Below are 72,089 nucleotides of genomic sequence, written 5' to 3' on the forward strand. Positions count from 1 at the left end.
TCTTTGTGGCCTCATAAACTGCAGCAACACCAGGCTTCCCTGTCCTTTACTGTCTCCCAGAGTGTGCTCAAACTCGTGTCCATTCAGTTGCTGATATATGCACTTTAGTTAACATTAATATATTGATTTTTACTCCCTTGATGGTAGTGGTTTAGTTGCTAAGTCATGTCCGACTTTTGCGACCCAGTGGACTGTAGCCCACCAGGGTCCTCTGTCCATCGATTTCTCCAGGCAAGAATACTGGAGTGAGTTGCCATTTCCTTTTCCAGGGGATCTTCCTGACCCAGGGATCAAATTAATGTCTCCTACATTGCGTGTGGATTCCTTACCACTGAGCCACCAGGGAAGCCCTATTACCTTCAGTTCAGTTCAGTTCAGTCACTCAGTCGTGTCCTACTCTTTGAGACCCCATGAATCCCAGCACGCCAGGCCTCCCTGTCCATCACCAACTCCCAGAGTTTACCCAAACCCATGTCCATCGAGAAGGTGATGCCATCCAGCCATCTCATACTCTGTTATCCCCTTCTCCTTCTGCCCCTAATCCTTCCCAGTGTTAGGGTCTTTTCCAATGAGTCAGCTCTTCTCATCAGGTGGCCAAAGTAATGGAGTTTCAGCTTCAACATCAGTCCTTCCAATGAACACCCAGGACTGATCTCCTTTAGGATGGACTGGTTGGGTCTCCTTGCAGTCCAAGGGACTCTCAAGAGTCTTCTCCAACACCACAATTCAAAAGCATCAATTCTTCTGCACTCAGCTTTCTTTACAGTCCAACTCTCACATCCATACATGACTACTGGAAGAACCATAGCCTTGACTAGATGGACCTTTGTTGGCAAAGTAATGTCTCTCCTTTTTAATATGCTATCTAGGTTGGTCATAACTTTCCTTCCAAGGAGTAAGCATCTTTTAATTTCATGGCTGCAATCACCATCTGCAGTCATTTTGGAGCCCAGAAAAATTAAGTCTGACATTGTTTCCACTGTTTCCCCATCTATTTGCCATGAAGTTATGGGACCAGATGCCATGATCTTAGTTTTCTGAATGTTGAGTTTTAAGCCAACTTTTTCACTCTCCTCTTTCACTTTCATCAAGACGCTTTCTGCCATAAGGGTGGTGTCATCTGCATATCTGAGATTATTGATATTTGTCCCAGCAATCTTGAGTCCAGCTTGTGCTTCATCTAGCCCAGCATTTCTCATGATATACTCTGAATATAAGTTAAATATGTAGAGTGACAATATACAGACTTGACACTCCTTTCCTGATTTTGAACCAGCGTGTTGTTCCATGTCCAGTTCTAATTGTTGCTTCCTGAACTGCATACAGATTTCTTAAGAGGCAGGTCAGGTAATCTGGTATTCCCATCTCTTTCAGAATTTGCCACAGTTTATTGTGACCCACACAGTCAAAGGGTTTGACATAGTCAATAAAGCAGAAGTAGATTTTTTCTGGAACTCTCTTGCTTTTTCAATGATCAAACAGATGCTGGCAGTTTGATCTCTGGTTCCTCTGCCTTTTCTAAATCCAGCTTGAACAACTGGAATTTCATGGTTCACATACTGTGGAAGCCTGGCTTGGAGAATTTCGAGCATTACTTTACTAACATGTGAGATGAGTGCAATTGTGCAGGAGTTTGAACATTCTTTGGCATTGCCTTTCTTTAGGATTGGACTGAAACCCGATCTTTTCCAGTCGGGTGAGACTGCTGAGTCGGGTGAGACTACTGTGGCCACTGCTGAGTTTTCCAGATTTGCTGGCATATTGAGTGCAGCACTTTCATAGCATCATCTTTTAGGATTTGAAATAGCTCAGCTAGAATTCCATCACCTCCCTTAGCTTTGTTCATAGTGATGCTTCCTAGGGCCCACTTGACTTCCCATTACAGGATGTTTGGCTCTAGGTCTTTTTTGTATAGTTCTTCTGTGTATTCTTGCCACCTCTTCTTAATAGCTTCTGCTTGTGTTATGTCCATACCATTTCTGTCCTTTATTGTGCCCATCTTTACATGAAATGTTCCCTTGGTATCTCTAATTTTCTTGAAGAGATCTCTAGACTTTCCCATTCTATTGTTTTCTATTTCTTTGCATTGATCACTGAGGAAGGCTTTCTTATCTCTCCTTGCTATTCTTTGGAACTCTGCATTCAGATAGGTGTATCTTTCCTTTTCTCCTTTGCCTTTTGCTTCTCTTCTATTCACAGCTATTTGTAAGCCCTCCTCAGACAACCATTTTGCCTTTTTGCATTTCTTTTTCTCAGGGGTGGTCTTGATCCCTGCCTCCTGTACAATGTCATGAACCTCTGTTCATAGTTCTTCCGGCACTCTGTCGATCATATCTAATCCCTTGAATCTATTTGTCACTTCCACTGTATAATCATAGGGGATTTGATCTAAGTCATACCTAAATGGTTTAGAGGTTTTCCCTACTTCAATTTAAGTCTGAATTTGGCAATAAGGAGCTGTGGCCGCGTGGCGCAGGAGCGACTATGAGAAGATATCCCATGTCCAGGAACAAAGGAGAAGCCCCAGCAAGATGGTCAGTAAGTCAGTCAGTTCAGTCACTCAGTCATGTCTGACTCTTTGAGACCGCATGGACTGTAGCACACCAGGCCTCCCTGTCCATCACCAACTCCTGGAGCAAGATGGTAGGAAGGTCGAAATCACATTTAGAATCAAACCCCATACCTGCCAGAAACGTTCAGAGAGCTCAAACAAACCTGTACGCATCAGGGTCCAGAGATCCCACAAGACTGAGACAGAACTGTGTTTGAGTGTCTCCTGAGGAGGTACGCATCAACAGTGGACTGTCACAGGGGCAGGGACTTGGGCTCTGGGTGCAGCAGACATGGGTATGGCATAAGCCCTTTTGGAGGAAGTTCTTATTAACCCCACCATAGAGCCACCAGAACTTACACATGACTGGGAAAGAAACTCTTGGCAGGCACAAACAGAACCATGTGTGCGCCAGGACCCAGGAGAAAGGAGCTGTGACCCCACAAGAGACTGACTCAGACTTGCCTGGGAGTGTGCAAGAGTCTCCAGTGGAGGGGTGGGTCGGCGGTGGCCTGCTTCAGGGCTTGTGGCACTGAGTGTAGCAGTACATGCATGGGATCTTTTGAAGGAGGTTGCCATTATCTTCATTACCTCCACCGTAGTTTGGCCCCAGGTAAATAACAGGGAAGGATCACAGCCCCAACCATCAACACAAAATTGGATTAAAGATTTGCTGAACATGGCCCCATCCATCAGAACAAGACCCAATTTCCCCTCAGTCAGTCCCTCCCATCAGGAAGCTTCCATAAACCTCTTACCCTTCTCCATCAGAGAGCAGACAGACTGAAAACCGTAATCACAGGAAACTAACCAATCTGATCACATGGACCACAGCCTTGTCTAACTTAATGAAACTATGAACCATGCGTGTACGGCCACCCAAGACAGACGGGTCATGGTGGAGAGCTCTGACAAAATGTGGTCCACTGGAGAAGGGAATAGCAAACCACTTCAGTATTCTTGCCTTGAGAACCCCATGAACAGTATGAAAAGGCAAAAAGATAGGACACTGAAAGATGAACTCCCCAGGTCAGTAGGTGCCCAGTATGCTACTGGAGATCAGTGGAGAAATAACTCCAGAAAGAATAAAAAGACGGAGACAAAGCAAAAGCAACACCCAGCTGTGGATGCGACTGGTGATGGAAGTAAAGTCCAATGCTGTAAAGAGCAATATTGCATAAGAACTTGGAATGTTAGGTTCATGAATCAAGGCAAATTGGAAGTGGTCAAACAGGAGAGGGCAAGAGTGAATGACATTTTAGGAATCAGCGAACTAAAATGGACTGGACTGGGTGAATTTAACTCAGATGACCATTATATCTACTACTGTGGGCAAGAATCCCTTAGAAGAAATGGAGTAGCCATCATAGTCAATGAAAGAGTCCGAAATGCAGTACTTGGAGGTAATCTCAAAAATGACAGGATGATCTCTGCTCGTTTCCAAGACAAACCATTCAGTATAATGGTAATCTAAGTCTATGCCCTGACCAGTAATGCTGAAGAAGCTGAAGTTGAATGGTTCTATGAACACCTACAAGACCTTCTAGAACTAACACCAAAATAGATGTCCTTTTCATTATAGGGGACTGGAATGCAAAAGTAGGGAGTCAGGAAATACCTGGAGTAACAGGCAAATTTGGCCTTGGAGTACAGAATGAAACAGGGCAAAGGCTAATAGAGTTTTGCCAAGAGAATGCACTGGTCATAGCAAACACTCTCTTCCAACAACACAAGAGAAGACTCTACACATGGACATCACCAGATGATCAATACTGAAATCAGATTGATTATTTTTTAAGCCAAAGATGGAAAAGCTCTAGACAGTTAGCAAAAACAAGCCCAGGAGCTGGCTGTGGCTCAGATCATGAACTCCTTTTTCAGAGGTTCTTCCAAATCAGTTTGCAAGCATTTTGCTTATATGTATTCATTTATTAAAAAAATATATATTTTTGCTATTTCATTTTACATTAAAGAGACAGCACTTTATGAATTGCTTTTCTTCCCGTTTTTCTCATTCATGAATGACTTAGAGATAATTTTTTATCAGTATATACAGATCATTATTTTTAAGTACTAAGTGTTTAGATGTCTTACACCTATTCTTCTCTCTAATTAGAATGTTATTTCTTCTCTTTCATTTCATTCTTTATAGAAATCTGAGTTGTCCTTTTAAACCTGACCATATTATTATCTGGCCATAAATATTATCTCTTGCATGAAAACTTTCCTCATCTTTCAGGCTATGTTAAAACGGGCTGAGAGACAGGGTGGAGAAGAGGAAGAAACCCTGAATTAAGGGACCTGATCCATGTGTAAAGTTAATCCCCTTGGAGGGGTTGTTCATAAATTGAAGCATAAGGTCCAATGGAGTGGAATGAACTGGAGTGTAATTGTGAGCAGTATTCATGTCTACGGGGGAAAGGAGTTTTAGTGGTAATATTTATAAATCAGTGGGTGTTAGGGGGAAGCTTTTGTGCTTGGATGCTAGATCTTTTCCTTTTTTGAAATAGGATTTTCTCCACTAACTAGAGTGAACAAGGAAAGCATCTGATCCTAAAGAAGATGGAATTGAGACACATGTCATATCTCTTTCAATTTGTCTGAAGTTCAGCATAGAATTCAGATCCCACTATGGGACTGTGGAGGGCTTCTCTTGTGACTCAGCTGGTAAAAAATTGCCTGCAATGCAGGAGACCTGGGTTTGATTCCTGGCTTGGGAAGATTCCCTGGAGAAGGGAAAGGCTGCCCACTCCAGTATTCCGGCCTGGAGAATTCCAAGGACTGTAGAGTCCGTGGGGTCACAAAGACTTGGACATGACTGAGTGACCTTCACTTTCACTTTCATGGAACTATGGAAGAAATGGTCTCCTGTAGATGAGCACACTTTTGAAGGTAACGGAGAAGGTTGCAACAACATTGTAAATAAAGAAAGAACTTTTTTGAGGAATGATCTTAAAATAAGAAAAAATAATTTTAAAACTTTTTCCTACCAGGCTCTTTCAGGTTTGGTTCAAGAACTTCAGGGAATGACACTGTAAAATATATATATATATATATATATATATATATATATATTTTTTTTTTATGAAATTAACTAGTGATGGGGAGAGTAAAAGCACATACTCTTCCTTTTAGTACTTCCTTTGTCATTATTTTCATAAATACTTCTGGGTAGTTATTATAGCATGAGTTCCTTGAAGGTAAATTTTACCTGTGATTGAATTATGTGTGTTCAGTGACTAACATAATGTCTGGCACTTAGTTGATGCTAAGAAATTGTTTCCTGAATTGATGTTTAAATAATTAACTGTTTGAATTGCTTTTCAAAAGAATATAAAACAAAAATTTAGCTACTCTTGCAGAACTTCATAAAACAGTAGAAAATTAGTAGAATTTATTATCTTCAAACTTTCTGATTATCTTTGATTTTCATTGTGCTTCAAGCTGTGTGTGTGAGTGTGTACTCAGTCATGTCCGGACTCTTTGTGAACGCAGACTGTAGCCCACCAGTAATAGGCTCCTCTGTCCATGGGATTTCCCAGGCAAGAATACTGGAGTGGGTTGCCATTTCCTCCTCCAGAAGAACTTCCTGACCCAGGAATCAAACCCACATCCCTTACATCTCCTACGTTGGCAGACAGATTCTTCACTAATGCACCATGTGCTCCAAGCTAGAAATCTAAAAATGAAATATCTGCAGATACTGATGTGTGCCAGTAGAGAGCAGCATGGCCCTGTACTGCTGGTCGATCAAGAATTCTTTCCTTGACCAAACCTTAGTCAGGCTTTTTGAGCCCTCTAATTGAATAGGCCTGATCTTGGGCTTATCTTAATACTTGAAAAGCCTAGTCTGGGCAAGAATTTTGCCAAGTCAGTTTAACTAGAATGCCCCATGATTAATATCTGATAACCCTCAATATCCTCTATTATCCCCCGGGCAATATCTGATTACCCTGGCCCACATTCAGCAAGAATCTTGTTAGTTCAGTTCCAGTTCAGTTCAGTTCAGTTGCTCAGCCGTGTCTGACTCATGGACTGCAGCATGCCAGGCTTCCCTGTTCATCATCAACTCCCGCAGTCTACTCAAACTCATGTCCATCATGTCAGTGATGCCATCCAACTACCTCATCCTCTGATGTCCCCTTCTCCTTCTGCCTTCAACCTTCCCCAGCATCAGAGTCTTTTCCAATAAGTCAACTCTTCACATCAGGTGGCCAAAGTATTGGAGTTTCAGCTTCAGCATCTGTCCTTCCAATGAGTATTCAGAATTGATTTCCTTTAGGATTGACAGGTTGGATCTCCTTGCAGTCCAAGGGATCCTCAAGAGTCTTCTCCAACACCACAGTTCAAAAGCATCATTTCTTCGGCACTCAGTTTTCTTTATAGACCAACTCTCACATCTAAACATGACTACTGGAAAAATCATAGCTTTGACTAGATGGACCTTTGCTGGTAAAGTAATGTCTCTGCTTTTTAATATGCTGTCTAGGTTGATTATAGCTTTTGTTCCAAGGAGTAGTGTTCTTTTAATTCCATGGCTATAGGCACCATCTGCAGTGATTTTGGAGCACCCCCAAAATAAACTCTCTCATTGTTTCCATTTTTTCCCCATCTATTGGCCATGAAGAGATGGGACCTGATGCTATGATCTTAGTTTTCTGAATGTTGGTTTTCAAGCCAACTTTTTCATTCTCCTCTTTCACTTTCATCAAGATGCTTTCTGCCATAAGGCTGGTGTCATCTGCATAACTGAGATTATTGATATTTCTCCCGGCAACCTTGATTCCAGCTTGTGCTTCCTCCAGCCCAGCGTTTCTCATGATGTACTTTGCATATAAGTTAAATATGCAGAGTGACAATATTCAGCCTTGACACACTCCTTTCCTGATTTGGAATTCTGTTGTTCCATGTCCAGTTCTAACTGTTTCTTCTTGATTGGCATACAGATTTCTCAGGAGGCAGGTCAGGTGGTCTGGTATTCCCATCTCTTTAAGAATTTTTCAGTTTGTTGTGATCCACACAGTCAAAGACTTTGGCATAGCCAATAAAGCAGAAGCAGATATTTTCTGGAACTTTCTTGCTTTTTTGATGACCCTGCAGATGTTGGCAATTTGACCTCTGGTTCTTCTGCCTTTTCTAAATCCAGCTTGAACATCTGGAAGTTCATGTATTGCTAAAGCCTGGCTTGGAAAATTTTGAGCATTACTTTACCAGCATGTGAGATGAGTGCAATTGTGCAGTAGTTTGAATATTCTTTGGCAGTTCCTTTCTTTGGGATTGGAATGAAAACCGATCTTTCCAGTCCTGTGGCCAGTGCTGATTTGTTCAGATTTGCTGGCATATTGAGTGCAGCACTTTTACAGCATCATCTTTCAGGATTTGAAATAGCTCAACTGGAATTCCAGCACCTCCCTTAGCTTTGTTCATAGTGATGTTTCCTAAGGCCCACTTGACTTCACACTCCAGGATGTCTGGTTCTAGGTGAATAATCACATCATCGTGGTTATCTGGGTCATGAAGATCTTTTTTGTATAGTTCTTCTGTGTGTTCTTGCCACCTCTTCTTAATAGCTTCTGCTTCTGTTAGGTCCATACCATTTCTGTCCTTTATTGTGCCCATCTTTGCATGAAATGTTCTCTTGGTATCTCTAATTTTCTTGAAGAAATCTCTAGACTTTCCCATTCTATTGTTTTCCTCTATTTCTTTGCATTGATCACTTGAGGAAGTCTTTCTTATCTCTCCTTGCTATTCTTTGGAACTCTACGTTCAAATGGGTATATCTTTCCTTTTCTCCTTTACCTTTAGCTTCTCTTCTTGTTAGGTCAGTTTAGCAAAGAATTAATAACTTTCCCTTTTATTTGTTTTATATTGATTTACACCATGCCCTTTCCAATTTGCTCCTTGAGTATAAATTCCCACTTTTCTTTGCTATATTCAGAGCTGAGCCCAACTGCTCTCCCCTCCTGCACTGGGGAGTAGGGGAGAGCAATTCAATTGCAATAATGCCTATTCAAATTGCAATAGTCCTGGATAAAGACTGCCTTCACATGTCTAGGAAGTCTTATGAATAATGTTTTCTTTAACATTAGCATAATCTGAAGAGCCTCAGTAAATTATGGGTTTGATCAGGTGGTATAAAGTATTCAATAGTAAATTGCTCTACTTTTTTATGTAGGAATGTACTTTATAAATCAACAAATCAGTTAACTAAAACATACAGCTTTTATCCTCAATGACCTGATACTCATACAATTTATAAGTGAAATTTTCTTTTTGTATTGATGTTACATCATTTTTGCTCAAACATTTTCCAGATAGTGAGACTAAAACAAGAACCTTGAATATGTAGTTTGGAAAGACTTACATATCTTTATTTATATACCTTCCTTTTCTACAATATATTTGAGGCCTCTCTAAAATAAATAAATATATACATGTACCACAAAAAAGGAAAATTAATTAATGTGATTACTTCTAGGAAATGTAATTGTTATTTAATAGCCATTTTATCTATTACAGTGTTTTTGTTTTTTATGGTAAAATGGCTATATATGTCTTTTTTTTAATTAAAAATGTAGATATGAGGGAAATGCTTAAAGCATTTGGTGTCAGCTTGTTTGCTTGAATTGAGTTTGGTCAAATCTGATAGTTAAGAAGTATAAAGAAGAAGGGCAGGAAGAGTACTTACTGGTGACCACTTAGTAACCTCCATCCAAGTTCTACTATCTGAAGTCGAAAGTCTCACTCTGAAATGCAACTCCAAGAGCTTGCAATTAGTCACTGAATCACTTGGTAGAAGAGATAAAGCAAACCAGTTATTCACAAAAACAGCTGTAATAAAAAGGACAACAATAACAGCAACAGAGATAAAATACCCCTTTCTATAAAGTTGCATTTATGTAAGTTTTATATGAAAAAAATCATGAAAATGACAGAAGGATGCAAACTAAGATAAGTAATTGAAAGATTAGATGATTTTTACATAGACACAAATTCACACATTTAACAATTCTTCCTAAGTTAGCTAATGAAACAAAAGTTGTAAAGATACAGGGTTTGCTTTACATTTTAATTAGACATTCTGACTCTAAGGCAAGTCATATAGAAAAGTCAACTCCTGTGAGGTGGCCTCTTCTCCAGTTCTCTCTGTGCTGTGCTTAGTCGTTCAGTCATGTCCAACTCTTTGCGACCCCATGGACTGCAGCCTGCCAGGCTCCTCTGTCCATAGGGATTCTCTAGGCAAGAATGCTGGAGTGGGTTGCCATGCCCTTCTCCAGAGCTTCTTCCCAACCAAGGGATGGAACTCAACCAAGGGACAGACAGAACCCTCATTGCAGGTGGATTCTTTACCAACTGAGTGAGCCACCAGGGAAGCCCCCAGTTCTCACTGGGGTCTAGTAATAGCCTTTCCCTCACTCCTTCAGGCTAAGAATGGTGATCACTCTCTACTGATGTCAGTCTCTGAATGTCTCATCATGCCTTATCAATTCAGGTTCCTTAATCTTGGCTATATCTTTGGAAGTGATCTCATGAAAATCACTTTAGGCAAATCCTCTTGAGTGAATTATATTCTTCCTTGGCTACAATCCAGCTTTTTGATAAAACAAAATTAGGTGATAAAACAAAATTTACCACTCCAAAATGTTCTCTTCAGCTTGACAGTTAGTTTTGGCTGATTGTTTTTAAGAATCAAAAGGCTCAGGAAGTCTTTCTCATTACCTCCCTGTTAGCTGCCTAAAAGATTTTAGCTAAAGGGCCTGGTCCAGGAAGAACCCTCTCACAGGAGAGATCTACAGAGAACATGGGCTACTGTGGTAGGAAGCTTATCAGGGGCTGGAGACCAAAGTCCACTCTGTGTCCCAATGTCTCTATTGCATAACAAACATTCCTTTATCAAGTATTTGTTTTTCCATCTCCATATGAATTGCCTTTCTCCCCTTTAAAACCCCAAATCCCTACCCTCTTCTCTCAGATGGCATATCAGCCTTAACTGTCTAACTTGTCCTTGGGCCTCAGTCCTATGGAACCTCCAAACATATGCAATTAAATTTAGTTTTTCTTCTGCTAATGTCAATTTAAGCCTTAGCCCAATCAGAAGAACCTAGAAGTACAGAGGGAATTTTTTTCCTTCCCCAATATCTATATAATGAGTTTTACAATTAGAGATTTTATTAAATGAGAGTTGAATTGTGTTGATGAGTTTATGCTGGATGAGAACAATCAAACTATTGAGAGAACAGTTAAATTTAGTAATAATTGAGTATGTCTTGATTTCCATTTAAGTTAAATACTAAAGCAGTATATAGGTTGTAACATGCTATTTTCATCAATAAAATATCCTTCTTATATGGATGCATGGTCATACATATAATCTCTCTTTTTCATATAATCTTTATTTGTTTAGTTGCAAAGTCGAGTCCGCCTTTTATGTGACCCCCTGGACTGTAGCCTGCCAGGCTCTTCTGTCCATGGGATTTCCCAGGCAAGATTACTGGCATGGGTTGCCATTTCATTCTCCATCATTGAATCTTATTTTGTTCTAATTTTTAATTTTCCCTTCTAAAGGTAAGAGGAGACTAAATAATTAAAGAAATTTATGTTCCAGAAACATATAGCTTCTAAAACTAGACAAACAGTTTTTCCATGAGGGTAATCTTAGTTCTAAGAACAGGGATGTAGTCTTCAGAAAGACATTTGAGACCAAAGAGAAAAGCTGCCAAGGATTTATCTTTTTCTCACATCTGCTCTTTTCTTCTCTCATTGTGTGGCCTCATCTACTCTTCAATTAGCAGTGCAAATAAAATTTTACTGCTTTGATGCCATCACTGAATTGTTTGAGAGATTAACTTCAAGTAATGCAGAGCCTCTAGACTTAGATACCTAGTCATAATCTGACTAGCCCTACCTTGGGGAATATGTAATTCCATCTTGATCATCTGTAACCAAATGGATCACCTTTAACAAAATTGACTTTCAAGGTTCTAAGCTTGTAGAGTTCAGAACATCCTTTTTAGCTACAAACACACCCTAAAATGGTTTATGATTTCCAGAAATTGTGATAATCTTTTCAAATATATAATTTCATGTGATGGTCCAGAAATTCTATAAGGAAGTTACTATATGAACATCATGTATAGATAAGCCACAAGAAACTTCGATCAATTGCTCAAGATCACAATGATTAAGTGACAGAATTGGTACTTAAATTCAGGTCTGCCCCAGGTTTAGAGTTGGAGCTGTCAGACACTTCATCAAACTCCTTATGGAGTCTTGGCTCAATGAACTTACTCTATGAGAAGACAAAATAAGTTAGTGTAAGTGCTAGCTCTTTGATGGCTCAGTTGGTTAAGAATCTGCCTGTAATGCAGGAGACCCTGGTGTGATTCAGGGGTCAGGAAGATCCCCTGGAGAAGGGAAAGGCTACCCACTCCTGTACTCTGGCCTGTATAGTCAGTCCATGGGATCACAAAGACTGAGCAACTTTCCTTTTCACTTCACTTTAATAGAAAAGTAGCATTTTAAAATACCCAGGGAAATTGATAGAATTCACATCCTCAGACAACTCTCTATAAATATTGCTTTTCATAGCCTGGCTTTTGATAAGTACCAGGCAGAACAGAATTCAAAGTTTCTATCTCTGGCAAGCTAAACCTAATTTATTTTTATCTTCTTAAGCAAAATGTGGAGGCAAGCATGGGGCAGAGGAAGTGGTATATTCTATCAAAGTAGCAGATGGAACATGGGGCTCTTCCTGTACCCTGACATCTCTGTACTTGCTCACTTGTTCAGCCAGTGTTCACTTCATAGATATTAAATTCATGTCTGATGTTTTGCAGTTTACAAAGCATGTTTCCAAAAATGTTCCTATTTACCCCATTTCTTATAGCAAGAGGAGATGTGTTATTCTCTTTTATATAAAGAAATAGTAGTTAAAATAATTCTCCTGTGTTGCACAATTTATCACAAGCAGAACAGATAGCCTCACTATCAAATCTATTTTCATTCACTACTTTGTGTTGTTTGATAGTCTATGGAGGGTGCCCTGGACTTCAAGGGAAACAACTACATTTGATTTCTCATCTCAATGTATTTACAGTTATAGGCTGACAATGTTGAACTTTCCCTGTTGTTCTCCAAAGAAACACTCTTTCTCATAAGACTTTGCTAAGAATCATGGATGTCTGTTTATTGGTGACACTGACACCCTCCACATATCCACTTTTTGCCTTGTTAATGATTAACTGAATAAAATTCTTGTTGAGTAAACTTTTCTTTCGATTCTTTCCTTTCCCCAGGGTCTTGAACTTTGTCCTGCTATCTGCCTGAATTGATAAACAATTCAATTTTAAATTCATTTTTTCATTGAGATAACATTGGTTTATAACATTATATAAGTTTCATGTGTACAAGATTGCATTTCTACTTCTGTAGAGACTATACTGTGCTCACTACCAAAAATTTGGTTTCCATCCATCTCCATACAGTGACTCTTTTTACCCATTTTCCATTTCCCTTAGTAACCATTACTCTGTTTTCTATCTGTGTTCACTTTCATTTGATTTGTTCTTTACTTTGTCCTTTTGTTTGTTTGCTTTTTAGTTTCCACATATGAATGAAATCATGCAGCACTTGTCTTTCTCTGTCTGACTAAGGTCCATCTATTAATATATTGCTGCAAGGGACAATATTTCATCTTTGTTTTTTCATAACTGAGTAGTAACAATCATTTTTTAATAGTCCATCCTGAAAACAGGCTGGCCTCAGGATAAGACATTATCTGACCTTCTTTTCCATCACACAGCTCTTCATCCCATTTCTCCACTCAGGGTTCTTTTTAGTCTGTTAACTTCTCTGTATGAAAGAAAAACCCTTTTGCCTTGGCTTTCCCATCTCTGGCTTTCCTGGTGTGTGTGTGTGTGTGTGTGTGTGTGCGCACTCAGTCATTTCAGTTTATGTCCAACTCTGCAATTCTATGACCTATAGCCCACCAGGCTCCTCTGTTCATAGGATTCTCCAGGCAAGGATACTAGAGTGGGTTCCCATGCCCTCCTTTAGGGGATCTTTCCAACCCAGGGATCAAACCCATGTCACATGTGTCTCCTGCATTGCAGGTGGATTCTTTACCACTCAGCCACTGGGAAAGCCCATCATGGCATAAAACTGACAAATAAAAATTGTATAAATTGTACAGTGTGATGATTTTATATGAGTATATATTGTGAAGTGATTACCCTGATCAAACTAAATAACATGTCAATCATCTTTTATAGTTAGCTTTGTCTCTGTGAGGAGGACACCAAAAATCTACTCTCAGCAAATTTTGAGTATACAATATAGTATTACTAACTATAGTTACCATGCTGTGCATTAGATCCCCAGAACTTTTTATCTTATAGCTGGAACTTTATACCTTTTAACCGACATCTCCCCATGCTCCCACCCAGTCACTCCCTGGTAACCATGCTTCAACCATGCTTCTATGAGTTTGAATTTTGGGAGTTCATGTGTAAGTAAGATCATATAATATATACCTTGCCTAACTCTTAAGATGCTTGCCAATCGATCAGTTAGAATGTTCTACATATCACAGTGGTTATTCTTCTACCTCGTCCCAGCCCCCTGCCATTTTGCAATAAGTCTTTTAAACAAAATTTCTTTCTATTAGGTCAATATTTATTTGTTCTTTGATAATATAATATCACAGTCTAGAGGGGAAATTCTCCATATCACTGTCAGAGTAAATATTCTTTTGAAACAGTAATCTAACCTTATTCATGGCCAGATATTCCCACGATCTTGGCTCTGGGTTTTGTCCAATTCCCTTCATAATACCAATCCTAATTTTAAAGCCTTTTATAATTCTTCGCTTCTAATTACATATGCCTTATGTCCTAGTTGAGGGCTTCCCTGATAGCTCAGTTGGTAAAGAATCCACCTGCAATGCAGGAGACTCCGGTTTGAACCCTGGGTTGGGAAGATCTGCTGGAGAAGGGGTTGGCTACCCACTCCAGTATTCTTGGGTTTCCCTTGTGGCTCAGCTGGTAAAGAATCCACCAGCAATGGAGGAGGCCTGGGTTCAATCCCTGGGTTGGGAAGATCCCCTGGAGAAGGGAAAGGCTACCCACTCCAGTATTCTGGCCTGGAGAATTCCATGGACTGTATAGTCTGAGAGTCTCAAAGAGTCAGACACCACTGAGTGACTTTCACTTTCACTTTGTCCTAGTTAAAGCAATAAACTTTTGTTGTATTATAAAACTGTATCTTTTTTCTTAAATCTGTGCAGAGGCCCATAACTCCTAGATTACTTTAGAGTCCTCTGTAATATTTTTCTAAAGTACAGTGTGTGTGCTAAGTTGCTTCAGTCACGTCCAACTCTGTGTGACCCTATGGACTGTAGCCTGCCAAGTTCCTCTGTCTGTGGGATTCTTCAAGCAAGAATACTGGTTGCCACGCCCTCCTCCAGGGTATCTTCCTGACCCAGGGATGCAATCTGCATCTCTTATGTCTCCTGCATTGGCAGGTGGGTTCTTTACCACTAGAGCCACCTGGATGTACCTCCCTTATATTAACTGTATCATATATATCACAGCATGGGTTATTTGGAAAGATACAGTTTTATTTTCCAGGATTTCTTCATTAGTTAGCATTTAGAACAGACAACTGCAAAACATCAGTGACCTAAAATGAGAAAACTTAATTTCTTGCTCATTCGGCTTGAAGGCTCAGTTATGATGTAACTGGGCTCTGCTGACTTTCATTTGTCTTCTTGTTCAAACACTAAAGATGAAGGAGGAGGTATTATTTGGTGCATTATGTTCTCTTGGTGGAGGATAACAACATGAGTGACAGCCAAAACACACAAAGGCTTTCCAAACTTTTGCTCAGATATGGCCTCTGTCATGTCTTCTCATATTCTATTGTGAAAAGCAAATTACATAGTTAATTGTAAGATTATTGCAGTAGAGAACTACACTTCACTTTCAGGTAGCAAGGGTAGTGCACTGTTGCCTAGGGTTGCCATAACACCACAAACTAGGAGGCTTTAAACAGCAGAAATTTATTCTCTCATAGCTCTGGAGGCTTGAAGTCCAAAATCAAGATGTCAGTAAAGCCATGCTTCCTTTGAGATTGTGGATAGAATCATTTCTTGCCTTTTTTTTTTTTTTTTTTTTTTAGCTTTGATGGCTTCTGTTAGTTCTTGGTGTTCCTTGGATTATAGATACATAATTCCAGTCTCTACCTCCATCTTCATATGGAGTTTTTTCCTTCTATTTTTACATTGTCAACTTATCAGGACATCATTAGGCTTCTCTGGTAGCTCAGATGGTAAAGAATCTGCCTGCAATGCAGAGACCTGGGTTCGATCCCTGGGTCTGAAAGATACCTTGGAGAAGAGAATGACAACCCACTACAGTATTCTTGCCTGGAGAATTCCATGGACAGAGGAACCTGGCAGGCTACAGTCCATGGGGTCACAAAGAGTCAGACATGACTTAGTGATGTCTAAGTGATTAACAAATACACAAGGATGCCGGAGTCCAGCTCCAGCGGGTCCAGGGATTCCCTCAGGATGGACGGCGTCGGCGATACGAATGAGAAGCAAAGCGAGTCTCAGCGTTTCCAAGTGTCTTCCCAAGTGTCTTCCAACTTTATTATTTTTAAGACAGCTTTTATATTTTTTGTGGTACATAGAAACAAATGTAAAGTATAGAGTCATACCAATTCAGCTTAGTGGGCATACCAATTTAGCTTAATGGGCATATGAATTCAGCTTAATGGGCCTATCAATTCAGCTTAATAGGCCAGCAGTTTTGACCTTCATCGAAACCATGTTTTTAGTTACCAAAAGCCTCATTTTGTTTACATCATCTTCCGGCCTGGGGGCCTGTTAACATCTTGTGACTCTCCATTGATAAGGGTTGATCAGTCAGAACACTTTTGTATCAGGCACAGCAGGAAAGAATTCATCAACAGGAAGTTTCAAGGTAAAACCTGTTTTCGGTAATTTACTCTACGCCTTGAGCTTAACAGAAAAGAATGTGGTCCCATAAAGTCAAAGAACAGCAAGCTGAAGTTCAGCTCTAAGTAAGAATCATCAGTTAAATCTACAATTGTCTTATTATTTGTATTAAAGCTAAACTTTTATTTATATAAATTTTTAACTATTATGCTTTTATTATATAGGCTCTTAAGAGTAAAAACATAGTGAGTAAATATAGACTAAGTAACAGTTTCATAAAGCAATATTTCTTATATTTCCTAACAAGCTTTTTTTCCTGTGAAGGGTTTTGTGCCCATTGGGGCTTTCTGTGCAGAGGCTCTCAATGCTGTTTTATTACTAGGGAGCAGTTATGCACATTAGCTCCAAAGGCACAGGTACATTTATTAAACAAACCAATATGTTAGCAAAAGGAATTTAGATCAGCATACTCTATATCCCAGATAATTTTATTTAGGGTGCTACTGTTCAGGGGCCTTGTTGGTTTGAGGTTTCAGAATGATCTATTTTAGAAGGGAATCAGGAAAGGCCTTTTGCCTAAGTCATAGAAAATAAGAAGAGGTTTATTATAGCAAGCATCAGAAAGAGAGATGTTATTTTTAAGGTGAGTGCTGAGACAGCCTCTTGAGAATCCCTGAGGCCTGAGTTGCTCTGCTAGTCAGTCCTTCTCCTCATGACTCTGTCATGAATGGGGATCTCGTGGGTTGGCTCCCGGCACAAGGACATCATTATATTGAATTAAGAGTCCTCCCTACTACAGTAAGATCTTAACTAGTTATATCCATAGTGGCTCTATTTCCAAAGCAAGTCATGTTCTGAGGCACCAGGGTCAAGACTTTAATATATATTTTGAGGGGACACATAACAAACAGATAGGGAACACATTCTTATATATCTGCCATCATTTTCTTCCTTTCTCCCTGTCTGTAACCTTTCAAGAATATAGACTATAAAAGTTATCTCAGAAATTGAGAGAGTAGAGGAATGGATCAAGATTCAAGGTGGAATTCTTTCTTAGGAGATGGTCAAAAAAGTAGAAGGTGAACTGATTCTAGAGATCAGAGAAAAAACCTACAGTTGCAGTGGACCATCATAGATGAAAACTATTTCCATGGCTTCAGATATTCAGGTATTGCCCCAGTTCACCAGTCCCCTGGTGTAGATGACTATGAGATTCCTATGAGCAATGGGAACATGGAAATTACACTTGAGTCTCTACGCCCAGGGTGTAACCAACGTTTCAGTGATAAAGAATCAGACTGCATTGCAGGAGACATGGGAGCATCCGGAGAAGGAAATGGCAATGCACTCCAGTATTCTTGTTTGGGAAATCCCATGGACAGAGGAGTCTGCTGGGCTATGGTCCAAGGGTCGCAAAGAGTCAGACATGACTGAGTGACTGAGCAAACACACACACTCTATGCACAGAGGCAAAAGGCCTTAGGTAGGTTAGAATGATTGTGATGATGTCTTTCCCCTTTCAGATTTGGTGTAACTAGGTGATCTCATCAAAGAACAGAACTATTGGGAGCTAGCAAAACAAGAGAAACACAGTGTAAGAATTCAGGCTACTGATTAGAGATTAGAGAATTACTGGACTTGATTAAGCAATTGGACAATATCTAAAAGAGTCTCTTCTCACTTTCCAAAAATCTTCCTGGTTTCCACAGCTGTGGCATCTCCTCATGCCCTGAGGCCAGTTTGGTAGGAAGGACAAGGAATTGAGAAGAAGCTGAAAATTGTGTAGGGAAGTGAAGCTGCTGTAATCCTTTGCCACAGGGTTCTTTGAATGGGCTCTTGGATCAGTTGGCTAGGGTTCACATCCCAAGTCAGCCACATAGTGGCTATAAATTTTTGCCACTTACCTAATCTAACTGAGGGCTTCCCTGCTGCTCAGTGGTAAAAGAATCCTCCTGCAATGCAGGAGATGCATGTTTGATCCCTGGGTCAGGAAGATCCCTTGGAGAAGGAAATGGCAACCCACTCCAGTATTCTTGCCTGGGAAATCCCATGGATGAGGAGCCTGGTGGGCCACAGTCCATGCAGTCACAGAGAGTTGGATATGATTGAGTGACTAACAACAGCACCTTAACTAAGCTTCAATTCTTTTGTCTTAAAATGATTATAAAAGTACTAACTCAAAGGGTTGAAGTGAGGATGAAAACAGATAATCTATGAAAAGTACTCAGTGTAGTTCCTGAGACATAATAAACCCTCATGAAACATAATTTTAGTAGTTTTACAAATCAGATGAGGGACTGTCCTATGACAAAACCTGCACTATATCCCAGGTTTCTCACTTTTTCCCCCCACACTTGAATCTTTATCTGGATACGTTAAATTCCTCTCTTATAGAAATCAGACTTTTTTTCTGTCTCTCTGAGAATTAGTCCTGCTTCTGGGCTCTAGGTTTGTAGCAGTATCTCTATCATATGCTCGGCTCTTTCCGACCTTGTGTGACTGCCAGATATCTGACTCATAAACTACCATGTGCTCCAATTTCTGACTCCTAACATCCACCTTTCTATTACCTACTACTCCATGTTCCCTGAATTTCATTGTCCTAGCACTTTCTGCCTATCTGTTCTGTGATTATGTATATTTTTTCTTTCTTATCATGAAATTTAATTCAAATCTGCATCATTTTAAAGATGAAGACTGACTTCACTCTCTCTTCACCATGAAGCTTCTTGACACAGTTGGTTTCCAAATACAACTGAATATTTCAGGACAGGGTTGTAGGATGTACTTGCATAGGATATATGTGAAGATCACATAACTGGACACAAACTGGATGGCATATAGAAGGTATTCTGTATATTTCACTAAATTCTTTTTTTTGTTCCTTTGTTGCTGCTGTAGACCCATGAGTAAAGAAAGAGCCCAATTACTAGATACAGACTAACATTGGACCAGTAACAAGACTCACTTACTATAAAAGCATAGTATTAATACATTTACAAAAGAATTTTTCATTTGCCAAAAATTGGGAATAGGATGTTCAGGAAGTGGTAAACTGGGGAAACTTGAACTTGTGTATTGTTATCATCTCTGAGAATTAGACCATCAAGGAAGAAAGGAGTCAAAACAACAAGAGGGACATAGGATTTCACAATCTTTATAGAAGCTGATACTTCCTTGAACTCAAGTGTAACCACTACCCAAAATAAATAAAGCCGTGAAAAACCAGACCATAATGTGAAAGACTTTAAAAGTATTCACAAAATTATCAGTGCCATTTTTAAAGTATAACAATATTACACTATGTCATGACCCATGCGGCAAAATGCTATGAATTATAGTCTATTTTACATTATTGTATTACTTTGAAATGTGCAACATTGTTAAAATTACTGGATAAGGCTAAGTTGAAATTAACAGTACAATTTATAGGCCAACAACTACTGTACTTTAAAGCTAACTCTATCAATTGGGTAGTAAGTATGTATCTCATAGAAATGAAAAGTAAAGTCCTAAATCTGACATTGAAAAAACCTGAATTCTAAAAAACTTGCTTTCATTAAGATAAACAAAGATGTTGAGTTTCGTAAGTCTCTGGCATTCAAATTATCAGGCATTTCAAAGAACCTATGTGCTCAAATGAGCGTTACTAAAAAGCTAATGATTGTGTCTTTCTTTCCTGATAAGACTCTCCGGGACTTCTCAGGAGTGAGAGAAGACTGCAGTTACTTTACTTTTTCAGGCTCATAGAATATCAAACAGTGAAGCCACATGGATGTGTTAAAGAGCTGTCAGACCCCTGGATTCAGGTGTAATATATAAAGAGCATGTAAATAGTCAACCAGGCTTCCCCCTGTGACCCCGGTAAAGAATCCGCCTGCAACGCAGGAGCGGCAGATGAAGTTCAATCCATGGGTTGGGAAGATCCCCTGGAGGAGGTCATGGCAACCCACTCCAGTATTCTCGCCTGGAGAATCCTATGGACAGAGGAGCCTCGCGGGCTATAGTCCATAAGGTCACAATGACTCGGACATGACTGAAGCTACTTAGCATGCGCACAAATAACGACTCATATCCTCACAATAAGGAAAAAAAAACTGAACTGGAAATCAATAAGACTTCTTAGAATCTATCAAAGAAATGAGGTCGCAGGGAAAACTGCAGTTCCCCAACCCAGAAAGACAGAATCCATAGGATGAGATCGGATGAAAGAGGAAGTCTTTGGAGCCAGTAACTGCTAGGAACTGATGAAATGCTGGAGGAGGCGGGGCATGTAAGAACTGACTTATTGGAAAAGACCCTGATGCTGGGAATGATTGAGGGCAAGAGGAGAAGAGGGTGACAGAGGCTGATAAGGTGGTTAGATAGCATCACCAACTCAATGGACATGAATTTGAGCAAACTCTAGGAGATAGTAAAGAGCAGTTCATTGGGTCATAAAGAGTTGGGCATAACTTACCGACTGAACAGCAACAACAGTTTTCTTTAATTTAAGAGTTAAAAACCCTGGAGGGCTCAGTTAGAGAAAATCTCCAGGCTTCTGTGAATTTTACTTCCAAGTCTCAATCAGATTATCATGGTGAAGAACCAATGGAGGAAAATCGTCTGGTTTCAGGCAGAGGGAGGGGAAAAATAACCATTTAAAAATAAACCTCGAGTATTCTCCATAATAAGGGCCTTCTGGCTAAGGAAAAAGATCTTACCAGCAATTTATCTGATATAGGGGAAGGGAAATACTCAACTACAGCCCTTTTGGCATTCCTGTCTTATAAAGGGGAGGTAAAAGATAACAGATCAAAGCAAGGACACTAGAGGAAATTAAAGTCTATGACACAACAGCAAACATTAAACACAGCCTATCTTTTAATCAGATAATATCCAACACTCTTTCAATTCAAAATACTGGTGAAGATGTGGAGCAAAAAAACTCTAATTCATTGCTGGTGGGAGTGCAAAATGTTACAGCAACAGTGACAGCTTCTTACAAAGCTAAATATAGTCTTAACCATTTGGTCTAGCAGTCACACTCCTACATATTTGCACAAATGAGGCGCAAACTTATTTCCACACAAAAGCCTGCACATGAATGTTAACAGAAGCATTACTGATAATTTTGGAAACTGAAAGCAGCCAAGATGTCCCTTAATAGGTGAGTAAATAAACAAATTCTGGTACCTTCAGATAACAGGATATCATTCAGCAATTAAGACAAATCAGGTATTAAATGATCAAAAGACATGGAGGAACTTTGTACATTGTTTTAAGTCAAGAAGCCAATCTAAAAAGGCTACACATACTCTTTGACTTCAGCTATATGGCATTCTGAAGTCAGAACTACAGATATGATAAATTAGCAGTGATTGTCAGAAGTTCACAGGAGGGGAGGCAGGAGGAAGAGGTGGAGCATAAGATATTGTTGTGAGAGGCGGGGGCGAAACTATTTTGTATGATACCATAATGGCAGATGCTTGGCATTAAGCATTTGTCAACATTCACAGAAATGTGCAATACAAAAAAAATGAACCTTAGTTAAATTGTGTGTGTGTGTGTGTTGTCACTCAGTCATGTCTGACTCTTTGCGATCCCATGGACTGTAGCCCACCAAGCTCCTCTGTTTATGGAATTCTCCAGGCTAGAATACTGGAGTGGGTAACCATTCTTCTGCTCCAGCGGATCTTTCTAACTCAGGGATAAAATCCGTATCTCCTGCATTACAGGCCCATTCTTATTTTAACCTATGTGATTCATACTTTATAAGATTATACAGAGAGTTCTTTAGGGCAAAACATTTCTTCTGCACCCTTCAGGAGGCTTCATTTTACTATATGCTATTTATAGTAGCTATCTAACACACTTTAGGTGAACTCAGTGCCCCATATGGAGCTAGTGGTAAGGAATCCACCTGCCAATGCGGGAGACGTAATAGATACGGGTTTGATTCCTGGGTTGGGAAGATCACCTGGAGAAGGAAATGGCAACCCACTCCAGTATTCTCGCCTGGAGAATTCCGTGGACAGAGGAGCCTGGCAGGCTACAGTCTATGGGGTTGCAAGGAGTTGGACACAACTTGGCGACTAAACAACAACATACTTTCATGCTTATTTTTTTAATTAGTAAATGAATCTTCATCGTTTGAAAGATTTTTTTTAAGGGTAAATGTGTTTTGAACTTCAGTGGCTGCCAGCATCACATGGTTTAGACACATTTGTAATATCTTTGCAACCAATTGCTTACAACTGAAAGATAAGAGGATGGCTGCCGGAGTCAAGCTCCGGTAGCCAGGGAAACGCCCTGAAGGGACAAACGGGGTCGGCGAACGATTTTCGTCTCTCGCTCAAAGCACTGGGCTGCATGTTTATTTTAAGCATCAGGTTTTCTTTTATACTTTTACAAAAACATTAGGTCAGAGGTATGACATCTTCAGTTTCCCCTCACCCAGATTTACTGTCTCCATAAATCATTGTTGTCCTTCAGAGTTTCTTCTTAAGTGTCCTTGTGATAACATTATAACTCAAGTTTGTCTCTGGTCTGTATATTACATTCCTCAGTTTGCTTCTTATCTCTTTAAATCCTGCTATCCCCTAGTAACTTAAGCTCATCATCTCCTAAAAAGGCTTTTGGCTATTAGTATCTCTAAAATACCTAGTTTCCATAAGTTATAGTAAAATATGCCAACACTACAACATACCTTAAACCTTTAGCTTCTAACTATTCTTAATTATTCCTAACCCCTAAACTCAGCAAACTTCTTTTGCCATAAACATTCCCCTTACAGGCAGGTTTCAGATAACAATGTTTCCCATGATCTCAGGCTGTAGCCTATGTGCTCATCCTGGAGCATTCTTTGTAAAGATCCTTGAACAAATGTCAATAGTTAACGTTATGGATTATAACATTCTTTCCAGCCAACTCAACCGGAGGAAGGAAAGGACAAGTCAGAATCACAAGACCTAACTCCTTCATCCCGGGACCGTGCCTGCGGGATGAGGAGAGGGGGTTGGGGCCGTGCCTCCATTTTGTCAGTAATGCCTATCGCGGCTCCCGACATCTCCCCCTTTTTTATTTTTTAGAGCATAAGTGTGAAACTCAGTAGATAAAGCAGAAACACTTCAGTTGAGTATTCTGAAAAGGCATGGGGCTAATAGACAAATCAGAACCAACAGGCATAAGCACATGGCTGCATTAATCATTATTGTAAAAAAGGATCCATGGGAAAGATATCCCTCTAGATTTTTAAAAAGGGAATTAGAAAGCCATTGAGAGGAAAAGTCAGACTCCGCCTGGTTCATATTCTGGATATTTTGATGTAACTTAGAAATATCAATATTAGAATCTGAGTGATTCCAAACGCCTAAAATATGGTTTCTAATGCGTTCCCAAGAATGCACAGAATCATTCACTTGTAGAGGGGTAACGCACATATATTTAAATTTAGCATGGCACCTTAAAGACAACTTAATTTTTAAATTTGTAATTTCTTGCCCTACAAGCAGGACTGCTTCTTCTAAAGCACTGACCTTATTTTCTATCTTCCTATCTATAATTTCCTGTGTAGCAAGAGCTACGGAGACATTTTTGGATAGGTGATCGACAAATGAGGCAGTATGCACTTGTTTTGACAGGGCAACAGCAGAAACCGTAACTGAAGCAATTGTGGCAATCAAGGCAGTTATTCCCACAATCAGAGCTGCAATGAATCTCTTAGGTCGAGAAATTAAGCCATTAAATTCATACAAAACTTTCAATGCATAATCATCAAATCATTGTCCCTCTAATTTTACAGGAACCATCAAATATGGTGGTCGCTTTACAATCATCACAGTCTTATAATTACTATAATCATTCCCATCAACACAATTTGATATAAAACAATTCACACATTCAACAGTATAAACAGTTTCTCCTTTAAGAACTCTCAAATCATTCCGATTTTTGGCCAACAGAAAGGCATAGGGAGAATGCATGCAGGCCCGTACAATATATCTTTGTTCATTTAAAGGTCTGTGTAAAATCACAGGTGCCATAGCAGCCAATGCTCTCCATAATTCAGGTTGTATGGGACCTGTTTCATCGAAACTCACTAAAGGAGGAACCCATCCATTAACATGCCACCTAGTAATTGCTAAAGGATAAGGGATAAATGAATTATTTCATATGGATCTATAAGGTTCTTCAAAAATTAAATTTAACCATTGATCCAAAAGATAGGGGCACCCCCATTCAATCAGAGAATGTCTGGTGGCAACAATGGGAATAAATAATTTTAGGGCATACATGCATTCTTTCCAACGAGGAAAGCCAGAAATTTTGCTTATGCTTTCCCAGGCCTGTAGTCCTTGTTCATCAGAATCCGGGGTGGGGAGTGCACAGCTTGGAAAGTCCTTTAAATGAGGGGCTGCCTGTTTTATGGCATCATATTGTCTTTCTTGCGCCCCCAGCATCAACAGCTATAAGGACCAAAACTCTCTCTCGTCATTGCTTCTCAGAGCATGACTTTCAAGGAAGTGCTAACACATCCATTCAAAACCGGAGGAAGGTGTGACAAAGCAAATAGGTGGATAAACGGACACGCCTGAAAAATTGAAGGGAGCGATGACCACTGTTTTAACATTATTAGGATAGATGGAAGCCCCGCCCAAAAGATGAGTATCATTAACAAAAACACGAATGGGCTCAATTATCCAATCTACAGGCTGGAAAAAAGGTGGATTAGGCAAATAGGTCCAATGAACTTTTTCTGCGCTGGAGGGCCTCGGCTGACAAGCCAACACAACAAGCATAGCCACAAACATTACCATAGGAGTGGCCTCATATCTCCCCCTTTCTATTAATTCTTCAGCCTGCTGAGCGAGGTGTTTCAGCTGGCCCCATGTTGGCACCGTGCTAGAAGTAGTTGCTTGAGTACGATGACGATGACGGCAACGAGGTGGAGCAGAATACGGTTGGACTCGATCAGCATGTCTCTTTTGAAGTGCCAGGTGCCTGAAGCGATGTACCAGCAGTGAAGCCTCAGGTGAAGGGTCACCCGCCCTTCGGCTTTTCCTTGGTTCCCTCAGGTCCGGACTCGACAAGCTTCTGATCTCGCCAATATCCTTCAGTCCCAGACTCCAGGACTCCAGGGATCTCAGCAACCTCAGCGGTCTCTGTGGTCTTGGAGATCTCATGGGGCTGGACATGTCGAATCAGTCTGTCAGGAATCTAAACAGGAGAAGTGGAGTCCTGCAGAAACACACAAGCATACCCTCTCCCACAAGTTAACAGCACATCTGGCCCTTTCCACTCTCCGATAAGGAGGTCTTTCCACTTGACCAGGGGCCGAGTCGCAGCCCCCTCAGGAATCCAGTGTCTCATCATTGCAGTCTGCCCCTGTGTATCTACGTTTGAGTGATTACAAAGATATCCACGGTAACATGCACACAGGACAGTTTCCCAAAGACCGGGGTGTGAGTTGCGTCCATTTGCCAGAGAGCGTTAGGCCTAAGGCCTCGGGGATTTACTCTTAATGGTAGAGATGGATTAGATGTTGGGCAGTTTGGACGTAACTTGACTGTTTGTCTAGCCACCTCCCTACGGATATGAAACTCATGCCTTAAACCAGCTGCATTTTGATGGTGAATTTTGTGAGAATTTTTAGCCTTGTCAATCTTTTCATGTAAGTTTAAGGCAATTACTTTAGTTAATGCATCTGCCAAAGCATTTCCGTCATGTAAAGGGCCAGGCAAGCCGGAATGGGCTCTAATATGTCCCACAAAATATTTCTTAACTCTATGCTTAATCTCTTTCTGTAAATCGAGTAACAAGGAGAAAATAGTAGTCTTATTTTTCGGAATATTAGCAGTCTCAATATGAGGAAACAATCTTACAATATATCGGGAGTCAGTTAGAAGATTGAAGACACGGTCTCTCAAATGTTGAAAAGCCCAAATAACTGCTCTTAACTCAGCTCTTTGGGCAGATGTCTCTACAGTTACCTGAACATGGGATTTTCCTTTAATAATTGTAACTGCTTTACCATTAGAGGAACCATCTGTGAAAACTAAAATTGCCCCTTCTAAAGGTTGAATAGAAAATTTCTTCGGAAAAATCACGGGATGTGTTTTTAAAAAATGCAAAAGGGGGTTTGAGGGTAAATGAAACAAAATTTGTCCCCTGAAATCTATCAGGGCAACTTGCCAATCATCACTATTTTGTAAAAGAAATTGCAGTTGATCATTATTGAATGGAATCACTATATTTGCTACTTCTTTTCCAAAAAGTTCCACACTTCTTTTTCTACCTTTTATAATTAATTGTGCCACCAAGCTGGGATAAGATAAAACTATTTTTTGGGGGGTCACTGGTAGATGAAGTCATTCTAATGGGCCTTCTTGCCACAAGCATCCTGTAGGTGTATGTTCTGTGGTGAGAATAATTAAATCCCATCCTCTGGTAATATTAATTCTGATTAACTGATCATTCAAAGCCTCATCCACTTTAACAAGAGCTAACTCTGCTTCACTAGTCAATTCTCTCTTAGAACTGGGATTAGGATGGCCCCTTAAGCAATCAAATAAAGGCTTTAAATCTGAAGTAGTCAGTCTTAAATGTGGGTGTATCCAATTAATATCCCCTAATAATTTTTGGAAATCATTTAAAGTTAATAAATGATCTCCTCGCAGCTGCAAAGGAGCATGACTCACAGTATGGGTATTTAACACCCTTCCTAAATAAGAAAAAGGAGGATTTACTTGTATCTTATCTGGAGCTATCTTCAAACCCCAGTTTTCCAAGGCCTCAATCAATTTAGATAAGATTTGTTGCAATAAGGCTCTATCTTTATGGGCAGCCAAAATATCATCCATATAGTGTATCAAATATAAATCTTTATACTTCCCTCTAACATTTTGCACAGCTTGATCCACTAATTTTTGACACAAGGTGGGGCTATTTTTCATTCCCTGAGGCAAAACCTTCCATTGAAACCTTCTATAGGGCTGTTTAAAATTAACTGAAGGAAGACTGAAGGCAAATCTCTTACAATCTTGAACAGCCAGGGGGATGGTAAAGAAACAATCTTGTAGGTCTATGACTATCACATTATATTGAAAAGGTACGGCTACTGGGGAAGGGAGACCCGGCTGAAAGGCCCCCATGTCTTCCATAGTTGCGTTTATTGCTCTCAAATCTTGTAATAATCTCCACTTTCCTGATTTCCTCTTAATGACAAAAATAGGAGTATTCCAGGGACTATTAGAAGGCTCTATATGGCCGGCCGCCAGTTGCTCCATAACTAAGTCTTCAGCTGCCTGCAGCTTTTCAGCTGTTAAGGGCCATTGCTCCACCCATACCGGATCATCAGATTTCCAGATAATAGGATCAGAAGCAAGAGCAACAGCCTCTAGGATAAATTTGAATATCTTAAACCTTTTTTATTTTTGTTAGGAACCATTTCTAATGGAGAAACAATTCCCTGCCTATCTTTACCAAGCCCCTTGTCAGAATTACACCTAATTTGCAGCATTTGGTTAGTAACTTTTTCATCTGGGCTATATAAAAGCATTCCCATCTGAGATAATATATCTCTCCCCCATAAAGAAAAAGGCAGTGAAGGAATCACATATGGGCAAAAGGTGCCTTGTGCCCCCTTTCCATCTGATCATGTCAAAATTTGTGAGCTCTTAGCAACCGAGGGCATTGACCCTATTCCTACCAAGCCGGAATTGGTCAGACATGTTGGCCAGAACGAGGGCCAGTCTTTTCCAGCAATGCAAGAGACATCTGCTCCAGTGTCTAACAGCCCTGACATTTTATTTCCTTGAATTAAAAGATCTTTCAAAGGCCTTGAAGCTGTAATTTCTTGCACCCAAAAGGCTAGATCACTAGATCCAAATCCTCTGGTGCCCCTAGCTTGAGAAGTCAAGGTTTTGCCTATCTGATATTAAGGTAAAAGCAGAAGTTGTGCTATTCTTTGACCTTTATTAATTTGCACAGTTTTGGCAGGCTTCGAAATCAAAACTTTAATTTCCCCAGTATAATCAGAATCTATTACATCAGGCACCACCGAAATTCCTTGAAGGGAAAGCGAGCCACGCCCGAGCACAAGTCTTAAAATGCCCTCAGGCAGGGGACCAGCCACTCCTGTTGGAAGTGGAGCTTCCTCGCCTGACTGGAGAAGGAAATGGCAACCCACTCCAATATGCTTGCCTGGAGAATCCCAGAGACAAGGAGCCTGGTGGGCTGCCGTCTATGGGGTCGCACAGAGTTGGACACGACTGAAGTGACTTAGCAGCAGAGGGCCCCCTGAAGGGGCTTTCTCCAAGGAGCACGCTCTGTATATTGTACATGTGTCTGCTTTAAAAGCTTCTTTGTTTCAGAAAACTCTTTATCTTTCTCAGCCTCAGGCAATGCTCTGGGAAGCTTTGGGGGCAAAGTGGGGAACTCCTGGGCCCTGGGAGGCGCAAACGGAGGCAGCGGTGATCGCCTTAAATCAGAAAGTGATGGATAAATTTTTAAAGGTTTGTGTAGAGGAGGAGGGGTCTTGCTAGGGCGCTGGCTGCAGCGTCCTGCAAGTCCTCTCCTTCCTCGAGAGGTTGAGTACAGTCTCCCTCCTTTTCTTCACCAATGGCAGAAAACATACTCCGCGCGGAAGGCGGAAGCCCACCATCCACCGTTGCAGCCTCTCCCATAGGCTGTCTAACAGCCTCATGCCGAGGGTTCAGTACGTCCCTAATCATATTCCACAGAGCAAAAGCATCTACCGGAAACTCTTCTGGCCCATGCAAAGTAAAAAACAAATGTAACTCATCTCCAACCTTAGCCCAGGTTTTCAGATTTTCTCAGGAAATCATGGGCATTGCTCTTGGACAGAAATTAGAAGTTTAATGCCTCTATGGGCTAACATGTGAAGTAATATTTTAATAAACATTTAGAGAATACAAAAATTAGAAGTTTAACGCCTCTATGGGCTATCATGTGAGTAACGTTTCAATAAACATTTGTCTATTCTTGGATGCAGAGAGTCCCATTTTCCTAGAGAATATTTTTACTGATTCTGTGTTCTCCTCACCCTGCCTAAACTGCAGAGGGGTCCCGGTCACCCACGAACACAATTCTACCCGTCCCGCTTTGCATTTATGAAATTGCTTAATTAATTACTTACCTACTTGATTAATTACTTATCCTTCAGGTGTCCCCGTTCGGGCGCCACTTCCCAGAGTCCTGCTCTGGTAGCCAGGGAAACGCCCTGAAGGGATGAACGGGATCGGCGAACGAAAATGATGCAGTCTCTCTCTCAAAGCACTGGGCTGCATGTTTATTTTAAGCATCAGGTTTTCTTTTATACTTTTACAAAAACATTAGGTCAGAGGTATGACATCTTCAGTTTCCCCTCACTCATATTTACTGTCTCCACAAATCATTGTTGCCCTTCAGAGTTTCTTCTTAAGTGTCCTTGTGATAACATTGTAACTCAAGTTTGTCTCTGGTCTGTATATTACATTCCTCAGTTTATTTCTTATCTCTTTAAATCCTGCTATCCCCTAGTAACTTAAGCTCATCATCTCCTAAAAAGGCTTTTGGCTATTAGCATCTCTAAAATACCTAGTTTCCATAAGTTATAGTAAAATATGCCAACACTACAACATACCTTAAACCTTTAGCTTCTAACTATTCTTAATTATTCCTAACCCCTAAACTCAGCAAACTTCTTTTGCCATAAACATTCTCCTTACAGGCAGGTTTCAGATAACAATGAATCCCATGGTCTCAAGCGGCAGCCTATGTGCTCATCCTGGAGCGTTCTTTGTAAAGATCCTTGAACAGATGTCAATAGTTAACTTTATGGATTATAACATTCTTTCCAGCCAACTCAACCGGAGGAAGGGAAGGACAAGTCAGAATCACAAGACCTAACTCCTTCATCCCGGGACTGTGCCTGCGGGATGAGGAGAGGGGGTTGGGGCCATGCCTCCATTTTGTCAGTAATGCCTATCGATGCCGACAGATGGCCTGAAAGCTAAATCTGTTCCAGTTAGCCTATGCTCATATCCTGACTTTTTGGATCAAAGAATATCTTGGTAAACAATGATGGAAATCTCACAGATCCTTATCATTAAATGATGATAATTTAAAAATTAAGCTATGCAATAGTATTAAATATTACAATCCATATTAAACTTGTATATTTAACAATTGCATGTTTTAACACGTTTTATTTAATGCAAATAAAAATAAAAAAGTAAAATGACAAACTACATAAAGCCAAATGACATGCAATCTAAAAACAAGCCCCTGGTTAATCCTGTTCTATTTTGATGTTCTATCATGAAAAATTGCCATTTCTCAAAAACCTCTCATTTATTTTATTTTGTGTAGGGCTGAATATTAATGTCTTTTGTAATTAACAACCACAGGTCTCTTTTTAACACATCAGCCACTTTCACTCTGTTAATATGTACTCAATTAATATGTACTCTGTTAATATGTAAATTTTAATTCTGGCACAATGAAATAAATGCTAAATAGGATGCAGTACAGGGTTTCAAAGGCCATTTGGAGGGATATTCAGTCTTGCAAAAGTTAAGAAAGGCCTTTCAAAGTAAGTGCAATCAAATTAAAGACAAGAGACAAATGAGAACTAATCAGGTTTTGAACTAACTAAATTGGAGGTATTGACGAGGGTATAAGGTGGGAGCAAAGGAGAATATCCTCCACTGAAAAGAGGAAGTGCAGAGACATGAAACAAAAAAACCTTGGCCTTTTCTTGATTTGAAGTATAGTTGATGTACAATATTATATGTTACAAGTGTACAGTATAGTGAGTCACAATCTTTAAGGGTTATGCTCCATTTGCAGTTATTATAATTCAGTCAGTACAGTCATACTCTTTGTGACCCCATGAACTGCAGCATGCCAGGCCTCCCTGTCCATCACCAACTCCTGGAGCTTGCTCAAACTCATCTCCATTGAGTTGGTGATGCCATCCAACCATCTCATCCTCTGTTGTCCCCTTCTCCTCCCACCTTCAATCTTTCCCAGTATCAGGGTCTTTTCCAATGAGTCAATTCTTCTCATCAGGTGACCAAAGTATTGGAGTTTTAGCTTCAGCATCAGTCCTTCCAATGAATATTCAGGACTGATTTCCTTTAGGATGGACTGGTTTGATCTCCTTGCAGTCCAAGGGATTCTCAAGAGTCTTCTCCAACACAGCAATTCAAAAGCATCAATTCTTTCTGCAGTTCAAAAGCATCAATTCTTTGGCGCTCAGATTTCTTTATAGACCAACTCTCACATCCAAACACGACTACTGGAAAAACCATAGCTTTGACTAAATGGACCTATGTCAACAAAGTAATGTCTCTGCTTTTTAATGTGCTGTCTAGATTGATCATAGCTTTTCTTCCAAGGAGCAAGCATCTTTTAATTTCATGGCTGCAGTCATCATCTTCAGTGATTTTGGAGTCCAGAAAAATAAAGTCTCTCACGCTTTCCATTGTTTCCCCATTCATTTGCCATGAAGTGATGGGTCCAGATGCCATGATCTTAGTTTTCTGAAAGTTGAGTTTTAAACCAACATTTTCACTCTCCTCTTTGATCTTCATCAAGAGACTCTTCGGTTTCTCTTTGCTTTCTCCCGTAAGGGTGGTATCATCTGCATACCCGAGGTTATTGATATTTCTCTCCACAATCTTGATTCCAGCTTGGGCTTCATCCAGCCCAGCATTTCAAATGATGTACTCTGCATATAAATTAAATAAGCAAGGTGATAGTATACAGCCTCGACTTACTCCTTTCCCAACTTGGAACCAGTCCATTGTTCCATGTCCAGTTCTAACTGTTGCTTCTTGACCTGCATACAGATTCTCAGGAAGCAAGTAAGGTGGTCTGATATTACCATCTCCTGAAGAACTTCCCACAGTTTGTTGTGATCCACAAAGGCTTTGTCGTAGTTAAAATATTATATATATATATACATATATATACACTATATATGATATATTATAAAATATTAGCAATATTCCTCGTGTTGTGCAGTATATCCTTGAAGCTTATTTTATAGCTGATAGTTTGTACCACTTAATCCTCTATGCCTATCTTTCTTCTCCCTCTTTCCCTCTTCCCACTGGTAACAGCCAGTTTGTTCTCTACATCTCTGTGACTGCTTTTTTTGTTGTTGTTATATTCACTAGTTTGTTGTATTTTATAGATTCCACATAGAAGTGATGTCATACAGGATTTGCCTTTCTGTCTGACTTATTTTATTTGGCATAGTGCCCTCCAAGTCCATTTTTCTCATTCTCTTATCTAAATTTCAATGTTGTCAATGACTAACTTTACCTGGGAATTCCACACTATATCATTGAGCATGTGATTAGGAGCAGAGAGAAGGAGATTTTAAAAACAGTAATCCAAAGGTGAATTCTCTTACATTATTCCTTTAGCTGTCATCTGTTTTTGATTTTCAGGGTTGCTCCAGAGTTAAAGGCAAAGATTTGTAAACAAAAGGTGTTTTCCAAGTGACTTGTTAAGACACAAGCAAGTACTATAAATCCCTCTTTGAAAAGTCTCCCTAAACTAATCTAGGTCTCCTGACGCAGGGTCATTTTCTTCTCTCTTCTTACTCCTCTAGGGAGTTTAATCTTTCAAAAGTCAACCTCATCCATTGATTGAGGAAGTGACACTCTCTTACAAATTCTCTTATATTTTGCTCCATCATGCTTATATTTTTCTCCCTCATCTTTACCTTTACTTCCTTTTCCTCCTTCTCCTTAACCCAGTGATGGCTACTGGCAAATTTATAAATTTGCCTATGAACCAAGAATGAAAAATAACTGTAGAATCTCTAATATCCATGTGAATAAACATGACTGTGTGGCTCACTGCACCTGTACGTCTGATTCCATATTTGTTTTACCCTATTGCATCACAGACTCCAGAAAGCCTAGACTCACAAGTTAATCTCCGCCTCCTTCTCTGACATTCAGAATAAAAACTCACCAGAAACATTCCAAATGCACAGTAGTTCTCATCTTTTTTTGCAGCTTGAAACCTGAGTGGGGATTTGAAGGAAACTGAATTGGATCACCCAGTTTCTTTCACAGGACCATCTGGACAGGTTTTATCTCTATTATTATTGTTGATATTAATATTTAGATTTTAGATATAGAAAATACAGAATTACTTGTTATAAAACTATATTAAAAAGGAAACAGAGGTTAAAGTTTTTATCAATATTTTACTTACTTAATGTAAAGTATGTAAAGCTTTAATAATCATTTTGTGATAAAAAATCACTTATCATTAAAAATAATATATTTATATAATGTTTTGCTGTTTAAATTAAACAGTTTTAACATAAAACTTTAGTATCATAGTTGCCTTGTAAATCCTGCATTTAAACATGTTCTCTATTTTACTGACATGAGAACAAAGCAAGCAGAGTAGAAAAGTTAAAGTGGAGACTGAATTCTAGTCAGATGCTTACTTCTATGAAATATGTCAGAAGCAATCTGTTACTAACAGGGATATTGCAAATATTACTGTTACTTTTAAGTGAGAGACATTTGACCTTCAAGAGCAGAAATCCAAGTCCTTGGTAAATAGTTGCCAAGGTGCACCATTGGCAGGGCAGTGCCTGTTTCATCTAGGAATCGTTAGTGGATACTAGAAAGCCCGAGGAGATTTGATCTAACAATAAAACAATTGAACTTAATGAGAATTTTTTAGCATCTATTTTGTGACACAGTGCTGTTGTTCTGGATAGAAGAACGTCCAAAAGGATATTCTCTCCTTTCAGCCACTTTTCTCAAATCCAAATTAAGTTGTAGAAGGTGAGGCTGAAGCAAGCCCTATGAATCTATACTCATCCTGCTATTCAGCACTTATCACTGTGCCTGGTAACAGCAGAGGAACTCACACAGAGTATACTCGCTCAATGAAAGGCAGAATGGGGAGTAGAGGAGGGGAAGATGGAGACAGAGAGAAAGAAAGAGGAAGGAAAGAGGAAATACAGAGAAAGAAAAGAAGAAACATATCTCTTCCCTCAAGTGAGTTTATGAATCACAGTTCTAATACTTTTTGGTCAGTGTTTTTAGACAATAGCACCTACAGACTCAGTTAGGGAATGAAGTTGACAATTTCGAACTGAACTATGTCTTTTGAGAAAGAAGAAAGCAGCTGGAGGTGAATCTATACATTACAAGATGAGATAACTTAGTAAAAGAAGCTAAACAAACCAAGGGATTTTATTATATGCCACCTAGTTTAACTCTGAGATTAAAATTGACCATGAAGGGTCAGTCAGAAGTCAGCCAACTGTTTTTAATAATAAATCAGCCACTCCCACTTGACTGTAAGCCAATTCTTACAAACTTGGCAGAACACCAAGAAAGTTGTTCATGTGAATAAACAAATCAATAGGCAGGACAAGGAATGCCTTTTGTACATATTTTTTTCCCCTAGTGATTATATGAGCAATAAATTTCTATATAAACCATTAAAAAAGTTAAAAACAACTGGCAATGTAAGATGGGAACACTTCAGATATCTTCAATTTATAAATCAATGATAAATTACTTGCTATATATCATTTAGGAAAAAGAAAAACACTCCTGATGGACAAAATTGACCAAAATGATTATAATAACCAATAAACTTATGAAACATAGAAACATGAAAAGTTATAAAATATCTTTGATATATAGATTTTTAGGGGTTTCCCTGATGGCTCAGATGGTAAAGAATCTGCCTGCAATGCAGGAGACACAGGAGACCTGTGTTCAATCATGTGTATGAGTGTATAACAACTTATGCTACAGGATTTTTTTTTTTTTTTTTTGACAGGGGTAGATAAAAGGGAGATCCTACCTTGTGTAAAATAGTTCGCTAGTGGGAAGCTGCTGTTTAGCACAGGGAGCTTAGCTCATTGCTCTGCAATGACCTAGAGGGGTGAGATAGGGGGCAGGAGGGAGGTTCAAGAGGGAAGGAATATATGTGTACATATAGCTGATTCACTTTGTTGTACTGCAGAAACTATGGGCTTTTCTGGTGGCTCAGTGGGAAAGAATCTGCCTGCCAGTGCAAGAGATGTGGGTTTGATCCCTGGGTCAGGAAGATTGGGAAGATCCCATAGATGCCCTGGAGAAGGAAATGGCAACCCACTCCAGTATTCTTTGCTGGGAAATCTCATGGACAGAGAGGCCTGGAGGGCTACAGCCCATGGAGTGCTTGCAAAGAGTTGGACATGGTTTAGCTACTAAACAATAACAACAACCCTGAGACAGTCTTGTAACTAAATATTGCCCAGTTCTCTGGCATGGTGAGCCTCATTTTACTCAGTAATACCTCAAGTCTTAAAAGAAAAAAAAAAGGAGATACTATGAGGGTAATATCAAAGAAGGATAACCTTTGTTGAGATGCTATATCACAAACTCTGAATGGAGTAAATTTGCACAGGAGAAAGGTAACGAGAGAAGTTGAAAGCCAATAAAGGAAAGTTTGTCTGATTAAAAAGTCTAAGGCTTACTCTGAACATGAAATGAGGTATCATGGGATCAGGCACTGTCAATGATAACCGTGCTGTTTAACCTTATAATTTTCACACAAGTCACTTAATGAGAGTGTCAACTTCACTGATACAGTGAGAGAGAAAAGTATAAGTAATTCTAGGGGGTCATACAAAAATCTTCTGTACCTTCAAGAATCCGTGTCTTAGACATATCCATTACAGTGTCATTATTTTCATCTTTTTAATACACTCACCAAGCATTTGATTTTTTTTTTCATTGAATGAAACGTATTCAGAAACAAAGAAAGCTTTGACTTTGACATCTGGCAATAGCTATCAAATGTGGCCATCAAAATTTATTGTTGTTTAATGTATACAGAATTAATTAAAGTGATTCTTTGCCAAAATATTGTTGCATTTTCTCAATCTCTTAGTCTTTTAATATGTTTTATCAGTTTTGACAAAGAAATCAAGGCTCTGTTGAATGTATCACACATTTTGTACATAGTTTTAAAACATGTAACTTGTTTGTGCTTTGTACTTCTTATTCTTTTATATGTTAGACTTAGTAATAGGATTAGAAACTCTTAAAACACCAAGGCTATGTTATACATTTCTTTAATATGCCTTATCCCATATACTCAACATATAAGAAATGCTAGACACCCAAGAGAAATTTGATGCACAGGACTACTATTAATATTAAAACAACTTAAAGTGCAAGTGAAGTGGAAAACATACCGTTTTTTCTTTCAGTGTACCACTCTACAATGAGTTCTTCCAAGCCTGCCTATTTAGATTACTTTGGCAGAATCCGTGGAATGCTACTGTATAAACAATTTATCCAGTATTGGCATGATGTGGAGGAATTTGAGGCAAGACCAGATGACCTTGTCATCGTCACCTATCCCAAGTCTGGTAAGCCTCTTTGTTATGTCAAAGTTGTTCCCTTTTCACCTAGAAAGGACAAATCCACCTTTTCTGTTAACTATTGAGCCATTCATTTCTCCCATATTCATTCTCTGTATTAAATAAGGACAGATTATAAAAGTTCTGGTATATACATAGAAAATAGTGGAATATTATAGCTCTATTCTAAAACCACAATCTGTACATATAATTTGAGCAGCACACTGATAAATGGGTATTGTTGGCCATATAAGAAAGTCACATAATATAGATGGATGACTATAGAACCATCAGTAAAATTTAAAATTACCCACCTGTCTTTATGTCATTGTTGTCATTGCTATATAGACAAAGTATAAATGATTTTCATGGATTTTTTAAAAAATTAGCACTTTTTAGCTAATCAGTCCCTCTTTCTAAAGTCCATCTCTGAAGCTCTATTTTCAAGTAACGTCTCTTTTCCTGAAATTAGTTTGTTAGTCATAGTCTTACAATCTTGGAACTTCAGAAATTAGAAAGGTCCAGTCCAGACTTCTTCTCTATCTGGTTGTTCCAATTAGTATTTAAATATGTCAAACATTAAATATATCTTTGGCTATTCTGACTCTAAAGTGTTCTTCCATTCTCTTTCCTGTCTGGATCAATTTCAGCACAAAACCAGTCACCTGTTGAGGACATATGAGAGCTATTTCAGAATCAGTTTCTCTTACTTCTTCATCTTCCATATTCAATCAATCAATCTGCTTTGCCCTTTTAGTCTCATAGATATGCCTCACAGTCAGTTTCTAGTTTTCTTCTCACCTTCTTATGACCTCTCACTCCATTATTTTATTTACTTTGCCACTAGAGGAATTCTTTCAAAACATGACCCTTATAACCTTGCTTTCTTGCTTGATGTGTGCCAATGACCTTTAAAAACTTTTAGAAATGACTTGAACTCTAGTATGAATTATGAACCTTTGTAGGCTTGGTGTCTGCTTGATACTGCATCCTCATCTCCATTCATCCCTTCAAGTAGCCTCTGATTTAGGTTTTATAATCTATATCTATGGAGAAGGAAATGGCAATACACTCCAGTATTCTTGCCTGGAGAATCCTTTGGACCGAGGAGCCTAGCAGGCTGCAGTCCATGGGGTCACAGAAGAGTCACAACAGAAGCAATCTACATCCAGTTCATTTCCTCACCGCTTTACTATTTGTAAATGTCTGGCTTTTGATTTAAAAAAAAGGAGAGATAGTTCTTCTGTCTGATAGACCTCTCTCCTATCTTACACAACTAGTGAATTTATGCCAATAATTTGTTAAGGCTAAGCTCGATTACCATGTTCTCTTAGAGTCATTTCTTTCTTGTGGAAACATCACAGCAACAGCAGAAGCATACAAAGCCCTCCTTTGCAGTTCTTTAAATCCTTGTGCCCATCTGTATTACAGCATCTTAAGAAAAATGAAGTGTAATTATTGAGCATTGTTTCTGACTCTTCCGAGGGCCCTTGAATATCACAGGACAAGGACCAGATTTATTCTTTTCTATATTCTCTGTACTAGGACTCAACCTGAGGCATAAAAGCTATCGAGAAACCCTGTGGTTGAAAGCATGATTACTTTTTAGATGTGAAACTTTAGATCCAAATATGTTATCAGCTTGTTCATCACAATTCATCTTTGACAAAGTCAAATTTCTGTCATAGATGTATTTTATTACAACTATGTTCATCGTTATTTATTGATGCTATGTTTGGATCCTATAAGAGTAAATATTAGGGGAAATAGTTTTTGTGTCCTGTGGTGATTCTGACAACTTTCAAATACTATTTCATTGGTAGCTTCTTACTTTATCCAACTATAAAAAAATCTATTGATCCCTGCAATATCAATATGCATTGTCAGTGGGAGACTCAGGTGTGTTTAATTTTTTCAGGTACAACTTGGATTAGTGAAATTTTATGCATGATTTATACTGACGGTGATGTGGAAAAGTGCAAAGAAGACGTCATTTTTAATCGAGTTCCTTACCTGGAATGTAGATCTGAACACGTGATGAATGGTAATATATAAGTTAATTTTAAAAGCTATACACATATATTTTAATGTGTGGGTGTAAATGGTGCAAGAAAGACTGTATGCAAAATAGTATTTTTCGGCAATAGTATTAAATGGCAATTAGTATTATGTCTTCTACATAGGAAGGGATGTAAGTTTAAATCTTGACAGAGTTTATAGTATAGCATATTCCTGGAATAGAGTGAATGAGGATAGCTCTGACATGCTTTCATCAGAGCCTAGTAATATATGAGAATTATATCTCTCCTTGGGATATATGCAGTGATACTTTAAACACTAGGGACATATCCATAAATTTTCAAGGATATGCAAAAAGATATTTGTCACAGATTCTTTTATTATTGTGAAAAATTAGAGACAATATAAATGTTAATCAACAGAAAGTAAAAATGACATGATGTCATTAAACATATTATGACATCATGTTTGTTGACATTGAAGTGTTGGTATAAAATATTAAGAAAAATGCAATTAGAAAATATTAAAAAATTCATCTGTGTGCCTGGTATTTATTTATATGGCTACGAGTCTGGGCATATAGATATACTTGTATGGAAGGATGCTTACCAAAATGTTAATAAAGATCTTTTTTCAAAGTGGTGAAAATTTATTTAATCTATTTTTTTCCGTATGATTTTCTCTGTCTAAACTTCTGTCATAGTGAATACATATCATTATTATGAACATAATATAGAATGTATAGATGCTTCGATTTTTGAAATCTGTAAAAATCCATAAAAATATTTATAATTTTTGAAGTTGTCCAACTTTTTTTTTTTAATTAGGAGTAAAACAGTTAAAACAGATGGCATCTCCTAGGATAGTGAAGTCTCACCTGCCTGTTGAGCTTCTTCCAGTCTCATTTTGGGAAAAGAATTGTAAGGTAACAGAGTCAAGTGTCCTTGGCTTCCCCCGCCTCAGAGAAGGTCACAATGATAGAGTAGGTGACATCCTGCGCCTTATATACACTTGTTTATTTCTTCACTGAATCTATAGACATTTCAAAAATGTGAATCACAGTATAGTTAGAAGGTCTAGACTTCAGTTCTAACTCCAGAGCTGATTCTCAGAAAAACAGATAAACTCTCTAAGCTCTCAGGAAGCTGAAGTTTCCTCATCTGTAAAAGAGGGATAATAACTGCATTTCACATAGAGTTGTTAAAAGGATTAGCTAAACTAATGCTTGTGAAGTGCTTAACATAGTACCTAGAATGTTATAAACAACTTACAATGGCTACTTTTATTTGCTATTATTAGTAATTGTAGTCAATGTCCTCTTTTTGCAAACTATTGTGCTTGGCCTTGTCAGGCATGCAAATGAGCTAGGCAAGAATAAACCAGACAAAAATAATGGAATAATTATTTACCGAGTGCCTATCATGAGCCAGCAACATAACAAAGACACATGTAATGTTTGTCTTCATGGACACATGGTTCACAAGGGAAAGGGATAAATAACAGACACTACAGAAGGTGACATAAATCAAGTAAAGGAAGAATTCTGGCCTAGACTTTGAGGACAGAGAAGGAACCTCAAAGCAAGTAACATCTCATCTGATATATGAAGGATGTATAAGAATTAGTCTATATAACCTCTGAGGCAACCCAAGGTGGGATGTGAAACCAGTTCAATTTAGCTGGAAGGCTGAGTGCCTGTACTGGCTGGATGAGTGATGAGAGATAAGCTGGCTTTGTTTGCAACAGATATGGAAGCCAACTTATGAAGTTTGGGCTCTACTTTGATGATAATGAGGAGTTACAGCCATATTAAGCTGCTGATTGATATGATCAATTTTGCTTTTTAGAAAGAATTATAACATGGAATCCCAAAGTACAGGCTAAATGTTGTCTTAGAACACTGATGTTGTTTCTCAAGACCTTACTAGCAAAAAAAAACAAAAACAAAAACAAACAAACAAAAAAACTAACAAAAAAGACCTTACTAGCTTTATTCGGGCACACTATGATCCATACTAAACATATGAGACATTAGAGTACAATATGTAGTCATTATTGACAAAAAAGGGATCTATCAGAGTCATGAAATATTTCCATTTTGTACCGTGATATAACATGGTATATATGATATTTTCTGGAGATACATGGTGCAAACTTTTGAAGATTCAATGTTTTTTGTTTGTTTCATTTATCATGAGCAATCCTAGAAAGATTGCATACATCCTTCTGAAATCATACATAAGAGTTTTCTCTTTAATAAATACTATTTATATGTATCTTCTGGGGAAATGTGTGACTACTATTTTTTCAAGATATTTGGCCAATATACTTTTCTTTGAAGAATGGAATGAAGTCTTGGTGTTATCCCTTTACTTGTGCATGAAAAGAGACTGTACCTTTACAATAGCTACAGTCTTCAAAAACCTGCTTATTATCTCAGGGATCATCAAAGAGTAGGAGACCATTGGATGGAATCACAACTTGAATACTTCTGGAGTGATTGACTGGTGGACAAGAAGACAGGTGGATTGAAACTATTGGTAAAAGTGTGTTTGGACTTTTGGACTAGAAACTTTAAGTGGTTAAAAAAACAGAAAGTGAAAAAAAGGAACAAGCTAAAAACTAAAAGAAGCAATTAAAGTCAGTAAACTTGAGGCTTTGGAGCTGTTGCAGAAGAGATATATCCCTGATAAGAAAGAAAAGATAAAGAAACAGAACTGTCTTAGAAGAAAACATGGTGCTCAAGGACAAGTCTTTAGAACCTTTAAGGTACTGGACAAGTTTCAAGATTTGGCTACAAATGTTGCTAACTGAAGTAAAATGGAGGTAATGATCAAAGACCCCAAGAACCTAGAGACTCTGATGGATCATGTATACAGATACTAAAATTACACAGCATGATGAAAAGCTTTGGAATGGAGAGTAATATTATGAGTCTGATGTTCAAATCTTCAGTTAAACCAAGAGAGTGACCATAAGTTTAAAAATGGCTTCAGTCAGGAGAAGAATGAATTATTACAGGGTTTTATCAAGTGTAGGATTTTTAAGACAGATTATATCCCATGTAAATTGTGGGCAAACTAGAAACTTTGACTTGTGAGAGCTGAGGGGAAAGACCTAGATTTTCCTCAAAGGCAGGAAGAGCATGCACAGTGAAAAGTTAGCGTGTAGAATCAAATCCTCCAAAATGGAGAGAAGATAAACTAATGGAAGTTTAAGGAAAGAGGGGTTGCTTTTACCTTCCCCTTCCCCCACCTTGAAGAATAGGGAACTAAGAAGTACAAACTACTATGTATAAAATAAATAAGCTACAAGGATACATTGTACAACACAGGGAATATAGTCAATATTTTATAATAACTATAAATGGAGGTAACCTTTAAAAATTATTAATCACTATGTTGTACACCTAAAACATATAATATCGTACATCAACTATAACTCAATAAAAAAAGAGTACATTGGGAAAAAAAAAGTTTCATGGACAACCTGGAGCCAAACTTTATACAGATTGTATTTTGAGATACAGAGAATATTCAAGACAGAAGGAACAGTATGAACAAAAAAAGGAACAAAAATGATGAAGCAAATTTGTGGAGAGATATATATATATATAGTGGCAAAGAGTTCCATTCAGCTCATAAGCGAAAAGGGCTAGGGAAAATTTTAAATAAATGTGGAAAAGTTTCATATGGCCAATGATAGCTTTGTTGAGAAAGAAATTTGACTTTTTCTGTAGTATTTGGAGCTTTTTATAGTGGGGCCTTAAAAATGAAAACCATACTTCTTAGAATATTTGAAGAGATTTCTTTAAAATTGTTTGGAAATGTAGAAACTTGAGTAAGACAGATTAGTGAGCTTTACCAAATCCACTAAAGATTGGAGAATCAAGAGCTGCCATAGACCATGGCATGGCTCAGGTGCCTGAAGGAGGAAGTGGAAGACCATAGAGAGACAGAGTTTACTTTTGCAGGTCTTTTCCTGCAATGCAGAGTTGTTGTTTAGTCATTAGGTCATGTCTGACTCTTCTGTGACCCCATGGACTGTAGCCTGCCAGACTCCTCTGTCCATGAGGTTTCTCAGGCAAGCATCCTGGAGTGGGTTGCCATTTCCTTACTCCAGGGGATCTTCCTGACCCAAGGATCTAACCCCTGACTCCTGCATTGGCAGGCAGATTCTTTACCACTGAGCCACCCGGGAAGCATGGAGTATCAAGGGTCTAAGCATCCCATAAAAATTAGCTTTTCTTCAGGACTGTGAGTAAGAAAATAACAGGACCTTTTTAAAATTGTTATGCAGGATGGTTGTGTAGTATAAAGGCCAGAGGACTTTATTTTTGACTGAATGATTTACCAAATCACTTACTCTCATTGATTTATTCTCAACCATGTATTCTGACTCAAATTTAGTTTAGTTTCTTCACTTATAATTTGGAGATAATAATCTGCCTCACCCAACTTATATCAATGGAATTTGAGGCTCTCAAATGAAACACGTGAAAATGGCATGAAAAGTGAAAACTAACATTGAATAGCAATACAGAAGATGTTGTCACTTCAGTTTATTGAAGGAATTTGCTTTTTTATAATTTTAATATTTTATAAATTTTCTAAAGCAAATATATGTTATGTTTACAGTTAAAAACATAAACGTTTTCATTTTAGATATTTATGTGACTATATCTGAAAAATAGTAGGTGATTTAATAACTTATTTCACCTTCCTTAGATCATCTATCTTTCCCGGAATGCCAAGGATGTGGTTGTTTCTTATTATTTCTTCTTTTTAATGGTGACTGCTAATCCAGATCCTGGTTCTTTTCAAGATTTTGTGGAGAAATTCATGGATGGAGAAGGTATGAAGAGTTTCTTTCTTTTTCTGAATTCTTTCAAGGTAAATGATACAAGACAAATGGCATCTTTGGGGATAATTTTTGCTTTCTGTTCTGGTCTGTTATCTTCCTGGTCCTTAATTAAAACACAGAAGTTCTAGAAGCCCTTGAACTTAGCACAAGCATAGTTTTTCCAGATAAGAATGGCAAAGTTCAGAATCTGGACACTCGAGTACAGTGCCTACAGGTAGGTATATATATGTATATGTGTGTGTCCAATTCTCTCTCATGTCTTTTTATTATAGAAGTACTTCACAGTGTGTTATTATAACCTTATTGAACAAGAAAGAAAAAGGACAGAGGAGAGAATGTGTTCATTTGTATTTAAGAAAAATTTCAGATACTAAATGAGGTCAGAATTCATGAAGAAGTCTGAATATCTACAAAATTCTTACTCATTCTACCCACAGTACAGTCTGAATAATTCAACTAGATTTCTTAGAATAGTACAAGAGTTACCTGAGCAGAAATTCTGGGAAATTTTGTCTTTTTATTTAACTCCAGACTAAAGCAACAGAGTATTCAGGTTTGAGAAAGAAAGTGTTCAGAAGAACATAGTATTAACTAAAGAAGGCCATTCTGACTCCTTAATAATAAGTGTAAGGAAAAGGATAATAATGTCATTTATATCCAAAAAAATTAATATTGACTCAATGAAAGTGTGGTATATGTGCTTTATGTTTGTTGCTACCTTTGGAAAAATTTATGCTAAAGCACGAATAAATTACATGCCTCAAGATCATCAAAACGTGCATTGTAAAACAGATAAAGATAATGCTGTACCTCTGCAAAATAGATGAATAAGATCACTATGAAAGTCATTATATGACTTTTCTGCAAAGAAACAAACGTGACAAAACAGAAGCAGACCTACCCACAGATATAGAGAAAAAATTAGCAGTAACCATAAGGGAGAAGGATGGGGGAGGGGCAGAATGATGAAGGAGATTAAGAGTCCAAACTGCTAGCTATAAAATAAATATATCACAGGGAAGAAATGGACAATATAGGGAAAATAGTCATTATTTTATAACTTTTGGTGTATAACTTATTCAAATATTGAATCACTATGTTTACACCTTTGATATTATTTTAGGTTAACTATAAATAAATAAATAATTATCAGTAGGGTCAAAGGACAAAAGAAATATGCAATGATTTAATGCAAAGCAGAATACTTTGGCTCACACATCATTATATTACCATGTCAGCTTTTTACTGGGTGAAACACTTGGATACATGTGAGAGAAGATGAGGGAGAGAAAAGAAGAATCCATATTTGGTCATATCACATCACCTCCAAAATCTTCTAACTTTTTAAAGTGAGAATGAAACTAAAGATCCCTAGAAAAGCACCCCTTACCCTTTAAACTGAAACAGTGTAACAAAATTATATAATTATTATAATTATAAATTATTCAGTTACCAAAGCTAGTTTTTAAATGGTAAATTTGAGATCTGGACTGCATTCTAATCATAAAAATGTTGATAGTTCTACTATTCAACTCCTTTCATTAACAACCTGATTTTACACACACACACACCATTTTCAAACATGCTCTCATAAGCTCTGAATCAAATGGAAAGACTTCCATCACTTTTCCTCTGAGTCATAAACCATATCATAATAATGAAAGTTGAGATTATATTTCTGTACGTAGATTTTTCAACATACTTCCTGCAGAGAAATTTGCCTCAGATGGGCAGCTGATCTCTAGTTTTCATTCCATGATCATTCATTTATATTCTTTTCTCTGGAGATTCATTTTCAAGCTGAGTGTGAGAGTAGAGTTGATGCTATGTCTTCACATTGTTTTTATCTCTGATTTTAGTTCCTTATGGTTCCTGGTACGAACACACAAAAGCTTGGTGGGAAAAGAGAGAGAATCCACAAGTGCTATTTCTTTTCTATGAAGACATGAAGGAGGTGAGAAACTCAAAATATATGGCAGCTTCATAATTCTCAAAATGTTAGCACTTGACAATAATGTAGATACAAAATTTTGCCTTCAAATAAATAATGCAGCCAACTCCAAAAGTTACAATAATCCAGATACTCTACTACAGATTTAAGCTGGTGAATAAAAACCTTCTGTATATGAACACATTTAAACTCAAGTCTCAAAAAAATTACCAAAGATAAAAGTGGAAAGTGTTTGAGTTCTTTATTCAAAGCAACAGCCACACACAACACACACACACACACACACACACACGCACACGCACACATGCAGGTGCACATGCAGGAATCACAATGGGCAAGAAGAATTAACTGGTTTCTAAATCCATAGATAATGGAATTATTAGAAAAGGACCATAAAATGGCTATACTTCACATGTTTAAAAAAATAAAAGAAGAAATTGAAAATCTTACAAAGAAACAAGAGGTTATTAAAATTGACAAAGCAGATTTGGGGGAAAATGAGCAGCAAACCAGAATTTCTAAAATAACTTCTAGAAATTAAAATTTGAAAAGCAAAAAGATGGCTTAAATAACAGATAAGACATGGCTAAATAGTGAATTAGTAATGTGGAAAATGATTCTGAGGAAAGTCCACATACAGGATGTACCTCAGTGAGATAAATACAATACTTTAGAAAGAGAGTAATGGATATGTAGGATACAGTAATAACATCTTACATGTATCAAGTCAAACTTGCAGAAGAGAGTAAAGAAAATGCCAGAATAGCAATATGCAAAAGCATGATGACATCACAATTTCTGAAAAATCTAGTTTTTTTCTAGCTTCATTAATAATCAGGGTAATTCAAAATAAAAATTTCTATGAAGTGCTATTTCACACCCAGCAGAGTGACAACAATGAGATGTAGTCTGACTGGGCTGTGCTTAGTTGCTCAGTCGTATGTGACTCATTGCGACCCCATGGACCGTAGCCCGCCAGGCTCCTCTGTCCACGGGGATTCTCCAGGCAAGAATATTGGAGTGGGTTGCTATACCCACTTCCGAGGGATCTTACCCACACAACCCAGGGATCGAACCCAGGTCTCTCACATTGCCGGCAGATTCTTTCCCAGCTGGGCTACAAGAGAAGCCCAGTCTAACTGTAGTCTGACAATAAATGCTAGTGAAGATGTGGCTTAGTGAAAAGTAACACACTTCTGATAAGAGTATAAGAATATACAAACATTGTGGAGTCAACATGTCACCTAGGGATGGCAAACGTGTATAACTGAAGGCTTACAAATTCCACTAGCAGATATATGTTCATGAGAAACAATGATGTGTATATTAGTTTATATGTACAGCAACCTCCATAACAGCATTCCGCACGACCATAAAAACAACCCAAATACACATATACTCAGGAATCAATGCATTGTATATACTATTATTCTACAATTAAATATTATATTGCAGTGAAAAGGAATACATTTCAAATGCGCTTATCAGTTGAGTAAAAAAACCAAGCCATATGTTGTCTAGGGATACATACATGAGTTTCAAATCTACAGAGTAAAGGCACAAACAAGATTGAGTAGATCAATTTCAGGACAGCAAGTTTGTTTGCTGTTGTTGTTTGTGAAAATTGGAACGGAGAGTGAAACAAATGAAGTTGGTAACTTTCAAATAGAAGAACTTAACCAGTTATGAATGTTTTCTTACATGCATTGGGTAGCGGGTAAGGGTGTTGCATTCATATTTATTCTTTAAAGTATACATGTACACATATCAAATAATTTTTAAATAAAAGACAAAATACTAGATCTTTTTATTAAGGGATAACAAGTATCTTTTCTAAATTATAATTTATTTATTTACTTATTCTTTGGCTGTGCTGGGTCTTCATTGCTGCTCAGGCTTTTCTCCAGTTGTGGCGACCAGGGGCTACTCTACATTGAGGTGGCCAGGCTTCTCATAGCAGTGGCTTCTCTTGTTGTTGAGGATGGGCTCTAGGGCATGTGGGCTCAGTAGTTGCAGTTCCCAGGCTCTAGGGCACACGCTTGATAGCTGTGGCACATGGGTTTAGTTGCTCCACGGCATGTGGGATCTTCTGGATCAGAGATTGGACCCATGTCTCCTGCATTCGCAGGTGGATTCTTTACCACTGAGCCACCAGGGAAGCCCTCTTCTCTCATTCTTTATTAGCAGCAAGAAAGTAATTGATATCCATGTCTTGTTCACATCTTTGCACAATTATTGAAATGCATTTCACAGTAATTCTAGAGTAGTTTTGATGAGGACATATTTAAAATAAAATTATGGATATTATTTTAGAAGCAGAATTATTTCTTTATAGAATTTAAGGCAGAACAGATTTGAATGAGAAGCAACCATGATTTGTAGTTTACTATTATATTACTTAAATTTGTATTCTATAACTAGAATATTGAAGACAGTAAATTTAAAAGGCACATGAACAAAATTAATTAGTTAATCCATCTCTTTCACCCTCTCAAATTGTCTCTGTCCATTTACTCCCTATTTTGATCAATAATGGCCAGGTTTATGTTTCTTCTCTATTTGCATGAATGAGGAGCAAAAGAATAAATGTTTTCTCTTGTTTCTGCAATACATCAAATAAGAGTAAAAGACATTAACCTTTTATGTAGAGATACTATCTTTTTTGTGGAAATAAGTAAATAAAAAACACGTGAGAATACACATATGATACAATAGATTTATTTGGAATTTATGGAGCAAAAATAGAGTTATCTAACTTAATTTGGAATAGTCAAGGAAATGATCCCAAAGAAGGTGATACTTAAGCTGAAGTTTGACAGGTAAGCTGCTCATTAGAAGCCTACTTTCTAATATCAGTGTGAGGAGGAGACGGGAAGAATGATTTTCTTATTATGTCCTTTTTTATCCACAAAGTAATATTATTCAATTTCAGTAATTGTCTTACTGAAGATAACTATAATTGTCTTTAGTAATTGTCTTCAAAAACAAAATATGTTTTTTTTCTTAGAATACCAGAAAAGAGGTGATGAAATTGATAGAATTTCTGGGAAGGAAGGCATCAGATGAGCTTGTGGACAAGATTATAAAACACACTTCATTCCAGGAGATGAAGAACAATCCATCTACTAATCATACAACACTACCGGATGAAGTCATGAACCAAAAAGTATCTCCCTTCATGAGAAAAGGTGAGATAGTCATGTTATTTGCCTCCATTGCTACAGGGAGGCCTAAGCTTAAACAGTTACAGGCAAACATCTATTAAAGTCTATTCAAGTCCATGGACCCCACTTGTTTTCTTCAGAGCTATTTCCATATTTCAGTGATCAGAAGTACAAAATATTAATGCTACTACTAATAAATTATTATTAGAAACATTACTAATAGTAATTGACTAGTTTTGGAGAAGCATGAAATACTAGTACTACTACTAATAAATTACTATTACATGTTGATTATTTGGTGCATACAACAAATATATTAAGAACTACCAGCAGTCACCCCAGCCTCAGTACTAGCACTAATACCACACCCTACTAGCTGTTATTTGTTAAGTCTTTATGCCTTGGTGCTACACAGATACATTATACAAATTGTAAATTCTATTTTTTTAAATTCTAATACAAGAGTTGGGAAAAAAAACTTATATTATCTCATTTTGAGATGAGTAAACAACCTTAGAACAGTTATTCAGCTCTTCCTTAGCTAAGTGGTAGACGTTTTTCAAGACTAAGTGTCAAATGTCCAAACATCAAATTGTACACATTGAATATGTACAGTTTTCTGTGTATTAATTATACTTCTACAAAGCTGCTAAAAAAGCACTACGTTTCAAAGCACTAAGCAGAAAATACTGCTCAACTTGGTAAAAATATTAAAATGCAATGAGGTGACATCTACTGGGAGAAGGCATGTTCTTGATGAGATACAGCCAGTTCATAAATACATAGGCATATAGGATATGCAAAGTATTGAGACATCCAGTGTTACTTGGATAATCTTCCTCCTGGAAGAAAAAAATAAAATAATAAAATAAAATAAAAGAATAATCTTCGTCTTGGAACCAAATTTTCAAAGAGGTTAGGGATTTTTTAAACAATTGAATTAACAAACCTGCAACCAGGTTAAAACAGGGCAACCCTGAAAAGGGAATAGCATACAGATTAAATTTAGGTTACTTATACTCAGATTATCTCAGTTTCTTTCCCCATAATGTCCTCATTTATTTTTAAGCTAAAACAACAAACTAAAAATAATTTCCATGCTTGTCAAGTGTTTCATACTAGTGCGTCCTCAGACAGCATCTGATTTTCAAGACATATTTTCTATCTTCTGCTTTTTGGATTATTTCATTGGGAAGGTTTAGAGCTCCTTGGATTAGGAGGACAAGTGAACTACTGATTAATTTAAAATACTAGTGACTTCCTCCTGTCAGAGGGGAGTTGGAAGTGATGAAAAGCAAAGAAAAGCCTGCTAGACTTTTGTAACAGCACAGGTGGGAAATATTGAGGAGCTTCTCTAACTGTTGGTGGCAGTAAAAATGGAGGAGAATGGCTATGAAGAAATGCAGATATCCACTGCATAAGCTTGGCTGTTGTCTTTAGGCCAGAATATCTAATTCTTTATTTATATTCAGACTTTCTTCATAACCATTCTCTTGAGATGAGGAAACAAACTTAGGACAGTTATTCAGCTCTTCCCTAGCTAAGTGGCAGACGTTTTGCTTTGAAACTTAGTGCTTTTTTAGCAGCTTTGTAGAAGTATAATTAATACACAGAAAACTGTACATATTCAATGTGTACAATTTGATGTTTGGACATTTGACATTTAGTCTTGAAAAACGTCTGCCACTTAGCTGAATAACTGTTTTAAGGTTGTTTCCTCATCTCGAGAGAATGGCTAAGAAAGTCTGAATATAAATAAAGAGTTAGATATTCTGGCCTAAAGACAACAGCCAAGCTTATGCAGTGGATATCTGCATTCAATTAACCAGGTTATGGAAAATGACTCAAAGAAAATGCAATCTGGTGGGGAAAAAATGAATTTATTTTTAAACTGGGTGAATTTGAGATTTTCCTATGGAATACAGGTGGCCACATCAGTTAGGCACTTGGGTATGAAGACATAAGTCTGGATTTTAATGTTATCAACATGAAGATGATATTTAATACCACAGCAGAGGTAAAACATGAATCACGAATATTTCAAAGGAAATTGGAGAAGAAAATTAAGTAGCATAAGAAAGGAAGGTCAGAGAAATAAATGTGCTGGGTTTTTTTTTGTATGTTTATTTGTTATATTTTCTTTAAACGATCAGGACAAATCCTTGTTTGCACTCTCAAATATATAGTATTTATGGTATATACTTATAATTAAGGGTTGCAAAAATAAAATTTGATTAGGTGTTAATGAAAGTGATAAATATTGGAAAATTTCACTATTGTGACTGGAAGACATAGTGTTTACTGCTTTCTTTTCTTTTCTGTTATAGGAGTTGTAGGAGACTGGAAGAATTACTTTACAGTAGCCCTGAATGAGAAATTTGACAGGCACTATGAGCAGCAAATGAAGGGGTCTACACTGAAGTACCGAACTGAGATCTAGGAAGGGTTTTCTTAACATCTGAGATTAAAGTGTTCTTCCATCCTTCCTCACCTTCTTCATTTTAAACTAGTAGAGAATGAATCATACAAAAGATCATGATCAGGTTCACATGATTATTGAGATCTTAGTATGAAAGAGCAAGAAAGATTTTTTTTCCTGTGGCATTATCTCTTTAATATTTTCTTTTCTTTTTTCTTTATTATAAATATTACACAAAGCTATAATCCATGAGAATGATGTAGGTACACACAAATTGTTCAAGTTATTAGAACCTCAGTAAAAATAATCAAACATTCCAAATTCTTTAACTTTGTGTCTACTTTTTTTTCCATTTATTAGTATATTTGGTATATATGTATACATTTAAATACATATATGGATAAACATATTAATAACTGTACATGGAATTCGAAAACCTTCACAAAAAGAGCTAAAGAATAAACATGAGTGTATAACTAGATGTATTATTTCTTGGCTGATATTATCTTTCATTTACTGCAAAATGACTTAACTTGGAATTTACCTTAGTTTAGCATAAATTTTCAGCATTTTCAGAACTGATTTCCAGATGCCTATAAATAATCCCAATGAGTACTATTTATGTTTGCATATCTTTAGCTAAGTTAAAATATTTATGCTTTAGGGTTCCTTCTATCCTATACACAATGTAATGAAAGCAAGGTCTGTAAACTAAAGTTTTAAAGAATGTGACATATACCAGTAAAATAAAACAAAAGCAAAAGTAAAAGAAGAAAAATTGTTTTTTATTTAAACAATGTTGTTTTGATTTATGTCTCCTATTTTTCTAAATTCTGTTGATCATCTTTTTCCTATAATGTTTTTATTTTCACCGTCAATGCTTCCTTTCTCTGCATCAGAAGATACACAAGATTATGAAAAAATCACTATGGGTCTCCAGTAGAATACAACATCATTAATTTATAAATTCATAGGTCAATTCCAGAGAGAAATTGATATATGTTTTCTTATTCTTTGGAGAAAAGACTAGGAGTTTCCTAGCCCCTTGTTTAATAATTTTGATTTTTCAGAATCAAAGCTATATTTAGTGTAACATTGCTATAAATTATACAAAAATTGAAGAATCTTGAAAGTTATTAAGAATTTGTTAGGTTGGGGTGGCAATTAGAATCTCAGTTTCTGGAGGGAACAATCGTTAATGCATACATACACACAGGTATGTATGTATCATGGCAAATAGAAGGGGAAAAAGTGGAAGCAGTGACATTTCCTTTTCTTGGGCTCCAAAATCACTGCTGATGGTGACTGTAGCCATGAAATTAAAAGAAACTTACGCCTAGGAAGGAAAGCTATGATAAACCTAGACAGCATATTAAAAATGAGAGACATCACTTTGACAACAAAATTCCAGATGGTCAAAGCTATGCTTTTTCCAGTAGTCATGTGCAGATGTTAGAGTTGAACCATAAAGAAGGCTGAGCACCAAAGAATTGATGCTTTTGAACTGTGGTGCTGCAGAAGACTCTTGAGAGTCCCTTGGACAGCAAGGAGATCAAATACTAAAGAAATCAGCCCTGAATATTCATTGGAAGGACTGTTGCTTAAGCTGAAGCTCCAATACTTTGGATACCTGATGTGAAGAGCTGACTCATTGGAAAAGCCCCTGATGCTGGGAAAGATTGAGGGTAGGGGGAGAAGGGGACGACAGAGGTTGAAATGGTTGGATGGCATCACTGACTCAATGGACATGAGTTTGAGCCAACTCCAGGAGGTAGTCAAGGACAGGGAAGCCTGGAATACTGCAGTCCATGGGTTGCAAAGAGTTGGACATGACTTAGCAGCTGAACAAAAACACACATTAATACATATACACACATGCGTACTCATTCATTATCATTATTTTTTTCTGAACCATCTGAGATCCAATTGTAGACATAATCATCCTTAAATATGCCTGTGTCTATTTTTTAAAAATAAGGGCACTTTCTTGTATAACCAGAACTATCCAAATAGGAAATCAATATTGACACAGTATTATTATCCAATTCATATGTTACATTCACATACATCCAAAATTTTTCATCACAGGGTTTTTATTTTTTATTTTATTTATTTTATTTTATTTTATTTTATTTTATTTATTATTTTTTTTTATAAATTTATTTATTTTAGTTGGGGGCCAATCACTTCACAACATTGCAATAGTTTTTGCCATACATTGACATGAATCAGCCATGGGTTTACATGTGTTCCCACTCCTGGACCCCCCACCCACCTCCCTCCCCATCCCATCCTTCTGGATCATCCCATTGCCCCGGCCCTGAGCCCTTGTCTCATGCATCGAACATGGAATGGTGTTCTGTTTCACATATGATAATATACATGTTTCAATGCTATTCTCCCAGAACGTCCCACCCTCACCTTCTCCCTCAGAGTCCATAAAATTGTTCCATGCATCTGTGTCTCTTATTCTGTCTCGCATATAGGGTTATCGTTACCATCTTTCAAATTCCATATATATGCATTAGTATACTGTATTGTTGTTTTTCTTTCTGGCTTACTTCACTCTGTATAATGGGCTCCAGTTTCATCCATCTCAGTAGAACCGATTCAAATGTATTTTTTTTAATGGCTGAGTAATATTCCATTGTGTATATGTACCACAGCTTCCTTATCCATTCGTCTGCTGATGGACATCTAGGTTGCTTCCATGTCCTGGCTATTGTAAACAGCATCACAGGGTTTTTAGTTCTTACCTTCTTGTCCTAGATCCAATCTGGGATAACATGCTCCATTTTATTGTCATGCTTGCAGATTTCCTTCAGTCTCACCAGTTGCTATGCATATTTATGTGTTTCATGACCTTTGCAGTTTTAGAGTATAAACTTTTAATATCTCCCAATCTTGCCCATCTCAACACTCAGGACATACAGAAAAATTGTGGATCTCTCAGTACATCACACCAGAGGGCATGTAATGCCCAGCCTCTTCCACACTGTTGCTGTCAAACTTGATCATTTTTTAAAATTGGTGTCTTCCCTGTTTCTCTATCATAACATTACCTTTTCTGTCTTTGCAATTGATTAGCACTTTGTGGTATTAATAATTCATTCTTTTGAGTTTAGCATCCATTGATCATTTAGCCTTAATCCTTCACCACTAAATTAATTGCAAATTCTGTCAATAGTTTTTATTTCTATCATTCTTAGCTTGTTGAATGACACTACATTATAAGAAAGTAATTTCCCCCTCATTTATTCATTCATATCAATATGAACTCATGACTGCTTATTTAATTCAAACACTGAGCTTCCCCAAAGGATCAGTGAGTAAAGAATCTGCCTTCAATGCAGGAACCACAGGAGATGCAGATTCGATCTCTAGGTCAGGAAGAGATTCCCTGGAGAAGGGAATGAGAACCCTCTCCAGAATTCTTTCTTGAAAAATCCTATGGGCAGAGGAGCCTGGTGGGCTACAGTCCAAAGGGTCACAAGGAGTTGGACAATACAAATACAATTACAATCCAAATACAATTAAACTCCATAAGGCAGGGACTTTATTTTATTCACAGAATAATACAAAGTCTGTAGAACTGAAACTTGTTTACAGTATATAATCATGAATATTAGATAAATGAATGAATAAATATCTACCTAGGTACATATGTATATCTCTATTATTAGCAAGAGTTTAAAAAATAAATTCCTTATTCTTACCAATGAAAACGTTATTTTTTTCATTTCTATCAACCCGTGAAACCACTGAACGTTAATTTCAACTAAACTATCAAGTGGTGGTTTACTCGCTCAGTCATGTCCGATTTTGTGACCCCATGAACTGTAGCCCACCAGGCTCCTCTGCCCATGGGATTTCCCAGGCAAGAATGCTGGAGTAGGTTGCCATTTCCTTCTCCAGGGGATCTTCCCGACCCAAGGATTGAAGCCAGATCTCCTGCAACGTAGGCAGATTCTTTACTGACTGAGACACCAGGGAATTATCAAGTACTTTTTCCAAATCTCTAAATATTAAGACCAAAGTTATCTGTAAAGGGAAAGATTTATTGTACATATTTTAGAACAACTATTCATAGGAAAATTTCAAGCCAGTCTTCAACTTAGCGACTATTTTAGGAAAAGGTCTATAAGAAGCAATTATGTTAGCTAGCTTTACTAAAGAAACCACGCAATCTGAAATCTCTCATTACTTAACAATAACGGAGGGCTAGTCCTTGTTCATGTTACTTTCGGACTGCCACATTTCTCCAGGCTTTAGACAGGCTGAGACTCTTGAGATACTTGTTTTTTTATTCTGCGACCCAAGCTGACAAAGCTGCCCTTTTGAGGTACATGTTCATTTTCAAGTTACACACAATAAAGAATAAGAGCGCCACTATAAAATGCAGTCTCTTACAGTGTAATTGGTATGTTATCACTTCTACTCACATTTAATTGGCAGAAGATATCATGACCAAATCCAAACTTACTGGGCAGGAAAGCATATGCTCCTTTCATAGGCAAGTTCAGTTCAGTTCAGTTCAGTCACTCCGTTGTATCCGACTCTTTGTGACCCCATGGACTGCAGTTCATCAGGCCTCCCTGTCCATCACCAACTCCCAGAGTTTATTCAAACTCATGTCCATTGAATCAGTGGTACCATCCAGCCATCTCATCCTATGTCGTCCCCTTCTCCTCCTGCCTTCAATCTTTCCCAGCAACAGGGTCTTTTCAAATGAGTTAGCTCTTCACATTAGGTGGCCAAAGTGTTGGAGTTTCAGCTTCAGCATCAGTCCTTCCAATGAATATTCAGGACTGATTTCCTTTAGGATGGACTGGTTGGATCTCCTTGCTGTCCAAGAGACTCTCAAGAGTCTTCTCCAACACCACAGTTCAAAAGCATCAATTCTTTGGCGCTCAGCTTTCTTTATAGTCCAACTCTCACATGCATATATGACTACTGGAGAAACCATAGCTTTGACTAGATGGGGCTTTGTTGACAAAGTGAAGGTCAATCAATGTTTTCCAAGATTAATATCAGCTACCTTTTTGTAGTCATTTGGAATCAGAGCTATTGGTATCTATTTGATATTTGACAATAATAACTGAATTATCAAGAATTCAAGAACTATCTAGTTTTATTCATAACCCCTTGCCATCCCTAAAACTTGGTTATTCATTTTCTTGATAAGAAAATGCTGAATTTATCACACAGCACTCACATTAAGGCCTCTGAGTCTCTCGTTGTTTGGCCCAAAATGTGAGAATCACTTGTGACTCTTGGGCCATGGTGAAAACATATTTATCTGAAAAAAAGTGAAAATGAAAGTCCCTCAGTCATATCTGACTCTTTGTGACACCATACATGGACACTATACAGTCCATGGAATTCTCCAGGCCAGAATACTGGAGTGGGTAGCCTTTCCCTTCTCCAGGGTATCTTCCCAACCCAGGGATCGAATCCAGGGCTCCTGCATTGCAGGCTGATTCTTTACCAGCTGAGTCACAAGGGAAGCACATTATAAATCATTCTTCTTGCCTATCTATTTCATACTAGAAGTTTGTATCTCAAACCCACAATTCTATCTTGCCCTTCCCCTCCTCCCTATCCTGACTGTAACCACTAGTTTGTTCTCATTACACATTGCACAGTTTGGGGAAATAGAGCCATTGTTTTGTAATAACTTTAAATGGAGTGTAATCTATACCAAAGGAGACAGGGAAAGGGAGGAATGATAAATTAAGAGTATTAATAGGAATTCTTTACCATCTGACACACAAGAGAAGCCTATTAATAGGAATAGAGTAGAATGATTAGTCAGTTTAGAAATCCCACCGGTGGATTCAAGACAAAGGGCATTTTAAGGGCATTGGCGAGACTGTTGCATAGCTAATGATCACTCAAGAAAAGAATCCATAACCTGGCAGTGGGCTTCCTAGTGGCTCAGATGGTAAAAAATCTGCCGGCCAAAGCAGGAGAGGTGGGTTCGGTCTTCCTGGGTCAGGAAGACCCTCTGGAAAAGGAAAAGGCAACCCACTCCAGTATTCTTGTCTGGAGAATCCCATGGACAGAGGAGACTGGTGGGCTGTAGTCCATGGAATCTCAAAGAGTAAGATAGTTAGTCACTGAGTGACTAACACTTCACTTTCAACCTAGCAGCAATCTAGTCTCCCTTGAAGAAAGACCAGGTGCAACCAAGAAACACTCAAATCACAAATCCTGTTAGTTAAAACACAAAAAAATAGACAGGAGTCTGAACCTTGTTACATGAAGTCAGGGAATTAATAGTCCTTGAAGAATAGCATTTCTGATTGTAGACAAGATAGGAATATAGGTGAAAGGGGACATTATACTGAAACCTGAGATGAATTGTCATATTTCAGTATATATTACCACCCTTCTGCTAATACACATTATAAATAGTGTCATGACAGTCTCATTTACTATAGGGTCAAAAGAGAAGTTAATGATGTAAGCCTGGGTGTCTGGACAAAAATAAGAAAGGAGATGGTCTTCTCCTCTCCTCACTTTTGTTTATAAAAATAGCATACTCTCAGACCTAGGGACAGAGCCTTCTCATCTGCTGGCTAGTATGTCTCACAAGTGTCCTGGATGCTGATAAATTCACTCTTTGCTTGCCACTTTGCCTCTTGTTGTTTTCTTTCTATGCTGAAACAAAAGAACCTGAGTTTCAGCAAGTTCTGACACTAGGTGATTAGTTTCAATTAAAAGACAGTGAGTATGAGTCCTCTTCCAATTCAGGTATCATGAGTTCAAATCTCAATATAAATTTTGGCTGGTTTCAAGTCCCACCTGAGAAGGAGTGCAATTTCAAGATAAGGCTAATAGATAAAAGCTACAGTACATAAATTAGATAAGCAACAAGGATTTACTCTACAGCACAGAGAACTATATTCAATATCTTGTAATAATCTAAAATGGAAAAATCTGAAAAAATAGGTATATAATTAAATTATATATAAGTAAATTATATAAGTACATTATAATTAAATTTCTTTCCTCTACACTTGTAACTAACACAATATTGTTAGTGAAATACACTTCAATTAAAAAAAAACAATTCTTGGATTGGTTAAGCAGATGTCTCATGTGACAATAAGAAAATAAATTATGCTGTGAAAATAAGCAAGTTTTAGAAGTTTTAAGATCTGTTCATAAGTTTGCCAACCAAAAACTAGTAATATAACAAACAGTTCTCGATTTCCACAAGAGATTAAAGTTTTTAAAGTTTTAAAAATTGCAATACATACATACATTGTTTCCCCACTGATTTTCCAAGAAGTGATGGAACTGGATGCCATGATCTATGTTTTTTGAATGTTGAGTTTTAAGCCAACTTTTTCAGTATCCTCTTTCACTTTCATCAAGAGGCTCTTTAGTTCTTCTTCATTTTGTGCCATAATGGTGGTGTTATCTGCATATCTGAGGTTAATAATATTTCTCCCAGCAATTTTGATTCCAGCTTGTGCTTCATCCAATATGCATTTTGCATGATGGACTCTGCATAGAAGCTAAATAAACAAGGTGACAATAAACAGCCTTGATGTACTCCTTTCCCAATTTGGAACCAGTCCATTGTTTCATGTCCGTTTCTAATTGTTGAATCCTAACCTGCATACAGGTTTCTCAAGAGGCAGGTCAGGTGGTTTAGTATTTCCATCTCTTTCAGAGTTTTCCACAGTCTGTTGTGATCCACACAGTCAAAGGCTTTGGCATAGTCAATAAAGCAAAAGTAGATCTTTTTCTGGAATTTCCCTGCTTTTTTGATGATCCAGCAGATCTTGGCAATTTGATCTCTGGTTCCTCTGCCTTTTCTAAATCCAGCTTGAACATCTGGAAGTTCTTGGTTCACGTCCTGTTGAAGCCTTGCTTGGAGAATTTTGAGCATTACTCTGCTTGCGTGTGAGATGAGTGCAATTGTCCTGGAGTTTGAGCATTCTTTGGCATTGGCTTTCTTTGGGATTAGAATGAAAACTGACCTTTTCCATTCCTGTGGCCACTGTTGAGTTTTCCAAATTTGCTGGTATATTGAGGGCAGCTCTTTCAAGCATCGTATTTCAGGATTTGAAATAGCTCAGCTGGAATTCTATCACCTCTACTAGTTTTGTTCATAATGATGCTTCCTAAGGCCCACTTGACTTCACACTCCAGGATGTCTGGCTTTAGGTGAGTGATCACACCATCATGGTTATCTGGGTCATGAAGATCTCTTTTGTATAGTTCTTCTGTATTCTTGCCACGCCTTCTTAATATCTTCTGCTTCTGTTAGGTCCATACCATTTCTGTCCTTTATTGTGCCCATCTTTGCATGAAGTGTTCCCTTGGTATCTCTAATTTTCTTGAAAAGATCTCTAGTCTTTCTCATTCTATTGTTTTCCTCTATTTCTTTGCACTGATCACTGAGGAAGGCTTTCTTATCTCTCCTTGCTATTCTTTGGAACTCTGCATTCAGATGGGTGTATTTTTCCTTTTCTACTTTGCCTTTACCTTCTCTTCTTTTCTCAACTATTTGTAAGGCCTTCTCAGACAACCATTTTGTCTTTTTTCATTTCTTTTTTTGGGGATGGTCTTGATCACTGCCTCCTGTACAATCTCACAGACCTCTGTCCGTAGTTCTTCATGCACTCTATTAATCTAATCCCTTGAATCTGTTTGTCACTTCCACTGTATAATCATAAGGGATTTGATTTAGGTCATATCTGAATGGTTTAAAAATTAATAAAAACATTTCAATATGTAAAAATGTAAGACATTTTTTCTGAAACAATACAATCTAAAAAGGAGAGATATTTTTGTTAAGAGAAAAAGAGAGTGAGTTCAAGCTAAAGTTGGTTGTTTCTAAATGTTGTTGTTGCTGTTGTTGTTTAGATGCTCAGTCATGTCTGACTCTTTGGGACCCCATGGACTGCAGCATTCCAGTCTTCCCTGTCCTTCACCATCTCCCAGAGTTTGCCCAGCCTCATGTCCATTGAGTCAGTGATGCCAACCAATCATCTCATCCTTTGTCATCCTCTTCTCTTCCTGCCATCAATCTTTCCCAGAATCAGGGTCTTTTTCAATGAGTCATCTCTTTGTATCAGGTGGCCAAAGTATTGGAGCTTCAGATTTGTCATCAGTCCTCCCAGTGATATTCAGAGTTTATTTCCTTTAAGGAAATAAGAGACAAACTAAATATTAGTTTTCCCTCAAGTCAGTAACATTAGCACAATTTCCTTACTTTAACTATGACAGATTTCTTTGGCTATATCTAGTGACACTAATGCCTGAATCCCTACATTACAATTTTTCTATCCCCTTTTCCTCTTGCCTTTAAACTTGCCGAGAATCAGGGACTTTTCCAGTGAGCCAGTTCTTCTCATCAGGTAGCCAAAGTATTGGAGTTTCAGCTTCAGCATCAGTCCTTCCAATAAATATTCAGGACTGATTTCCTTTAGGATTGACTGGTTGGATCTCCTTCAGTCCAAAGGACTCTCAGGAGTCTTCTCCAACACCACAGTTCAAAGGCATCAATTTTTCAGTGCTCAGCTTTCTTTATAGTCCGACTCTCACATCCATACATGACTATTTGAAAAACCATTGCTTTGACTAGATGGACCTAAGATGGGCACAATAAAGGATACAAATGGTAGAGACCTAGTAGACACTGAAGAGACCAAGAACGGATGGAAAAAATACATAGAAGAACTGTGTAAAAAAGATCTTAATGAACCAGATTACTACGATGGCGTGGTTAGTAACCCAGAGCCAGATATTCTGGAGTGCAAAGTCAAGTGGGCCTTAAGAAACACTGCTGTTAATAGCCAGTGGATGCAATGAAATTCCAGCAGACCTATTCACATCCCTAAAGGAGGATGCCACCAACGTATTGCATTCATTATGTCAGCAAGTCTGGAAGACCCAGCTTTGGCCATAGGACTGGAAAGGGTCAATCATCATCCCAATCCCCAAGAAGGGTAGTACTAAAGAATGTTTTAACTATTGGACAGTTGCACTCATCTCCCATGCTAGTAAGGTCCTGCTTAAAATCTTGTATGCCAAGCTTCAATATTATGTGAACCAAGAACTGCCAGATGTCCAAGCTGGTTTTAGAAAAGAAAGAGGAACTAGAGATCAAATTGCCAACATTCACTGGATTATAGAGAAAGCAAAGGAATTTCAGAAAAATATCTATCTCTGTTTCATTGATTGCAAAAGCCTTTGACTATGTGGATCATGACAAACTGTGGAAAGCTCTTGGACAGATGGGAATACCAGACTATCTTACCTGTCTCCTGAGAAACCTGTGTGCATGTCAAGAAGCAACAGTTAGAACCCTGTATGGAATAGCTGATTGGTTCAAGCCCAAGAAAGGAATATGACAGAGCTGTCTGCTGTCACCTTGTTTGTTTAACCTATATGCTAAGCACATCATGAGAAATGCTGGGCTGGATGAGTTACAAGCTGGAATCAAGATAGGCAGGAGAAACTTCAACAACCGTAGATATGCAGATGATACCATTCTAATGGCAGAAAGCAAAGAGAGAACTAAAGAGCCTCTTGATGAGGGTGAAGGAGGAGAATGAAAGAGCTGACTTAAGACTATTTAAAAAACTAGGATTAAGGCATCTGGCCCTATTACTGCATGGCAAATAGAAGGGGAAAGGTGAAAGCAGTAAGATTTCCTCTTCTTGATCTTCAAAATCACTATATATGGTGACTGCAGCCATGAAATCAGAAGAGGCAGGCAAACTATGACAAACCTAGACAACGTGTTGAAAAGCAGAAACATTACTCTGGTGACAAAGGTCCGTATAGTCAAGACTATGGTTTTCCCAGTGGTCACGTACAGTTGTGAAAGTTGGACCTTAAAGAAGGCAGAACGCCAAAGAATTGATGCCTTCAAATTGTAGTGCTGGAGAAGACTAAAAGTCCCTTGGACTGCAAGGAGATCAAATCAGTCAATCTTAATGAGATCAGTCCTGAATATTCACGCTCCAGTATGTTGCTCATCTGATAAGAACAGATGACTCATAGGAAAAGTCCCTGATGTTGGGAAAGGTTGAGGGAAGAAGAAGGGGGCATCAGAGGATGAGATGGCTGGATGGCATCACTGATGCAATGAACACGAACTTGGGAAAACTCCAGAAGATGGTGAGGACCAGGGAGGCCTGGCATGCTGCAGTCCATGGGTCGCAAACTGTCAGACGCAACTGGGTGACTGAACAACAACAACAAATATTACCTTGTATATATGTGCAACATATTCTTTATTCAGTCATCTATTGATGAAGCTTTAGGTTGCTTCCAAGTCCTGTCTTTCATAAATAGTGCTGCAGTGAACATTGGGGTGAATGTGTCTTTTTGAATGCTGATTTTCTCAGAGTATACACCCAGTAGTGGGATCACTATGTCATAGTTTTAATTTTAGTTTTTTTTCAAAAACCTCCATTATGTTCTCCATAATGGCTGTATTAATTTACATTCCCACCAACAGTGCCAGAGGGTTCCTTTTTTTCTCTACATCCTCTCCAGCATTTATTGTTTGCAGATATTTTGGTGATGGCTGTTCTGACTGGCATGAGGTGATACCTGGCTGTAGTTTTGATTTGCATTTTTCTAATAGTTAATGATGCTGAGCATATTTTGATGTGATTTTTGGCCATCTGAGTGTCTTCTTTGGAGAATACCCATTTTTTTATTGGGTTTTTTTTTTTTTCCCGATATTACACTGCTTAAGCTATTTGTATATTTTAGAGATTAATCCCATGTCAGCTGCTTCATTTGCAAAGGTTTTCTCTCATATTGAAGGTTGTCTCCTTTTCCTCCTTATGGTTCCCTTGTCTGTGCAAAAACTTTTAAGTTTAATTTGGTCCCATTTGTTTATTTTTATTTGCATTATTCTAAGAGGTGGGTCAAAAAAAATCCTGCTGCAATTTATGTTGAAGAATGTTCTTCCTATATTCTCTTCTAGTTTTATAGGATCCAGTATTTAATCCATTTTGAGTTTATTTTTGTGTTTGGTGTTAGAGAGTGTTCTAATTCATTTGTTTACATAGAGCCTTCCAGTTTTTCCAGCACCAATTATTGAAGTATCTATCTTTTCTCCACTGTATATTCTTGCCTCCTTAGTCATAGATTAGGTGACCATAGGTGTCTAGGTTTACCTCTGAGCTTTCTATTCTGTTTCAGTGATCTGTATTTCTCTTTAAAATATTTTAAGTTAAATAAAATTCTATTAAGTCAGGTTCATCTATTTAGGTTAATGCCTGTGACCAGTCAATAGAAGTTTATTTTTTTTCTCCCAATGGATAAATGTTTCACTATTACTGTTTCCCTAATTTAAGTATTTACCTCAGATACAAGAAAGTTTATATATTTTAAATTTATAGGCCAATGTTCTCAAAATGTTCCAAAATTGTACTTTTATTTTTAATGACATATAGATTTGTTAGCTATCAATGTGTACAAAACTATAATGGATTTTAATATTACCACATACCCAACTTAAAATGAGATTAATATTCTTGAAGACTTATACTATCATATGCTATCTAGATTTCCAGATATACTAAGGAGGTTTTCATGTGATTGAAAAACAACAGTTAATTTTGGGTCATGTGACTCATTTAGTATTTCATGGTGGCCCAGCACATTAAGAGAATATTCTTCAGTATCAATTTGATTCTTTGTTCTTCTCGGAATGTTAGCGAATTCATAACTTTATCCATGGCATCTAAAGCAACTTCCTCTGTGGTCTGAAACATGATGCAAATAGTCATGAAAGAGTCTTTTAAAGTGATTTCAAAAGGTGATAGAAAGCAGTTTTCAAAAACCTTTAAAATTTTTTAGAATACTGTTACCAAACCAGGTCCTACTTCTTGTTGCTTTAAAGGCAATACTCCAGAGACAAGTGTTGGTAGGGGAGGAAATGTTGCTTTATTCTGGAGGCCAGCAACAGGGGGAGAATGTGGACCTCTGTCTGAGAATCAACTCCTGGTTGCTACTCAGGGGGCAGGGGGTTTTAAAGGGAAGCTTAAATGGCACCCCACTCCAGTACTCTTGCCTGTAAAATCCCATGGACAGAGGAGCCTGGTAGGCTACAGTCCATGGGGTCACAAAGAGTCAGACACGACTGAGTGACTTCACTTCAGGTTTGTACAGATGGAGGAGGGAACAGAACAACACAGTCAGCTCTTACAGTCATCTTGATAATTAATGTAACAGTCTGATCAGCATCATCTTGGTTATTTTAAGTATAGTTAACCTTTAGTTCCAGGGTTTGTTCCCATTTCTATGAAGCAAGTTCTCAGAATTATGTTAAGTGGATCAGCTTATGTTATGGTTTCAATTTGGTCATCATATAATCATCTTCCTCCATGTGGTGGGGGCTTCTGTGTCTGCAAAACAGTTTACAGGATATGGTTCAGAATATTATCTATAGCTGTTGAGGAGTAATTAAAAGTTCTTGGTCATGCTTAATGTCTAAACTATTATTATTTAGTCTTGTTGGATTATTTTCCTTAGTGTCTACATTTAATGTAGTTTCTACATTTTCTCACTTCTCTGATTAAACTTATTCTTTGGCTAAAGTTTTCCACAGACAAAAGGCAGATAGAGGACATGGAGGAACAAGGACCATAGGGTCCTGCTCTGTTTCAATACTCTCATGGACCCATGGCCAGGCAATAAAGGACCGGTAGCCAGGAAGAATCTAAAAATGTTACAATCTAAGATATTCAAGTGAGTTAAAACAGGTAGTCATCAACTTCTTTGAAGAATTGAAGGACTTCTTTATTAAGCTTTACAATGTACATATCTCATCTCATTTCATGTCATCTCACCATATCCTGAGAGATTTTAGAGAAGAAAAAGATAACATTAATCTTTCCTAGAGAAGAGAGATTTATTCTTTGGGAAAAGGTTTGGCAATGAGTGACCTGCCATTGCCCAGCTAAATTTCTTTGGGTCTGATTCAGCCCAACTTGGATCATTTTGGCCTTGAAAATGTGGGATATTGTCTATTTCTCAATTCCCTATTTAAAACTTCAGGTAAAATCACACAGCATGAGGGTGAAAGGAAAACCAAATCATTAAAGAACGAAACAAAATAAAGCTTTAAAAAAAAATCACATATTCAAACGCACATATATGCAGTTGTATTTTTAGTGAAAGTTCGTGTTTGTTATCTTATTTCTAATATACATTTTGTTTAGACTGGCCAGCAAGACTTTATAATGTGGAGTTGTTTATGCTTTCAAAAGCTGAGATGATGAGCTCAGCAATTCCTTCATTGCTATGGCACTGGAAAGCTGTTTCCTGGATTTTATTAGGCCCCAGGGATCCCAGATGGAGAAGAGTATTGTTAACTCTTTACCATAAAATTCTTATGTTAAAAGACCCTGAAAATAAAAAAGTGGCTAATGGCAAATGCCACTTCCTGACTATATACAGTTAATTACTGTATATATGAAAGAATACATAAAAAAGATATAAAAAAATAACATATTATTTAACTTTAGAACATCTGTACAAGATGAAGTGAAATTATTTCCAGGCAAAAGCTAAAGTTGCTAAGCACTTATAGGGTTAATAACTTGCTCAAGACTGATAATAAAGCAGACATCAAATAAAAAAGTTACACCTACTATCTCTTTTTGTGTGGAACTAACTGCAGTGTGAATTGTTCTTTAGGGTTAAAAGAATGTATTTTTCTGCTGATTTGAGGCAGTGCTGATGTTAATAAAGAGCATGAACTTTGAGATTACGATGGTGTGAGTGGCAGCAATGTGATAATAATCCTGGTAATAGTTAACTATTTTGAGTAATTTTTATGTGCCAGGCAGCATACTGCATCTTTATACATGTTAAATTATTTCATTTATGACATTATGACAACGAAAATGACACAATGACAATTGTTTTATGAATTGGATACTATCTACTAAAATGAAGAATTCTTATGCTCAAAAAAAACAAAACCAAATTCACTTGCCCAAAGCTACATAGGTGGTAAATTAAAAAATTTTTATAACAGTGGGCTTTCCAGTAACAAAGCTAAATGCTTCCACCATTAGTGTGTTATTTCCCAACATTTGAAGCTTGATTTTAACATTTAAAATTTTGTGTAGTTGGGCAAGCTGCATAAACTCTGAAAATTTGTTATGGTTATATGAATTTCAAAGCTGTTATTATCAAGTTCAAGTGAAAATGTATGTTACAGAAATTACAATGCCTGTAAGTGTTCAGTAAATATTAATCTTCTTCATAGCCCATGCTGTGATGTTGTCTCATGTTGTTTTAGCTAATTAAATTCAATACTTGTAGGACTGTAGCCCTCCAGGCTCCTCTGTCCATGGAATTCTCCAGGCAAGAGTACTGAAGTGGGTAGCCATTCCCTTCTCCAGGTAATCTTCCTGATCCAGAATGTGTGGGCAGATTCTTTACCATCTGAGCCACCAGAGAAACCCATTTGTAATATAAACCCAATTGTAATATAGACTAAGATTATGCATTATTAAGACAGAGTGTGGGAAAGGGACATAGCTTCATTTCTAGGTATACAGCAAACAAAGAGCAAAAAACAGTTGAAAGTCATATAATGGAATTATTTATTGCAAAGATAAGCTACCAATGGTCATATGAAAAATAAATATGAGGTAAGCAGCTCAGGGTCATACAGCTGGTTCATGGACGAAGTGCGCTAAATGCCTCTCTTCAACTTCCCAAGGCTGTGCTTTGAAGAGCCCCACAAATACAGTTTTCCTAACATTGAAGTATCTTAGCTTTCATCTATTTAAAAAGGAGCTAATAACATGTGTTATTTTAAGGTCAAGTTCTGCTAAATATCAAAGTATCGCTTTTAAAAGAACAATGTATTCATTTATCATAAGTTTAATATTCATTTTTTTATGATTAAGGCACATCATATCCTTTGGTACAATATTTCATTATTTTAATTTTGTAATGGGCTTGAGAGTGAATAGTTTTGTTCAGGTTAGTGTGGTCTAACATTGGCTTTTATCAATGTGAAGGATACTAAATTATTTCCTGGTCTTATAATTATCCTCCAGAGATAGTTACATGTCAAGGGACATTTTCAAAGGAGTAAACAAAAGATATCTAGGGAAAACAGCTATTTTTTTCAACATTTTGTGAGCTTTCACCAACTCAATTTCTCTTAAACAGTAAGTTATACACCACTCAAGAGTATCATTCTTTTAATGATTTTGTGGCTCTGACTCTTAACTTCAGGATATTCATTTAAAGCTTTCAGGAGTTTAAAGGTAAGTTAAGTTTGATTGCCTTTCTTCGATGAATACTTTCAGTATTTTTAGGAGTCATAATGCTACTTTAGAATACTGAACACATGCAAAATTTGAATTCAATTCAGGAAATATTAAAAGACACTGATATTATTAGTTCACCTAGGATGTATGATCCATAATAACCAGATATTGGCAAAAACACAAATATTCCAAAAGTTACTAAAACTTGGGTGTAAATTAAATTAAAAAATTTCATTGTACAATTCTCACACATGAAACAAGGTGAAAAATGCATAATATCTCCCTTTAAAAATGGTTCCAAATGAAATTTTACATAAGCAGGTAAATATATATGAGTATTGAATGAAAATAAGCATCATTAAAAGACATCATTAGTGTAATTCAGTTGTTCTAAGAGTCATTCCCTATGTTCTTTAGTAATCTTTCCCATGTCTTTATGAAGCACTTTATTGTGTGTGATACTGAGCAAAAAATAATACTGATTTTCTATTTTTTCTACTTTAAATATTTCTTGTATCTCTGATTAGCTAAGCCTCATGGTCAAAATCAAACTATACAACTTGTAGTATAGGTCTACCAACCACCTTACCATAATTTGGCACTTCTCTTATGTCACCTTGTATTAACATTTATTTATTCAATGTTTAGATTTAAAAGGTAGTATAGAATAGTCATTAAGATTGCTGGCTCTGTTGTCAGACTATGTGGGTTCAAACTCAGTCCTGTCACTTACTGATACGTTACCTGGACAAGTTACTGAAGTTTTCTCCATGTGGATTTTCCCCTGGATAAAATAGGGGTAATAGAACTTAAATTAGAAGATTTAAAAAAATGATTAAATAACCATACATGCACTGAAAGCAGGGTTGTGTGTTTATATGCGTGTGTGTATGAATGTGTATGTATTTTGAATAATTAATTAGAATGCAAACTCCTTGTTGATTGGGTCTATGACCTACTGCCACGTCCCAATATATCCCAAAGTACTAACTTGATGATCAAAATTATAGCTGTAAGATAAAATACTTAAATTCCTGATTATTCCACCTAGAAATTGGAGTAGTTTCATTTCATTTCAGGATACATTTATCAGGACTTTCCAGATGTCTCAAGTAGTGGAGAATCCCCCTGCCAATGCAAGAGATACAGGAGACGATCCCTGGATCAAGCAGATGCCCTGGAGTGGGAAATGGCAACTTGCTCCAGTATTCTTGCTTGGAGAACTCCATGGACAAGGAGCCTGGGGACTACAGAGCCTGGTGGGCTACAGTCCATGGGGTCACAAAGAGTTGGACCCGAATGAGTGATAGAGGACAAGCACGACAAACACAAATACATTTATTAATCTCATTACAGCAAAGGCCTTGGAATTACAAAGTGAAATATATATTCCAATCTAGGGACAAGAACCTAAATTCTGATTAGGGAAGTGGACGCTGTAAACAGACAATAATGAAATACTAAAATATATAAAATAATATCAGTATATTCAATATATGGAAATGGAGAAGAAAAAGTGACTAAGTTTGTCTTTAGGTCACCAGGAGAGATTTTCAGAGGATGTGAAACTTGTACAAGATTTTAAGAAAAAAATAAGAATTGTCTGGACCAGTTCAGTTCAGTCGTTCAGTCATGTCCCACTGTTTGCAACCCCATAAACTGGAGCATGCCAGGCCTCCCTGTCCATCACCAGCTCCTGGAGTGCACCCAAACACATGTCCATCGAGTCAGTGATGCCATCCAACCATCTCATCCTCTGTCGTCCCCTTCTCCTTCTGCCTTCAATCTTTCCCAGCATCAGGGTCTTTCCAAATGAGTCAACTCTTTGCATAAGGTATCCAAAGTATTGGAGTTTCAGCTTCAACATCAGTCCTTCCAATGAACACCCAGGACTAATCTTTTTTAGGGCGGACTAGTTGGATCTCCTTGCAGTCCAAGGGACTCTCAAGAGTTTTCTTCAACACCACAGTTCAAAAGCATCAATTCTTCGGTGCTCAACTTTCTTTATAGTCCAACTCTCACATCCATAAATGACTACTGGAAAAACCATAGCCTTGACTAGACAGACCTTTGTTAACAAAGTAATGTCTCTGCTTTTTAATATGCTGTCTAGGTTGGTCATGACTTTCCTTCCAAGGAGTAACTGTCTTTTAATTTCATGGCTGCAATCACCATCTGCAGTGATTTTAAGAGAAATTAGAGTATCAGCTCAAAGACAGAATCATACAAATACAGTGGCTAGATAGAAGGATATGGATCTTTTTTTTTTTTTTTAATAAGGAGGGTCAGAGAAGTTTAAGTGTAAAAGCCATTGCAAAATTCTCTAAACTTTCTCCTTTCAACATGGGGTTTTGATTAGGTGTTACAGAGATCGTGATGGTTAGCTGGTGAAAGGGAGGAACTGAGTTTAGAGATAAGGAGACTAATTATAAGACTATTGCCTTAGTACAGTGTGGATGATGATGAGGGCAAAAAATTAAGACTGGGGAGAGGGGAGATAATAATAATGACAGTATTAACAATGGCTGTGCTGTGTTCAGTCTTGTCCAACTCTTTGCAACCCCTATGGACTGTACCCCACCAGGCTCCACTATCCAAGGGGATTCTCCAGGCAAGAATATTGAAGTAGGTTGCCATGCCTTCCTCCGCATGATCTTCCCAACCCAGGGATCGAACCCAGGTCTCCTTACCCAAGAATACTGGAGTGGGCAGCCTATCCTTCCTGACTCAGGAATTGAACTGGGGTATCCTGCCTTGCAGCAGATTGTTTACCATTCAACCTATCAGGGAAGCCCTAACAATGGCTACCGTTTATCAGATATATACCATGTTTTATGAACATTCATGTTATACCCGTCAGCTTATTTTTCCATCACAATAGCTCTATAAAGTAAATGAGTTACCACCTCTGTTTTAAATTGATGAATTGAACTTAAGTTTGTGATTTGTCCAGAGTCCTCCTGATAATAAATGACATATGAATTTGAATTAGAGACTCTACAGCCTTAACTGCTAAATTAGTTCATGAAGAGAATGTGCTTTTCTCAGGGATTTGTTGTTGTTTAGTTGCTCAGTCATTCCAAACCTTTTGCAAGCCCATTGACTCAGTAACACATCAGGCTCCTCTGTTCATGGAATTTTCCAGGCAAGAATACTGTCATGGGTTGCCATTTACTCTTCTGGGGGATCTTCCCCAGCCAGGGATCAAACCTTTGTCTCCTGCATTGGCAGGCAGATTTTTTACCACTGAGCCACGGGGGAAGCCCCTTTACTGGGGATATTTGAAAGATAAAAACAGATTTGTGAGAAAATTGGTTTTGGAAGAGTCAAGGAGAAGGTCAAATCTAACATGGCACCCAGATTTCAGACTTAGGTGGTGAGGTGAATGTGGTATTATCAAAATATGAGGTATATAGGGATTCTAGGATAAGAACTGGTTTGCTGGAAAGTGAGGTTATTGAGTTAATTTTGCAGTTATTGAATTTAGACTTGGCTGAGAAATGCTGGGAGCAGACAGGTGGTAGCAGTTGGATACCTACGCCTGGAGCTCAGAACAGAAACCTAAAAAAACAATGGTAAATCTTATCTTCTGGAGGCATTGGCTTACAGGTGGTTGTTAAAACCATGGAAAAAATGTGCAAAATAACATAAGGAAGCCAACCATGGGATTACAAAGAAAAACAATACTTCTGTTCTAAATAGGTAGAAATATTTTGGGTATTTTTGAAAACTGAGAATAAACAGAGATGAGAGATGGTTCTATACTATCCACGGTATACTTGGCTATACTGCAGCAAAAAAAAAAAAAAAAAAATCAGACACGAAAATATTTATAGTCTAACACAATAAATACTTATTTTTCACTGTCACTGTCTGAGGAAGATATCTCAATCTTGTACCTGAGTGTTTGAACACATATGCTCCCAGGACTCCAAGGCAGTAGAAGAGACGACTGGAGGGTAGAGGCATGGTTTTACATCACCCACAGCCCATCAACTAGAACTCGGGTCCACGCTCTCAATCTAACTGCTAGGGAGACTGAAACATAGTCTTGATGCTCAGAAAGAGGTAAAGGTGTTGTGAATGCACTGCACTTTCACTGGCTAGCTCTTCCTCTATCACCAGTGCCTGGAAATAGTATTTGATGTTCAGTGTGTGTGTATGTGTGCTGAATCGCGTCTGACTCTTTGTGACCCCATGGACTGTAGCCCACCAGGCTCCTCTGTCCATGGGATTATCAGGCAAGAATATTGGAGTGAATTGCCATTTCCTCCTCCAGGGGATCTTCTTGATACAGAAATTAAACCCGTGTCTCCTGTGTCTCTTGCATTGGCAGGCAGATTGTTTACCACTGAGTCACCTGGGAAGCCCTTGATATTCAGTAATGTCCAGCAAAGGCTATTAAGTAAATATATCGAAATGTGTTATTTTGGAAGGAAGGGAGAGAAACAACCTCTAACTGTGCACATTTTAAACTTTACATTTCTTAT

General features: G+C 37.8%; 1 protein-coding gene across 9 annotated transcripts; it reads left to right on the top strand.

The window, feature by feature from the left end:
* Window positions 1–5,351: 5,351 nt before the first annotated feature.
* SULT1E1 (sulfotransferase family 1E member 1) lies at window positions 5,352–51,385 on the top strand. Of its 9 annotated transcripts, XM_081512792.1 has the most exons (10): window positions 20,636–20,784; window positions 21,383–21,660; window positions 33,530–33,603; window positions 36,751–36,912; window positions 38,822–38,947; window positions 39,750–39,847; window positions 43,650–43,776; window positions 45,645–45,739; window positions 48,744–48,924; window positions 51,228–51,385. In XM_081512792.1, the coding sequence occupies exons 4-10, from the start codon at window positions 36,765–36,767 to the stop codon at window positions 51,338–51,340; spliced, it is 888 nt and encodes a 295-aa protein (XP_081368918.1). In that variant the 5' UTR covers window positions 20,636–20,784; window positions 21,383–21,660; window positions 33,530–33,603; window positions 36,751–36,764; the 3' UTR covers window positions 51,341–51,385. The 9 variants fall into 9 exon arrangements, with proteins under 9 accessions (XP_081368885.1, XP_081368928.1, XP_081368896.1 ...); XM_081512802.1 differs by lacking the exons at window positions 20,636–20,784; window positions 21,383–21,660 and adding an exon at window positions 5,383–5,443; XM_081512834.1 differs by lacking the exon at window positions 33,530–33,603 and having other exon boundaries at window positions 20,611–20,784.
* Window positions 51,386–72,089: the final 20,704 nt, after the last annotated feature.

This window comes from Giraffa tippelskirchi, chromosome 1, assembly GCF_054371585.1.
Source record: "Giraffa tippelskirchi isolate mGirTip1 chromosome 1, T2T-mGirTip1v1.2.pri, whole genome shotgun sequence".
Lineage (NCBI taxonomy): Eukaryota > Metazoa > Chordata > Mammalia > Artiodactyla > Giraffidae > Giraffa > Giraffa tippelskirchi.

What these genes read in the sequence shown, in the direction of transcription:
- SULT1E1 (XM_081512759.1), top strand. Translation starts at nt 5,395, where the DNA reads ATGGAACTATGGAAGAAATGGTCTCCTGTAGATGAGCACACTTTTGAA. An exon ending in AGATGAGCACACTTTTGAAG is followed by an intron (nt 5,444 to 36,750) that starts GTAACGGAGAAG and finishes TTTTTCTTTCAG; the next exon opens with TGTACCACTCTACAATGAGT. An exon ending in TCTATGAAGACATGAAGGAG is followed by an intron (nt 45,740 to 48,743) that starts GTGAGAAACTCA and finishes TTTTTTTCTTAG; the next exon opens with AATACCAGAAAAGAGGTGAT.